The sequence below is a fragment of the Gossypium arboreum genome, chromosome 13, assembly GCF_025698485.1.
Source record: "Gossypium arboreum isolate Shixiya-1 chromosome 13, ASM2569848v2, whole genome shotgun sequence".
NCBI classification, from domain to species: domain Eukaryota; kingdom Viridiplantae; phylum Streptophyta; class Magnoliopsida; order Malvales; family Malvaceae; genus Gossypium; species Gossypium arboreum.
Window position 1 is genome coordinate 23,507,538 of NC_069082.1, and position 60,948 is coordinate 23,568,485.

The 60,948-nt window shown below is 37.9% G+C and overlaps 1 non-coding gene across 1 annotated transcript; it reads right to left on the bottom strand.

Moving 5' to 3' along the window:
- Window positions 1-38,750: 38,750 nt before the first annotated feature.
- LOC128287117 (small nucleolar RNA R71) lies at window positions 38,751-38,857 on the bottom strand. The gene has a single exon (XR_008277814.1). It is a non-coding gene; the product is annotated as a small nucleolar RNA R71 (small nucleolar RNA).
- Between the last annotated feature and the right edge of the window lie 22,091 nt (window positions 38,858-60,948).

Here is a 60,948-nt window from a genome sequence, read left to right on the forward strand (position 1 = left end):
CAAAGTAACTTCGAGGATATGAAATTTGTGGCTTCGATCCGCTTCACCGCCACTTCGGAAGATAAGATCTACAACTTCAATCTGCTCTTCTATTGCTTCATGAAATAAGGTTTGGGTCTTCTTCTTGAGGAGGCCAAATCGTGTCTTCCATCGCTCTAATCTTTATTCTTTATTCAACATGTGATCTTGAGCTCAACTCATTTCTCACAATAGGAATTGACTCTTTAAAAGCAAACATTAAAAATGAAATTGAAAATAACTCGAACGTGAGCCAAAGCTCAACTCATCTCTCACAACATGAGCTAGTCTTTTGAAACTTAATTTGAAAAAGAGATTTTGAAAATACCTCGACATATGACCTAAGGCTCAACTCATTTCTCGCAATATGAGTTGATTTTTGAAAACAAAAGGTACAACTCACCTCTCGCAATATGAGTTGCTTTTGAAAGACAGTAATTATGTGCTCAACTCACCTCTCGCAATGTGAGTTGATTTTTGAAAAACAGAATTGGAAAGTAGAGACCTGAAAATACCTCAACGTGCTCGAGGCTCAACTCACCTATGAGTTGATTTTTGAAACATAAATTGAAATTACCTCAACGTGTCTTGAGGCTCAACTCACCTCTCGCCATATGAGTTGATTTTGAAACATAAATTGAAAATTGAAATTACTTCAACGTGTTTTGAGGCTCAACTCACCTCTCGCAATATGAGTTGATTTTGAAACATAAATTGAAATTACCTCAATGTGTCTTGAGGCTTAACTCACCTCTCAATATGAGTTGATTTTGAAACATAAATTGAAATTACCTCAACGTGTCTTGAGGCTCAACTCACCTCTCGCCATATGAGTTGATTTTGAAACATAAATTGAAAATTGAAATTACCTCAACGTGTTTTGAGGCTCAACTCACCTCTCGCAATATGAGTTGATTTTGAAACATAAATTGAAATTACCTCAACGTGTCTTGAGGCTTAACTCACCTCTCGCAATATGAGTTGATTTTGAAACATAAATTGAAATTACCTCAACGTGTCTTGAGGCTCAACTCACCTCTCGCAATATGAGTTGATTTTGAAACATAAATTGAAATTACCTCAACGTGTCTTGAGGCTCAACTCACCTCTCGCAATGTGAGTTGATTTTCGTCACTTGGTAGAACTCGTGTGTCTTTTCCTTTGATTCGGTGCAGCTATCATCACGCCCTCTTGCTTTCTTGGATTACTCAGATATGCCATGCATGATGTCATCATGATATGCACATGTTTTTCTTAAATGCCTTTATGCCTACGTGATTATGCAAAGGCTCCTTAAGCATATCCGTCGTATGTCCTTTTCGCCTCGATTGTTGAGGATCTGCGTTCATTGCTTTGATTCTCGACTTCCTCTTTCAGCCTCGTGCCGTCTTTGAGTGATCGACGTTTCTCAGATATCACTCTTCTACCCCCGATTGAACTTTGTTCTTACTTTGAGACTCTTGCGCTTATTAACTTTTCATCCAGGTAATGCTTAACATTTCTTTTGTTTAGAGCATGTCATTTCACCATTTATCATGTAAATAAACACATAATAAAAATAGTCAGGTAGGGACAAAAAGGATATCTCGTATTCCTTTATTTCAAATGTGGCAAACAAAGAAAGTTAACTGATGATAGTACAAAAAATGTCAAAAAAAAAGAAAGGGTCGTATTCAACGGATACAAATGCTCTAGATATTCAACACATGAACTCTTCCACGTTCCTCAATCAATAATCTTTTCGAGCATGGCTTCTTGCGTAGAAGATTTCAAGCTTTCAAAGATGCTTCAAAATCGTAGTCTCACCGTTTGTCGTCAGTTTAAAACGCCTTGCCTTGTGTGTCGAATATTTGCTTCATTAGAACGCCTCTTGGGTTTTCATCCTAATCTTTTATGTTTAACCAAAGCGCCTTTCGGGTTTTTGCTCGATCCTTTTTTTTTTAGATGCCCTTTTCGGTTTTCATCCTAAGCATAATATTTCTTCATTGCATCCGAGTTCACCGGATTCGACAACTCTTTCCCATCCATCTCGGTAAGGATCAAAGCTCACCGAGAATGCCTTTTTACAACGTATGGTCCTTCCCAATTTGGTGCCTATTTTCCTCGCAGTCTTTTTGTATTGGGAGAATCTTTCTCAAGACGAAGTTCTCCTTCATGGAATTCTCTTGGCCGTACCTTCTTATCATGAGTCGCGATCATTCTCTTCCGTACATCCGCCCGTGACAAATTGCCCTTAGACGTTTTTCTTCGATGAGGTTCACTGATCATATCGAGCTCGAACCCATTCTCGCTTCTTCTAACTTTGATTCCATTAAGACTCTCGTGAGGGATTTCAACCTCAATAGGTAGCATGACTTCCATTCCATAGACCGTAGAGAAAGGAGTTGCTCGTAGATGTTCGTGACAAATTGTACGATATGCATACAAAGCAAACAGTAGCTTCTCGTGCCAATCTTTATATGTCTCACCATTTTCCCAATGATCCTCTTGATATTTTTGTTGGTCGCTTCAATGACCCGCTCATCTTTGGGCGATAGGGCGAGGAGTTATGATGCTTTATCCGAATCGCCGCATACTTCTTTCATCATCTTATTGTTCGATTCGTGGCGTTATCGAAATGATTCTTTCAGCAAACCATATCGGCAAATGATTTCCTTTTTCAAAACTTGCAAACTGCAGTCCTCGTCACATTGGCAAACAAGCGGCTTCTATCCATTTTGTAAAGTAGTCGATAACCACAAAATGAATCGATGTCCATTTGATGCTTTTGGAGAAATTGGCCCTATAACATCCATGCCCCACATAGAAAAAGGCCACGGAGAAGTCATGACATGAAGGGGTGAAGGGCTACATGAATTTTATCGCCAGAGATTTGACATTTGTGGCATTTTCCGCAAAATTGATGCGATCACTTTCCATTGTCACCAATAATAACCGAAGTCTCATGATCTTTTCGCCATATCGAAACCATTGGCATGCGCTCCGTAAATTCCTCATGGACCTCTTCAAGTATTTTTTTGGCTTCAACATCATCCACACATCTCAAAAGCGTCTGATCCTTTGCTCTTTTATACAGGATATCCCCATCAAGAACAAATCCCGCCATTCTTCTAATTGTTCTTTTATCGTTCTCATTTGCTTGTTCGGATACCTTTGATTCTTGATATATTCTAAGATATCATGGAACCAAGGCCGTCATCTACTTCTTTCTCAATGTTACAACAAGGTGCGGGGACCTCGATATGCTCATTTTGAGGGCATTATTTCGCTTTCTACTTGCTTTGAACATTGAAGCCAAAGTGACTGTGGCATCGCCAGTTGGTTCTCTTCTCGTGGGAAGTAATGAAAAGTTATTTCTTTGAATTCCTTGATCAATCCAGCCACTAAATCATCAGACTTAATCAATTTTGAGTCCTCACTTCCCACTCTCCACGGATTTGGTAAATCACTAGGGTTGAGTCCCGTACACCTCCAAGATCTCGATGTTTCGCTCGATAGTCGCACGAAGCCCCATGATACAGGCCTCATATTCTGCGATATTATTAGTACAGAAGAAGTTTAGTCTTGCAGTGAACGGATAATGATTCCCGTCTGGTGTTACCAGAATTGCTCCAATTCCATGCCCTAAAGCATTTGACGCACCATCAAAGCACATCTTCCATGACTTCTCTTCTGATGATTCGGACTCTATTTCTGTAATGCACATTAAGTCTTCGTCTGGGAAATCGAATCTTAAAGGCTCATATTCCTTTGTCGTTCGAGTTGCTAAGAAGTCAGCTATTGCGCTCCCTTTTATCGACTTCTGACTTACATAGGCAATGTCATATTCCGAAAGGAGGATCTGCCATCGTGCCATTCTTCCTGATAGTGCCAGCGATTCCATCATGTATTTTATCGGGTCCAGCTTTGAAATCAGCCATATCGTATGGTACAACATGTATTGTCTAAGTCTCCGAGCTACCCGAACCGAGCACAACAATATTTCTCAATGGACTAATATTTTGCCTCATATTCAAGTGAACTTTTGTCGAGGTAGTAGATCGCTTTTTCTTTCTTTCCGACTCGTCGTGTTGCCCAAAGATGCAACCCATTGAACTTTCGAACACGTCAAATACAATATCAATGGTCTTCCAGAGTTGGCGGTACTAGTATTGGAGGACTAGACAAATATTGTTTTATCTTATCAAAGGCCACCGGCATTCCTCATTCCATTCTCCGGTTATGTTTTCAAGAAGCCGAAAGATTGGGTCACATTGGTTGGTAAGTTGAGCGATAAATCGGGCGATGTAGTTTAATCTCCTAAAATCCTCTAACTTCCTTTTGCGTAAAGCGGAGGTGGTAATTCTTGGATGGCTTTTATTTTATCTCGGATCGACTTTGATACCTCTTTCATCGACAATGAAGCCTAGCGACTTTCCGAGGTAGCCCGAATGTACATTTGGTTGGATTAAGCTTTAGCTGAAACTTTCTCACCTCTCGAACAACTTCTTGAGGTTCACTACATGCTCTTCTTCCCCTGGATTTAGCAATCATGTCGCCGACGAGACCTCTATTTCTTTGTGCATCATGTCATGGAATAATGTTACCATAGCCCTCCGATATGTTGCCCCAAAGATTCTTTAACCCGAATGGCATCACCTTGTAGTAGAATGTTCCCCACATTGTTGTGAAGGTAGTTTTTCCATATCCTCAGGGGCCATCTTGATCTGATTATACCCCGAGAATCCGTCCATGAAAGAAAACAATGAATGTTTTGTTGTGTTGTCCACCAACGTGTCAATATGTGGCAAGGAAAATTATCTTTTGGGCTTGCTCGATTCAGTCATGTAATCCACGCACATTCGTACTTTTCCATCTTTCTTTGGTACCGGACTATGTTAGCCACCCATTCGGATATTTGAGGCTTGTAGGAAGCCGCCACAACCGCTTCTTGACTTCCTCTTTATTTTCAACAAGATTTCGGGTCTCATTCGTCTTAATTTTTGCTGGATGGGCTTGCATTCTGGCTTTAATGGGAGCTTATGGACCACTAAATCTTCATCTAGCCCTGGCATGTCCTGGTATGACCATGCGAAAACATCTTTGTATTCATGAGTAAAGTGATCAAACTACGCTGGTACTCTCTCAAATAGAAGTCCCAATCTTCACTTCTTGTTTCCTCTCTTGATTGCCCAAATTTATTGTTTCCATGATTCTTCATGAGGCGAATCTGCTTATCCTCTTGTTCCACCATCTTTAACAATTCAGAGACGAGACATAATCTTCAAAGATTTTCTTGACTTCAAATTCTCCTAAGCAAATAGCCTTCTCAAAATCAATTTCAAGATTCAGAATGGGCTTATTCATGTCGTCAATATCTCGAGCACCGAAAGTTGAATGGAAAAGGAAGCTATAGGGGACATCCAAGTATTGGAAACAACAAACAAAATGTTATGTCATGGCAATGAGGCAAATGTAAGGATAGGCTATGAAATGAGAAAATGATTATGAAATTAGTGATAACGCGAAAAATCGTGACAACATGCATCTTCAATGATATTCATTTAAATGATAAAGAGCGAATGCAAGCTCTTACAAAAGAATTCTATTATATCTAAGGACACAATAGAAGGTTAATGTTTAGCATTACTCTGAAGACTTATGAACTACAAGAAGCTCCTCAAATTCAATTGTTCAATATAAAACCGGAGGGCAAAGACGTATCCTCGAGACATCTTTACTTGCACCAACTTCTTTGTCAATGACACTTATCTCGACATTCGAAAATCCCTTTCAATTAACCCCAGCATGTTTCGTGGATCATCTTGTCCAGGGTACAACATTCTCGCAGATGTAAATGTTTTTGACAAATGAGGGTACTCTATCGGTCCCCATTCTGGTTCTCGGCCTAAAGTTCTTGCAATTCTTCTCTCTTGTTCCTTCTTCCATTGTCTTCTTCTTTGACGCATGTCAGGCTGGAACCCCAAACCGTATCAGGCCTTGTGGTGCACTGGCTTTAAAGCCCTAACTATTCCTTGTAGATGTCTCCCTAGACCTCTTCTCGCACGAGCTCCCCTTCCTACGGTCAACTTGACACCCATTCTGGTATTTCTCGATAGTTTTGGCATCGGAATTCTGTTTCCTTCAGCGATGAAAGTGGCATTGACGAATTCAAGGGATCGAAAGGAACATTCCACTGCGTTCTTGCTTACTTCCAGGTATGGCGCATCAGCAGAAATAGATGCGACAATGTCTTCTTCGCCCTCGACTGTGACCAAACAGCCATCCATGATAAATTTCATCTTTTGATGGAGGGATGATGGGACTGCTCCAGCAGAATGGATCCAAGGTCTTCCCAAAAGGCAGTTATAAGAGGGTGTAATGTCCATGACTTGGAACTCGACCTCATAGATGTAAGGGCCCACTTCCAAAGGGATTTCGATCTTTCCCATGACTTCGCGCCTCGTCCCGTCGAATGCCCTTACCATGGAATGACAGGGCCTTAAGTAGGACAAATCCATCAGTATTCTGGAAAGCGTGGCCAATGGCATAACATTTAATGCTAACCCATTATCGATGAGTACGTTCGGTATTATGTAGCCCTTGCAGCGAGTCGTGATATGCAAGACTTTCACCGAGCCTCTACCATTTGGCAAGATCTCATCATCACTAAAAAGATGAAATTGTCCGATTCGATTGTTTACCCATCTATCAAGCTTTTCGACAGATATGTTGTTGGCCACATAAGCTTGATTTAACACCTTCAATAAAGCATTCCGATGTGGTTCAATTTAACAAGAGAGATAGAATTGAGATTCGTCTTTGTCGCTTGCTCAATTGTTCCACCACACTATACTCATTGTGCTTAATAAATTTCAAGAATTCTTGAGCTTCTTCCTCATTCACGTGCTTTTTAGTTTCTTGCGGTGGAATTTCTTGCTCGACCTCGACTTCGTGCATCACTGCTTTCCCTTTTTGTTTTGAGTCGCTACTTTTCTTTACCGGCTCAACTTCTTTAGAATAGCATCGTCCACTTCGAGTAAAATGACCTACCTCCCCAACATCTTCAATTATGGCTTTGGACTTTTCAACTTCCGGTGTAACGATATTAACATCATATCTCCATGGTACTGCTTTGTTGTCCTTATACGGGAAAGGAGACGGTACTTCAATTACCATCTGTGGTTTCAACGGCTCTCTCATCGCGTCGTAATAAATTATCAACGGTCGATCAGCACTATAAGGAGGCCCTGATGATTGGCTATCAGAGACGCATACTTCTCTTTCATTGGCATCTTCCCTCTTATTAAGGACCTTGATCTCCTTATTATCCATCCGGTCTTGAAGTAACCTTTTAAAGTCCTCACATGACTGAATGTCATGTCCAACAATCCCATGAAAATTGCAAAAACTTTGACCTTCTTCTCCAAAAATTCTATCGAGTGATGAGCAATCCTTTCTTAACCAATACCTCCAGATTTTTCGTAGAGGCGTCCTTATTTCAAACACATCTCCTGTCCTTCCATTCATCCTCTTTCCCCACTGTGTTCACATTCCTTCAGTATGGTTAGGAAACGGGTTCCCGTGGTATTCATGGCACTATCGAATCATAGGATACCCGCGTCAATGAGTCCTTGAACTCTTCTTTTGAAAGCAAGAGCTTCTCGAGAGAGTGCCCTGGTTTCTGCGTGATATGCACAACTAGCGTTTGGATCGTACCATTTGGGTATGGAGGTTTAAGGGTGCCATGTAATGGGGTGATATTAATTGCTTCTCCAAAGTTTTGGGTACAATTCCCCATATGATGGTGAATAGGGTGAATTGTCGTCTCTGGATTGGGCCTTGTTGGTCTTGGTTCATTTCGGGTTGGCTTTGAGTGGGTAGAGTGTTTTGTGGGAATATGGTGACGGGTCTTTGGTTGTTGGTGGCGATCTGGGTAGGACGGATGTGGTGCTTGGTAGTAAGGGGTTTGAGGGGATAATAGAAATTTGGGGTGGATAATTTCGAGGTCGGGCTGGTTAGGATACTAATTGGGAATGTAACGACTCTCGGTTCCCACCATGTGGGCTTCGTTCTTTCTTCCTTACGGTTGTCGCTTTCTTTGAGCCTTCGATCCTTCTATTCTACCACTTTTGACGGCATTCTCTATGAGTTCACGGATATTACGATATCCGAAAAATCCTTCGTAGCACTTCCCACCAGACTTGTCATAGAATGGTGCTTTCAGAGTATTGATGAAAAGGATTGTTATCTCGGTCTTAGCGATGGAGGCTCCACTTGGGCCGAGATATCTCTCCATCTTTGCGCGCATCGTCTAAAGGATTCTCTGGTTTCTTCTCCATCATCGCAAGGTCATACGGTCCGCACCATATCCGATACATGCTTGTCTTCGCAGTAAAATGTCGACGCCAAGTCCTTCCAAGATCGAATCTTTTCTCTACTAAGTTGATTGTACCACCGAAGAGTTGACCCTGTTAGACTATCTTGAAAGCAATGTATGAGTAGTTTATCCTCATTCACATAACCAGTCATTTTTCGGCAAAACATGACCAGATGCGCCTTTGGACATCTTGTCCCATCATACTTTTCAAAATCAGCCACTTTGAACTTCGGGGGCAAAATCAGATCAGGTACCAAACTGAGTTCTTTGGCACCTAGTGCGGAGAAGACTTCAGTGCCTTCTATCGCTTTGAGTCTTTCCTCTAGACCCCTATATTTTGCGTCATGGTTATTCGATTTCAACTTGGCTACCTCTCATTGGGTCATCCAGATCGGGACTAGTGGATTAGCGGGACTAGCCCCCGGTTTGACGCGAATATTCCTTGCCCCAAATTAGTGGGTGGAGCGGTGGCATAGGTCGATGTTCCAATCGGTGGGTTCCCTTGAGTATACCCTCTCGTGTTGTATATGCGAGCGGTGGAGTGAATCACGGGGATAGAGTGGATCCCGATCGTGGTGAATTCTTGATCGAGACTCCTCGATGTCGTGGTCTCGCATGGGTCCTTTTCCTTTAACTAGAGTGACATCATCTCCATCATCTTGGCCATTTGATCTCTTTGCTCGAGTGATTCCTCTCGAGATCTCACCATTAGGTCTCTCGTCTCTTGTTGCGATTTGGCCAGTTGCTCTTGCAATTCTCTTTGAGCCTTTTCCATCCTTTCAATTCTCTCATTGAATTCAGCTTCCATCACTCTAGCTTGTCGGCGCGTTTTATACGATGACGTGGTTCCAATCTTGTGGTATTACAACTGCTAATTATATATTTTGTCTTCAATGACCGAGTATGGGATATGCAATGTATGGATGAATGCATGAATGAATGCACGAATGTCAAAATGTTAATATGTTAATTATGCAAGGAATGCAAAAATTGGTGTTAATTTCAAGGTAGCCCCATATTTAGGCATTTCATTTATCAACATAGTCTATTACACAAAGTTTCCATTTTTCCAACGGTTACACAAATTTCCTAGCCACATTGCCTTGTTTCTTCACTTGCTCTAAAACTCTAATATGCTCGATCTTGACTCGGAGGAATTGGCAACCGAGAGCTTGGCTTCATCGATAATTGAACAACTTGTATAGCCGCTTATGTAATTTCATTGATCAAGAAGTCGAGTTGCATTTCTTTTCTTTGAGAGTTCCTTCATACGCGTGAATGTCCCTATCGCATCGCTTCACTCTTTTCTTCTAGAGTCTTCGGAGGTTATCTAATTGTTGTTGACGAGATTGCAGTATATTTTCTAGATCTCGTGTTTTCCTTTTTAATTCTTGATGCTCGGACTGACTATTCGCCAATTCTGCAATCACTATTTCATACTCGGCATTTTTCCTTCTTAACTCTATCACAGCGCGCGCAGTGTTTTCTTCCTCTTTCTTTGCTTTTCCCTTTCAAAACTCCATTCCTTCTTTGATATTGCTAATTTCTTCCTTCCATTCTACTGTCGACTTGCCCAACCCGCTATTCTTTATAGTGCTTCTTAATTTCTTGTTTTCCAAATGAAGGTCCCTTAAGTCGTTTCTCACAATCTCGGCTTCTCTTTGTACTTTTTCAGTTCTGGACCTTTCAACCTGAACTTCAATCTTCAGTTGATAGTTTTCTTCTTGAAGGGCACTAAGGTCCCGAGACATCTTGGCCTTTTCTCGTTCGAATTCTTATCTTGCCACTTGTAGCTCAGACGGCGTTTCCTTCCAGAAAGGATTCTGGATGGGGTGGTTTGTTGACGAGATTTGCTGACAATTTACCCGTTGCTTCCTCCATACGCCGTAATCTTGGGTAAGGGTATCAGCATACAAAGCTAATTCCATGAAATGAATTTCCTTCCAAGACTTTGCAATGTCTCGGACTCTCTTCATATATCCTTCACCCGAAAAGCTTAACTCGAATCGTGCTAGTCCTCCAGTTATGGGAGGAATTGTCGTGAAGAAAATTGCCTTTGGACCAATAGCGGAGCATATCCAACTCCTCCCCATAACCCAAGTAAAGGTACCCAATCTTGGCTTCCACATTTGTATAGCGTAATCGAAGGACGAATCCGTGGTGTTCTCCATGTTATATCCTCGGCCAAGATTCGAAAGATCGATACCCAATGTTGCTCGGTGACTTCCTTCGGCCATTCTTTCTTGAGGAAAGCTTCTAGCGGGGAGAATGTTTTAGAAAACATATGGAATGGAGTGCGCTTTACCTTCCAGAAGTGACTCAAAATCCAAACATTGAGCAATCTACAGATCCGATAAATCGTCCCTCCCTTTTCTTCGACAACTACTCGGGGACCGAAGGTTTCGCTAGGATGGTTGGGACAGGGTTGACTCCTTGTTTTAACCTTTCGAAGAAATCAACTACTGCCACTTCGAGATGTCCGAGAACCTTTGGGAAAATAACCAAACCATAAATGGCCAAAGCGAATAGATTTACCCTTTTCAGCATGTCAGGATGGTTCAGAGTCAAATCTCGTAGGGAGGACCATGGAATGCAAATGGTTTCGTTCTTCTTCTTTATCATCTTTCAGCCCATGCATCGGTCATGTCTGTCGGCCTCACTAACTTTTTCTTGAAGGTCATCGGCTTAAGCTCCTTCACATATATTTTGCCGAATTGTACATTGTCGATGCGGAGTAAAGCAAAGATACTCTTCTATAGTTGAGTCATGTCTTCTTGATTGAAGGTGAAACAACGATAAGTCGGGTCCCGTAATCAACCATGGCTTGAATCAACTGTTCATCTACACGGATGGTGATCAGTTGAGCTATATCTCCATACCTCTCAGTGAAAATGTCTCTAATGTCTGAATCCCACTGATTCCAAATTTGAACCAAATCTTCGAGGTTATTTTGGCGAACATTCACAGTTATTTGTTTGGGCAAATTGGCAGCACACCTTTCCACAAGACTATCCCCCTTGTCCCTCTGAGTTTTTAGAGACCAGTCCCGAACCACGGCATTCTTCTCGATCATTTGTGTAATTGACTCCTCCATCAAAAACCCGTTTTTTTGGCAACCAACCTTTAATCAACACCTTCCTAATATGATGCCTACGATGCATGATGAAAATAAAAAATAAAAACAAACAAACTCGGTTAGTAAACACAACAATTATAATTTGAAAAACAAATTAAACTACCCAATCCAATTCTCTTGAAAGGTAAAAGGCATTTTCCCCGTGTACTTATTTTGGTGACTATAAGCGGACAGAGGTTCGTCATGGCTCTAATTGGATAGCTCGTATGGTTCATTATATGCGTCTCGGTTCTAGAAGTACTCGAATTGCTCGTACTATCATCTACTAAGATTAGCACGAAGCCTCGGTCATAACCCATCACAGCTCACGAGTTCAATTCGAGGATTACATTTACTTATGCTTATGCGGAGGGACAAGTTAACTCACGAAAGCATAAGTCATATGTAACCCAAAGTATTCACTAGCTGCATGCGGAGGGACGAGTTAACTCACGAAGGCATAGCGTTTACTTTCACTTAAACAGACAGAGCCGGGTAGAGAGCTTTATGTTATGCAAAATGCAAGTGCACGGTGTGTGGGAGAAAACTCATAAACCTTTGTGTTTTACTTAAAGGAACTAAACCAAAACCATAAAAGTTGAAAACTAAAAACAAACAAATAAGCAAGTTAGAAGAGATACAAATGCAGAATTTTGAAAACGAGATTTTTGGATCACGACCAAATATTTACTTTGAACAATGAAATTTGAAAATTTTAACAACACATGCTTAACTCGACTCGACTCTCAAAAACGCGTCCCCAGTGGAGTCGCCAGTTGTTGCGACGAAAAAAAATTTTACGCTTTGTCGCTAATTATGGTGATTTATTAAACATTTGAAAACCAACTTCCGATTTTATTAACAAAGGAGTCGCTAACGATCCTTTTTATAGGTGTGATCGGACACCTAATAAAATTATTTTAAAATAAAAAGAAGGCGAATTTAGGTCTCACGTGAAAGTTCGAGAGAAAAATTGGGGTTCGGAGTCGATTCGCTGAGGAAGATATTAGCACCCTCACGACGCCCAAAATTGGTATCTCATAAACATGTATTGACTTGATTTTCAAAAATACGAGTTCAATATAATATTTAATCGTGATCCGATTGAAAAATAGGAATTTTAGTTTTCGATTTTTTTTAGAAAGGGTGTCCTGTTTCACAAGCGTATTTAATTTCACCCAACATAGCGATGAAATCGATAGCTTAATATTAAATCAAGACATTGCCTTATTTTTGAAATTAATTAAAACATGAGAAAAATATTCCTAAAGTGAGAAATTAAAATAGATAAAGAACATAAAAAAAATGATATCATTAATGAAAAATATTAACATGGAATACTAGAATATTAAAATAACAATAATAATGATATTTACAAAATAGAAACAAGTCATGTACTAATAATAAAATAGGAAAAATGATATATTTGGTAATAATAATATAAAATAATAATATGTACATAAAACACATATATATGTATATATATATAATAAAAGTATGTAATAATAATAATAATAATATCTACAATAAAAGAAAATATTGGGAAACGTACATAAAAAATATATACATAAAAAATTTACAACAATAATATAAAATAATGATATGTACAAAATATATATATATATATATATACATATATATAAAATATACACTAATATAATAATAGTTATAATAATACTAGCAATAGTAATAATTTGTAATAATAATATATACACAATATGGAATTTAAAATATACATATATATATATATATATATGTATATAATAGTATTTAAGAATATATACATAAGAAATATATAACTAATGGCATATATACATAATATATATATAATACACATAATATATATATATATATATATACATATTAGAAATGATAAAAAATATTAACACACTACATAAGTGAATAAAATATAATAATAATACTAAAATAATTGATTTAAATAGTAAAATAACTAAAAAGGATTAAGTTGAGCTAAAAACAAAATATTTGGGGCAAAATTGAAATAAAAATAAAAGGAAAGGACTATATTAAACACACGCGGAAACATCAGGGGACCAAAACAGCAAATATTCCTTCCCATAAAATGCAGCACATCATTGTGGACTAAATTGAAAATCGCGACAAATTCCGGGGCCAAATTAAAAAAATAAAAAATGACTTAATTGTAAAGTAATAAAAAGCGGAAGGGCTAAAAGCGCAATTTGCCCTTTCTTTAAAAAAACACGCGGATCCTAGGCGGGTAGGGTCAAGTCGAACAGGTCCAAGTCAAAACGACGTCGTTTTGGGGTTAAATGACAACCCCAAAACGACGCGTTTGGAGGGCTATATAAGGCCAAAATAACCCAAAAAATCATTTGGAGGAGGGAAAGAAAAAAGGAAGAGAGAGGGAAGAGAGAAGGGAGAGAAGGGAGGGAAGGAAATCCGGTCGGGCGACCGGTCATCGGAGACTTCGCCCGGGCTTGGCCTTGGCGCCGCCACTGCACACCTGCTGTGGGAAAGGTAAAAAAAAATCTTCTTTTTTTGTTTTTTATTTTATTTTATTTATATTTTATGTTTTAATATATATAGGTTAAAAACTTAAAATCGGATTAAAATAAAATATAAAAAATCACCTTAGATTTTTTTGTTTCTTCAATCTCTAATTTGAATTTGTTTTGGGTCGTTCTATTGTTTTTTTTTGGTTTTTTTTTTGCTGGAAATTTTTTTCTGGAAATTTTTTTGGTGCTGGAATTTTTTGCTGGATTTTTTTTTTGCTTCCCTCTTTATCTCTCCTCCTTTCTTGATTAAGGTTTCAACACCCATCATCACCGGCGATTCACCGTGCTTAACGGAAAGGGAGCGCCACGGGTAGATCCGTAATACCCTTTTCTTCCTTGATTCTTTTTCGTTTTAAAGTAAGTTAAAGAAAAAAATAAAACAAAGCAAAGATAAGCAGAAAGATTGAGATAATGAGAGAAAAATTGAAGTTCACCTTCCGAGCTTTCCTTTTTTGTGTTCTTGATACAAACTTTTTATCCCTTTCCCTTTTTTTGTTGTTTGGGTGGCTTTATATAGCCTAATTTTTACATACTTTATTATTATTCTCTATTCTTGCTTCGTTTTGCTTGTTTGCGGGGCATTGGCATGGACAATGGGGTGTGTGATGGTGTTTGGCAGACAAAGATGGGAGAGTGGGAGTGGTGCTGGTGGCGATAAAGCATGGGAGTGTGGGAATGGTCTTTGGTGGCGACAAGATGGGAGAGTGGGAAGAGGCAAGTGGGAGTCTAGGGTTTTGGAATTGGGCTTGGATGTTGGGCTAGGTTAATTTTAGGTTTTGGGTTTGAGGATGGGTTAAATGGTTTAATGGGCCTGGGTATTTTGTAAACGGGCCAAAATTGGCCTACAACAACTGCAGAAATCTTTTATAGAAATTGAGTTTTTTTTTAATACATTGCTCAATGCGTAGTGGATTATTATCGTCATTGTAAAACGCAAATAGTCATTGGCTTCATTGTATCCTCGAGGTTAATTTGCTTGGAACTCATTTGCACACCGAAGATAGGTGAGGGCTAATATAACCTTAAAGATAGTGGCTTGATACACGCCTTGGAGCCCTGTCCTATTTCTTCTTTTTCTGTTCGAGTTTCGTTCGTGTGTTCGAGATTTTTCTCACCAGAGATTTGTACTAACACTTAAGAAAAAGAGACCGGAACCATTGTGTAACACCCCGTACCCGAGTCCGTTACCGGAGTCGAACACAAGGTGCACACAAACTTAACTTAATCATTTTCACTGTCCATTTAGAAATTTCCAGACAAGCTGGTTACTGCATCACTGTTGCCTTAAAAATCATATCTTGAGTTTCAAAACTCGAAAATCAGTTTCGAAATTTTTCCCCGAAACTAGACTCATATGTCCATCTACAGATTTTTTTCTAGAATTTTTGGTCCAGCCAATTAGTACAGTTTATTAGTTAAAGTCTCCCCTATTCTAAGGTTAGACTACACTGACCTATATGCATTACGAATTGGATATCTTCCGGTACAGGTCTTTAATACTGATGCTGTTTATTTCTTTAGAAACTAGACTCAAAGAGGAATCTATACATATATTGTATGACTCCTAATCATCTCTGGTTAATTTATAATGAATTTCCAAAGTCGGAACAGGGGATCCAGAAACTGTTCTGGCCCTGTTTCACGAGAACTTTAATATCTCTTAACATATAACTCATATGACCGTTTCGTTTCTTCCATATGAAAGTAGATTCATCAAGGTTTATTTAAATAATTTATTCACTATTTAATTCCATTCCTACAAATTTTAGTGATTTTTCAAATGCTCACCACTGCTGCTGTCCGTATCTGTTTTCAAGGTAAACTTTACCTATTTCGTGGTTTCCATGGACCAACTAGAGTTTTGTCATACATAGGTCCACATATACTCATATTTAGCCATTCCAATGGCTGATCATTTGCCCAACACTTCCATTCCAGTCCATGCTCACATCATGAAACCATACATATATACATAAACACAAATAGTCTAATGCCATACCCCACTTTTACGAGCCATTTTCGCATGGTTGTACACACATACATCACAAAACGTATTTGAAAAAAACAGCAAAGGGTAGTCCTATACATGCCATTTCAAAGCTCAACCAAAATTGTACCAAAAGGGGGCTTTGATAATGTGGATGACTTCGACTTCAATGATCCCGAATCCGATAGCTAACGAGCAAAATCTATAAAACAGAGAAACAGAGAAACGGAGTAAGCAATTTATGCTTAGTAAGTTTGAGCAAGGGATTCCAGCACAACAAAAGCATAGCAATCATATAGCTAACGGATAATTTCGTATGCACAAATTCTCAATGTCATACTTATTTCACATTCCAACCCCTATATTCATACATAAGGGATCATCTTAGCCAAATACCGGAAGCTCATTACTCGACTGAGCGAATATCATTCAAGGAATCAACTAATTTCAAGCACATACGAACATACCTCATTGCTGGAATTTTTCAAGCGTATTAACTGAAATTTTACAGCAAGAACGCTCGTTCTCGAATCACGTACCTTCGAATTTAACCGGATGTAACGACTCGCTCAAATGCCTTGGGACAAACCCGGTTATAGTAACTTCGCACGAATGCCTTGGGACTTAACCGGGTTTAGTAACTCGCACAAATGCCTTGGGCTTAACCGGATTTATTAACTCGCACGAACGCCTTCGGATCTTAGTCCGGATATGGTCACTTAACACAAAGCCTTCGGGACTTAGCCGGACATCATTCAAATAGCCAAGCACAATTATCAATAAATCATGACACATTCAGTATTTCATTCTCATTAGCAAAATTCAAACACAAGCCACTTATCACATTTGCAATTTCGGCTCAATAGCCACACACAAAGAGCATGATCTAATCAAATCATAATCTAAGTTCCATTACTCGAGAACTTACCTCGGACGTGGTCGAACGATTTCAACGGCTATTCGACGACTTTTTCCTTCCCTTATCGGATTTAGCTCCCTTTGCTCTTGAGCTTAATTTAACAAATAAATTGGTTTTATCATTTGAGCATCGAAGAGGAATTCAAGGTACTTAGCCCACATATTTTCATTAGACATTAAAGTCACATATGTACGAAATCATGAATCACCTCAACACATTAGTTAGTACTCTCCTTAGCGGATTTTCTAAGCCAAGAATAGGCATCAATATGCTTGCCTCTAACCGAATGCATGCACACCATTTCCCTCATGTGGCCGAATATGCATGTCCATGTTGAGGCCAATTATACACTTAAAACCACACAAAAAAACAGCATACATTTTACTAACTAACGATTCCATATTGTAACTCAATACACATCTATCATTTCATTCATAACCGAAACATCATCACGACAAATATACACCTTGAAATAGTATATATGTCATACTAATACATCATGTGCAAACATATATTCATGTAGGTGCAAGGGCCGAATCTCAAGTTGCTTATATCCAAATATAAACACATATCCAAAGCTCAAATCTTACTTACCATGCAACATGCATGAATCATACTTATGGATATACCATGGCCGAATACACCACAACACCATACCGTTTCAATTTGGTCATGGTTAAACAAAGAACTTAGTATCTCATTCAAAAATACTAAAAGAAAATCTAAGAGTCCTCAATCCCCCATCACATGTATCATTATCAAGCTTGATATTTAGCATGCAATGGCATTAACACCACATCCACTTTGGCGAATATCATTCCATGACATAGCAAAGATTTGAACCATGGGCTAATAAAACATCAAGCTAGCAACTAAAACATGCATGAATCCCATGGCACAACCTCAAACATACCTTAATCTTGATGCAAGTATAGCCAAATCTCTTCCTAATCCCCTTCCAAACCAAACATGAAGCAAAAATTCCTTCCTTCCTCTTTAGTATTTTCGGTCAAGAGAGAATGAAATGGATGAGCAAATTTTTTCTTTTCTTTTCTTCAATACACGGCAATGGGGGAGAAGCCTTCACACACATTTTTTTTTTCATTTTTTTATTACCCATACCCCTTAGTTTAATGTTTCTCCCTAATGCACCAACAAAACATGTTTCATGACATGTTTTGCCCATACTCCCTTGTCATGGCCGGCCACCTCCTATAAAAAGAGGGATATTTGACATGCAAGGCCATTGTTTTGCATGCATGCTTTAATTAGTCATCACACATTTCCCCATCATACTTTCAAAGTTTTCTACTAGGTCCTTTCTAGTGAAATTCACATTTATAACTCTAAATTAAAACATCAAAAATGTCACACATGAGTTAACACATATTATAGGCAATAAAATAAATATTAAATTATTTTTATGCCTCAGTTTTGTGGTCCCGAAACCACATTCTGACTAGGGTCGTTTTAAGGCTGTCACACATTGAATATCTGGGAACCTATGAAAAATGAGTATCAATAAGAACAAAACCAAATAATGCAATAGGAAACCAAATATGATGTTTAAAATTATGCATGAAAATGCATGGAAGATACGGTTTCACAAACAACATTGAATTATATGGATGATGAAGTTTACATGGTATTGGGAAAGCTTTTCTTAGACATGAAATAAGCCTCCAACAACATTTGCTACTGCTGACCAGTGTCCACTATCTCCCAGAGTTCCCCCAAACACTTCAATAAGATCAAATTTCCTAAATTTAGGGAATTTTAATTTTATGCCTGAAACCTCGTTTCCTTAAAGATTTAAGCAAGCTTCCATGAATTTTATGTATAGAACTTACTAAGTTAACTTCTTTTAAACTTATAAGATTACTGTTTTGGTGCAGGGTAGATAAGGACTTCAAATCATGAGGCATGTACTAAAAGAAGTCTTGAAAAGGCATGTATTAAAATAAAAAAATTTTGTGTAAAGTAGTAAATCCACTCCTCTTACTTGTAGGTTCTAACTCTTAGTAGATTTATAATTTAGTCAAATTATATTGACCTATTTCTATTCCATACTTTACACCACCATTGTCTACTTATAAATACGATTATGAGAATTGGAATTGTAAACTTCAATAAGAAAACCTGATTGTCGGTTCTTCGTATAAAAATTTCTTTCTTCTTAACTTTCTAATGGCTTCAACTCCAAACGAGTATGTTATCTTTTACCACTGTACTTTTCAAAATAAGATCATCCCACAAACTCCTGGTATTGCTCCCCATTTTATGAATTTTCACTTAAGCATTGACTTCGTTTTGGTATCAGTCCATCATGATTGCCTAGCAAACATCTACACCACCACCGACGACCTTTTTTCCTTACGACAAACCTTCCGTTTCAAGCTCAACATTGTTGAAAACGAGTACCAGCTTCACCAAATTTTGTTTCCCACGTTTACAAGACTCTGAATCAATACAGCCTCTGTTGGTTATCACAGCTTCATTCATGAAATTCTCTAACGTGGATGAAGAATGTCATATTGGGTGCTTAGCAGAGGAATTAATCGTAAAGCATTGCCTTTAGATTAGTGATACAGGCATCCATTGTGGATCATTACAATAATGGGATTTTGATGGTAAGAGCTATGGCTGAATCAGAATTGGAGTTTGAAAATGTTTAAAGACGGTTTTCATGCAGATTGTTAAAAAGGTGGCAACAAACAGCAGCATGCAAGTAATCCAGATGAAATGCAGCAGCATGCAAATGTCTATGATGTAATCCGAATGAAGTACTTTTTTGTAACATATGACCTGTATTTGATTTGACAGCAACTTTTTGATTGGCTAAGGTTAGCCAAGTACTTAGCAGTTTTTAGATAGGTTCTAGGTTATCATTAAGCTGATTTTACAGCTTGTTCACTTGCACAAGCAAAGTTTATTTTCTTCCAATGTAATAGAACCATATATGTACAAGTTATTTTTGCTGGAAAAAGTATGTGAGAAAGGTCAATTTATTCTCTCCTTCAACATCTGATTTTTGCTTCTATTTTTCATCTTTCAACATAATTTTTATTTGTTTCTTTATCTTCGTTTTTACTTAAAAACTCAAAAAATGGTATTAGAGCCTGTATCTTTGAGGGCCTTTGCTGTGTGTTGATTTGTGTTGATTCTTTGAGTGAATCATGCTTGAAAGAAAAAAAACAGAAGTTATCTTTGTTGGCTTGTTCAATTGCTACAAAAGGATAAGTTTTTCACCACTACCTATCTTTGCTGGTGAAAACTACAACATTTGGGCTATGAAAATGAAGACATATCTGCAAACTCATGATCTGTGGAATGTTGTTCTTACTGACACACAGTCACCACCTTCGAGAGCTAATATGACCATAGCTCAAATCAGGCAGCATAATGAGGACACTGTCAAAAAGTATAATGATATATCATGCCTTCAAAATAGAGTTTCAGATGTTATTTTCACAAGAATAATGGCTTATGACTCTCCAAAGCAGGCCTAGGATAGACTCAAGGAAGAGTTTCAAGGGTCAAACAAGACCAAGCAGCAGCAGTTGATAAATTTGAGAAGGGACTTCGAGAATCTGAGAATAAAGGAGTCTAAAACCATCAAGCAGTATGCTGACAAGATTATGGCTACTGTCAACAACATAAGACTACTTGGAGATGAGTTTAGTGATAAGAGGATAGTTGAAAAATTCATTACTACTATACCAGAGAAGTATGAATCAAAAATTTCTTCTTTGGAAGACTCGAGAGACCTATCAACTATACCCTTGATAGAGTTGATAAATGCTCTCTATGCATAGGAGCAGAGAAGAACAAACAGAATGGAGGAGCATTCTGAGGGAGCTTTTCAGGTCGGGAGCAGAGAGAGCTCAAGCTCAAGCTCAAACTACAAGGGCAAGAAGCCTTGGCTAAAAAAGAAAGAGAAAGGGAAGAAGAATATTGCCAAAAACATATTTCCACCATGCACTCATTGTAAGAAGTCCACTCAGTTGGAAAAATATTACTGGTACAAGCCTGACATTCAATGTAGAAGCTGCAAGCAACTTGGCCACATTGAAAAAGTTTGCAAGAACAAAGCAAGAACACAACCACAACAGCAGAATCAAGCTCAGGCTGCTGAGGATGTCCAAGTTCAAGAGGTACAAGTCTTTACTGCCTCCTACTTTGCAAGCTCAAGCAAAGTTAGGAAAAATTGCCTGATTGACAGTGACTGCACTCATCACATGGCTTCAAAAAAAAGCATGTTTAGGGAGCTACATACCAGTTTTGTGTCCAAAGTCAGAATCAGCAATAGTGAGCTCATAGAGGCCAAAAGCAAGGGCAAGGAAATGATTTGCACTAAGTCAGGTAACAAAACTATCTCAAAAGTTCTCTTTGTACCTGATATTGACTAGAACCTACTTAGTCTTGGTCAGTTGCTAGAGAAGGGTTACTCCCTTATTTTTGAAAGTAAGACTTGTGTGATCAAGGATGTTTTTGATCAAGTGCTAGTGACAATAGCTATGCATGATAGATCTTTCATTTTGGATGTGAATCAGTTAAAAACAAAGACACATATAGCTCTAGCTAATGAATCATGTTTGTGGCACAAAAGGCTGGGGCATGTGAACCATAAGCCACTTGGTTTGCTCCACAAGATGAATTTGGTTGAAGACATGTCCAAGATCGAACCCAAGAATGATGTGTATAAGGTTTTTCAGCTTAGCAAGCAGACCAGGTTGCCTTTTCCTGTCAACAAAGCTTGGAGAGCTCAAGAGAGGCTCCAACTGGTCCATTCCTGTCAACAAAGCTTGGAAAGCTCAAAAGAGGCTCCAACTGGTCTATACAGACATTAGTGGACCTATGAAGACATCTTCTTTGAATGGCAGTAAGTACTTTGCACTGCTCATTGCTGATTGCACCAGATTCTATTGGGTGAGCTTTCTGAAGCAAAAGTCAGATGTGGCTGTGTAACACCCCTAACCCGTATCCATCACCGGACTAGGGTTAAGCGGCATTACCAAACATATCAAAACACTTCGCATTCATTTCACAACCATCATAGCATCATAGTCAAACATCAACATAAGTCTTTTTCTTAGGTCAATGAGACCTTAAACATGCATTAGGAAGAGGTCGGGACTAAACCGAACATGTTCACAACTTTCAACACTTACGAAATTTTTCTATTCTGTTAAGGTCACACGCCCGTGTGACCAGGCTATGTACCTTACACGGGTATCAAACATATCCATGTGAACCAGCCGTGCCAAAACAGGGTGACCATACTGACTTTCACCTACGGCCAATAGACACGCCCATGTGCAATGGCCGTGTGATACTTAGCTAGCTACTGACTTATGCCCACAGCCATATGACATGCCCGTGTGTCAAAGCTATGTGATTTTTAAGAGGTTACTACCAAACAAACACGGCCACAAAGTATGCCCATGGCATTTGACCGTGTGGCATAATGCAGGCTTGGTTTAAGCCAACTTTCCACCCCATTATGGGTCACCCTACAAACAAGGAATCAAGCATATATGTACAACCCAATCAACCATTCTTTAAGCTAAAACATACATCATTCATGCCATAATATTATCAATCATTTACATACTTATAAACCTTACCTTTTTATACTAAAACATAATGTAAGATTATATCAAAAAAACACATCATCCATTCTCATACAATGAACTTCCCAAACTTCTCCTTTATCTAATTGAGACATGCCATAATTGCAAATTAAATCACATATCAAAAGCCATTATCAAATATGAGTTCAAACACAAATTAGCCAAATCTCATGGCTAACTATACATCACAAAACATACTTCACAACTACTAGCCTATACATGCCATACTTCAAATATTTACATTTTTAAAAGTACCAAAATGAGATCGATAGAGTGGTGACGATCCTCGACTATCCCCGAGCCTTTAATAGCTACGATAACTGTAAAACAGACAGTAATCGCACAGAGTAAGCTTTCAAAAGCTTAGTAAGCTCGTACTCAAAACATTCATAGTATATGAACATAAAATGATAACCTATAAGTATTTGCACAATTTCAATCCATATAACTATATCAACTCAATAAGATTCATATACATAACATCACCTACCACTTAGGCATTATACATACCTGAAACTTCCCGTACTTATTCACTTTTGTACTTACCTCATGTTAATGTTATAAGACTTTCCATAAGTTATTCGAATTTTACACATCAGTACACTTAGTGCTATAAGGTTAGCCGAAGCTAAATATTTTTGCACACTTAGTGCCATCTCAAATAACCGAGACTAAGTCAGTATCGCATACTTAGTGCCTTGTAACACCCCTCGCCCTTATCCCTCACCGGAACAGGGTTCGAGGTGTTACCCGACTTAAACTCAGTCAATCACACAAAAACCATGCTAAAAAATTTCAATCAATTTAAAACTTTTCTTTTCACATGCAATCTATCCCATATATGAGCTTACGAGGTCCAAAACATTAAAGCCCTATACATGCCATAGACTTGAAATACTAGGATTTACTTACACTGATAACGTGAGCTCGACAGTGTGATAATATCTCCGGCAAACTCCAATCCGAGTAGGTTACTGAAGTCAACAATCTATAAAACAGAGAAATGTAACAACGGAGTAAGCTTTCATAAGCTTAGTAAGTCTTAAGCAATGCAAACAAATAAACGCAATTATACTTCGATTATTTAATTTCTTAAGAGGCCAAATATTGCCATCTGGCCGAATATACACAAGTACATAATGCATGTTCAGCATTCTTATCACACTTAATCTGAATTCATATCACATATTTAAATCAAATACCCTCACATACTTTCACACCCTGACCAGGTGTATCATGATCATAAGTATAGTTTTAACAATTATTCACGTACGTATCACATTACTCACTTATGATTCACTTCAAATCAAACTCACATCTCAGTACATACTGCATACCTGGCCCACTTTACGTATTAAATGTATTCATTTGACAATCTAGCACGAGGTACCTTAGTCATAGGCTTTCTCAAATCACCGGCATTTCGCCTACTAGGCTCGAGGCCCGATATCATTTCACCGGCTTTATAGCTTGCTAGACTCGAAAGCTCGAATAGTATCTTACCGACAATATAGTCTGCTAAGCTCAAAGGCCCGAATAATCAAATCAACAAGTTCTATATAACATATTCATATCAATTGAGTACTAACATTATTTAAACGTATATAATTATACATCTCAAACACTTTTCTTTCATCTCATTTTCACACTTAACATTTGATAGCTTATGCATAACATTTCACTCACATTCATTTCAAACTTATCATTCGATTATAAAAGCACATTGCATATTTACCAACATGTTATACTTGCTATTAGGCCATATAAGCATGATACAATACACTATCATTTCATCTTTAACATTCGGCTAAACCCTTATCTTACAAGGAACACCGAATTCACATAACATATCATTTCACCGGCATTACACTTGCTAGGCACGTAGGCCCGAATACACATCACCGGCACGAAGCCTGCTAGGCACGAAGGCCCGAATACACATCACCGGCACGAAGCCTACTAGGCACGAAGGCCCGAATACACATCACCGGCACGAAGCCTGCTAGGCACGAAGGCCCGAATATACATCACCGGCACGAAACCTGCTAGGCACGAAGGCCCGAATATAATACCAGCACTAGGCCTGCGGGATTTATCCCTGATATAATACCAGCACGAAGCCTGCGGGATTTAACCCGGATATTTTACCAGCACGAAGCCTGCGGGTCTTTAAGCCCGGATACACATCAAATATCATGCATATTTAATCATATATTAACACATCTCATTCAACATATCACATTTCCATTTCACCATTCAAATTTAACCTATAGTGACCATTCGACTATAAGTCATATGCATAAATTTTTTATCGCGCAACTTAGTTCAAGTAGAACCAAAAGGTCACGATTCATCTAATATATACATATTGCTCACTGATTCGCATACAACCTTTCAAATTAACAATTATAAGATGGTTCCGCACATAGCCCATCCTTATCGATAATTTACGATGGTTTTACCCTTACTCACATATATGTCATAGGCATTTTTACCTATGCTTCTCAATTCACATTCATGATTCAATTCCAATCGATTTAACATGCCTAAGTACATATCGCATACCTGAATAATTTACTTTACGGAACGAATCCACATATCGTATTAGCCCATATTCTTATAGCACCACACTTTTAATGGTTTACCTCATCGAAGTTCACATTTAATCACTTTAGTGCCAAGCCATATTCGGCTACCACAAAAGACTAATAATAATAATTTTATACACATCATGGTTTCCTTTAAGTATTTAATAATCACAAACCGTGATATCTCCACCAGCACATATACGGCAGTTTATTCATTGTAACACTCATTTAGTGCATCAAATTTCCAAATCCAGTTCAACTTAAGCATAATAGCCATAATCGGCTTATAGCCTTAAATCATTACATATTCGGCACATTAACTAAATAAAATTTACATTCCCTTTACCATATTAATTTAACTCTTGGGCATATAAAAAGGAATCAAGCTTAAACACTTAAGAACTTACCTCGAATGTTGCCGAACGATTACAACGGCTATTCGATTACTTTCTCTTTTCTCTTATCCGAATTTGCCCCTCTATGCTCTTGAGCTTAAAATTTAAAGATTTTAAACTAGTCATTATTCGACTATTCAAGCATCACTTTCAAAATATATATATATATATATATATATATATATATATATATATTCAACTTTCACACCTACTGATCATAGTAAGCTTATAAAAAATCAATAAGCAACTCATTAACTAATTTTTGCAATGTTTACCACATAATCATAATTTCACTGCAAGCTGTCTTCCTGAGCAATAGTCACTAAATCATTTATAACTGGAGCTATGAAACTCCAAATCAAGTGCCGTTAATTTTCTCTGAAAATAGACCCATATATATTTTAGCCATAAAATTTTCAGGATTTTTGGTTTGGCCAATCAATACCATATTTTTCTTAAAGTTTCCCTTATTTCACTGCTTGACTAATCTGACCACTCTTCACTACGAATCAAATTTCTCATTGTACAGAATTCAAAATATGTTCTCGTTTATTTCAATTGAAGCTAGACTCATTAAGGAGTCTAAGAATATAAACTTTATTTTATAACCATTTTTTTACCATTTATAATAATTTTATAAAAACAGAACAGAGGATCTAAAAGTCATTCTGACCCTGTCCTACATCACTTCAAATATCTCATCATCGGCAATTCTTTTTCTTACACGGTTTATTTTATAAGAAACTAGACTCATTAAGTTTAATTTAATTATTTATTCAGCTTCTAAATCATCTCCCACAATTTATGGTGATTTTCCAAAATCACGTTACTGCTGCTGTCCCAAGCAGATTTATTACCAATTCACTCTTTCACACATACCTTGCATGCATGTTATTTAAAAATGCATATCACAAATCAATCATCACATACCTATAACTTCACTTAAGCATAATCTTCCTTTCATCATTTTAAAGCACAACATTACTCAATATTATCCAAGTTCACATTCGGCCATAATGCACACAACATGTTAGCCGATTTTCCCCCCTTAGCATCTAAGGCACATGCATGCTCATTTGCTTGGCTCAACTTCATCTATTCTCCATTTTTTATCAAAAGAACATGAAAAAACAACCATTTCTCTCATTTCCATTCATGACCGGATGCTCACAACACAACCAAAAATCAAAAATATGCTTCATGGGTTAAGGTAGAAACAAGAAAAACCCATGAACATCAAAATAGAAGCAAAGCACCATGAACTCACCTTGGATTTTCTTCCCCAAGTGACTGAACATTCAAGAGCCCTTTTCCTCTCCTTTCTCTTCTATTTTCGGCTACCATGAACAAGGATGGACAAACTTTTCCCTTCCATCATTTTGTTATTTTTAGTCTTTATTTTATGACATAAAATGACACATATCAATTAGTACCATAACTTCATGTCTTAAATTATTATTATCTAATGCACATGTTGCTTCCCACCATCATGGCCGGCCACTACACATAAAATGGGGAGTTTAACATGCAAAGCCTCCCATTTTACACTACAAATTATTTGCCCACTACAATTTGGCCTATAGCATTTTCAGAAATTTTCACATAGGTCCTATTTCATAATTTTACTCTCAAATGACAAAATCAAAGCATGAAATTTTCACACATGCACTTCCACATATAATAAACACAGAGTATAACATTTAATTATTTCTGTGACTCGGTTTTGTGATCCCGAAACCACTTTCCGACTAGGGCCAAATTAGGGTTGTCACATGCCTCAAGTAACCGAAGCTAGTTAAATCTCACACTTAGGTCCAAAGCTTCCGATTCATCACCATATTATCCAATTCAATTATATAAAACCCATGTAGAATAAAGGCATCAAAACTTACTTAACATCACATTTTAAGTACGAATGTACCTCGTACTCGGAATTTGTCAACTCAGACTATCTACTTGATAACCTTCAACTTTCCTCGATCTAAGTCCGAATTCCTCCTTTCTTGATCTAAATGTATTCAAAATTAACCCTTTTATTCACCAAATAATTCAATTCAATCCATAAACACATATTTATGGCATTTTACAAACTAGCCCTCACATTTTCACATTTTGACACTTTAGTCCCTATTTCACAAAATCACAAAATACACATAATTTGCCTATACACAAACTTAGCCAAATTCTCCTTGTACTCATACTAATTCACACATTTCATTTATTTCATATTTTAGTCCCTCAAAATAACATTTTTACAATTTAGCCCAAATTGCTCAATTTCATCAAAAATCCAAAGACAAAACATGTAAACCCAACATCAAGCTTTCATATTTCACCATTTAACAACACAAAACTCATGTACTCATCCATGGAATATTTCAAAATCACCATAAAAACCAAAAATTGAGGGATGGGCTTGATAGTATTGTAACACCCCTTACCTATATCCAACGTCAGAATAGGGTTTGAGACATTACCGGACTTACATCAAAACATTCATACAAAACTAGGCCATAAAATTCCATCCAAATTAAAACTTTTCATACACATGCATAAGATCCCTTGTACCGGCCTACGAGGCCCAAAACATACATCGGGGGTGGCTCGGGACTAAACTGAGAACTTTGGAAACTTTTGGAAAACTTAGAAAATTTCATCATGAAACAGGGTCATACGCCCGTGTGGCTCGGGACACGCCCTTGTCCTCAGCCCATGTAACTCTCTGTTTATGACGTCATCAAAAAAATAAGGGCACACGGCCAAGGCACACGTCTGTGCCTTTAGGCCATGTCCCTCACACAGCTGAGACACATGGCTGTGTCACAGCCCGTGTGGCCAATTCGAAACTAAAGTACATGATGCAAGGGACACACGGCCCGTGTGGACAATTTTTAGGCTATTTTCCAAGCCAATTGCCACCCTCAATAACAAACTCACATGCTTACTTTTATTGACCATTAACATGGCACATTTGAACATTCAATCATCCACAAACAATACAAGATAATGTAACCTCATATCATATTTTACATACTTAAAACATCATGCTTAGTCAAGCTCAAATCTACTAATTGTCATGCATCGAAGTTTATAACATTACTCCCATATCACACATTTAAGCCTTAGTTATCAACACATCATCTCATCTCAATTAAACCATCAAGCATTCACCACCAACAATATAACTTATTACATACACAGAATCACAAGCCTCATCTCCATGATATAGGCACATGCATAATCATATAATCAACATAAGCCACCGTTCATGGCTATACACAAATAGAACTATAACCATTATAGGCCAACACATTTGGCCACATTAGTAATGACATAATTACAAAAGATAAAGCTCCTATACATGCCATAGACTTAAGTATTTGAATACTTATACCCAAAATGGTAGCTTGATAGTATGATTGAATCTCCAGCGATCTCTAACCCGAGCTAGCTAAATAAACCTATAAAAGATGAAAAGGAAGGGAAGCAAGCTATAAGGCTTAGTAAGTTCATATGAAAATAATAAGCAATTTATTAACTTGCTTCTCAAGGTGATACAACCATATTTTCATTTTTACTTATGTTCAGGTCAAGCTATTTTCTCACGTCACAGTCACTAATTTATTTATATCTGGAGCTACAGAACTCCAAATTAAGTTCTGATAATTTTCCTTGAAACTAGACTCACATATATTCTTACCATAAAATTTTCATAATTTTTGGTTTATCCAATGAGTACAGTTTATTCTTTAAAATCGCCATTATTTCGCTGTCTGACAGCTTCGACCTTTCTTCACTAAAAATTAATTATCTCATAGGACGGGACTCAGATGATGTTCCAGTATATTTTATTGAAAAAATACTCATTAAGAATTATAGGCATATAAATTATAACCCATAAATATTTTTGTACAATTTTTAATGACTTTCTCAAATCAAAGAAGGGGATTTCGAAATCATTTTGACTCTGTCTCACACAACTTCAAATATCTCATAATATGAAATTCTTTTTCTTACACCATTTCTTTTATAAGAAACTAAACTAAATAAGATTTAATTCCATATTTTATTCAATCTCTAAATCACTTTATACTATTTTTGGTGTATTTTCAAAGTCGGACTACTGCTGCTGTCTAAAACTATTTTAGTAAGAAAATGATAATAACTAAATTTACCACACGTTCCTTTCTTTCAATTAGAAATCCATACATTTATAAACATATATCATTATTCACTAAATTAACACAACATTATTTCACAATGCTCATGGACTTACCATTCATGGTTTTCATATTAAGTTGAGTTTCTGTACATACATGTGTCGATCCTTACCATTTCATACATATACATAATGCCATTGCATCTTCGATGTCTTGCACACTATGTACCATACTCGATACCTCACACGCTAAGTGCTATTTTGGATGTTTCATACACTAAGTGTCATCTTCGATACTTTGCAGACTAAGTGCCATTTATATATATATAGCCAAAGCTATCTCAAATTGCACACCAAGTGTCACTTTTAGCCGAAGTTATTTCGAACCGCACACTAAGTATCATTTTAGTCGATAAGTCGTTAATCATAACAATAATCATGTATAGACAATTTATACAATATCAAGTATTAAAAGCGTAAATTTAACAATGCTTAATACATACGAACTTACCTCAATCGTCAAAACATTGAAATGGATCGACTAATCCGAAACTCTGTTTTTCCCTCGATATAGACTCGTACGAGGCTTAACTTGATCTAATCAATCAAATTCAGCTATTTCAATTCATATTCTATTCATTTTAACTCAATTTCATATTTTGGTAAAATTACTATTTTACCCCTACACTTTTGACCTTTTTACAAACTAGTCCCTAAGCTCGTAAAATGCAAATTTAGTCAATTTCATCATAGACCAAGCTATCCAAATTTCATACATGCTCATATCAGCCCATATTTTTCATTTATTCACACTTTTACCACATAATTTATTATATTTCACAATTTAGTCCAAAATTGATATTTTTGCTAAAATTCACTTAACAAAACTCAATAATCTTCCATCAAAGATTTATTTTCTATCATTAAACATCAAGCTACTCAAATATTCAACAATGGCATCATCCAAATACTTTAACAATTTTGAAATCGGAGGTACGGGCTAGCTAGAACACAAAGCAACGATCTCAAAAACGTAAAAATTATTAAAAATAGAGACGAAATGGACTTACATGCATGAACAACCATGGCCGAACCTTCAAAGCTTTGAGAACATTATTTTCTTTCTCAAATTCGGCTATTGATGAAGATGATAGCATGTAATTTGGCTTTTTTTATTTTATTTTATTATAATTACCAAATACCATATTTAACCTTAATATACATTAATAATTTCCATTATACCAAGCCATGGAATTCCACTATCAACAATTATGGAATAATTACCACTTAATTAACTATCAAAATGATAAAATTTTTCAACGAAACTTTAATACCATCTTATTGCCACTCCGTAAATATTTATAAAAATATTTACGACTTGGTTTATAGAAATGAGGTCTCGATACCTCATTTTCTAAACCCACTTGACCTTAGGGTCATACCACTTAAACTCAATAAATCGCTTATAAAACAAAAATCACAATATCAAAAACCTTTTTTAAACTCACAATTAACTCGTAAATATTAAATATAATAATTAAAAACCTACTCGTCAGATTTGGTGGCCCCGAGACCAATATTTTGATTAACCCTAAAAATGGGTTGTTACAAGTATACGAAGCAACGATTACAAAAACGTAAAAATCATCAAAAATCGATCAAAACACATACCTTAATCAAGGATTTCCTTAGCCGAACCCTAGCTATTCTTTTTCTTTTTCTTTCCTTGAATTTTCAGTCAAATATGAGCATGAAATGGTTTATTTCATGCCTTTAATTTAATTATAATTCATTTATAATTAGTTTACCATTTTGCCCTTAGTATAAAACATTAACAAACAAAGGTCATTGGTGTCCATTAACCTTTTAGATGGCATAATAACCACATAAGGACCTCTCACAAACAAACCCAAGTCAAATAGGCATTTTTAACATCTAGCACCAAGCTTTTACATTTTACGCGATTTGGTCCTTTTTGCAAATTAAGCACACAAACAGTTAAATTTCCACACGAGACTTTCACACATGTCAAATCACTTACCATATACATGGAAATTAATATTAAAATATTTTTCTAACTCGGATTTGTGGTCCCAAAACCACTACTCTGACTAGGGTCAAAATCGAGCTATTACAGGCTGACTTCTTTTGCAAGTTCAAGGCATTAGTTGAGAATGAAGCCAGCTGCAAGCTGAAGATGTTAAGGTCTGACAATGGGACTGGGTATGTCTCTCAAAAGTTTCAGAAGATTTCTAATGAAGCTGGAATTCTGCATCAATTAACCATCATCTACACACCACAAAAAATTAGTGCTTGTGAGAGGAAGAATAGGATTGTTCTTGACATGGTCAGGTGTCTATTGTTTGAAGACAAGATGCCTAACAACTTTTGAGCTGAGGTAGTAAATACCTTTGTGTATTTGCTAAATAGGCTGCCAACTAATGCAGTTAAAGGTAAAACACCTTTTGAAGCCTGGTTTGGTCAACAACCAAATGTTTCACACTTAAAAGTATTTGGTTGTTTATGTTATACATTGGTGCTAGCTGAAAAGATGACCAAGCTAGAAAAAAGGTCCATGCCTAGAGTCTTTGTTGGCTAAAGTAATGAAAAAAAGGGGTATAGGGTCTTCAATCCATCTACCAAGAAGATTGTTTTGAGCAGGGATGTGAAGTTCAATGAAGGGAGTTATTGGAAATGGGATGGAACAGATGCAAGCTTGTCTGAGCAAGATCAGCATGATCCTGATCTGTAGTAGGTTAAAATTAAAGCTGAAGCTGAAGATGATTTTGATGATACACCTGTCAGAGGCACTAGAACCTTAATGGACATCTATGAGAGGTGTGATATGACCATTTTTGAGCCTTCCTGATTTGATGACGCTATAAGGGAGGGTTGTTGGAAAGAAGCAATGGAGACTAAATTGAGGATGATCCACAAGAATGACACATGGGAGCTGGTTGATTGACCAGCGAACAGAAAGATCATTAGTGTAAAATGGGTGTTCAGGACCAAACATAATAGTGATGGCTCATTGAACAAACACAAGGTTAGGCTAGTTGTAAAGAGCTACAATCAGCAACATGGTATCGATTTCTTTGAAACCTTTGCACCAATTGCAAGGTTGGACACCAAAAGGCTCTTGTTTGCCTTAGCTGCTTAGAAGCAATGGAAATTCCATCAACTGCATGTTAAATCAGCCTTTCTAAATGGATTTCTTAAGAAAGAAATCTTTGTTGAACAGCTTGATGGATTCAAGATCCCTGGTGAAGAACACAAACTCTACAAGCTTAAGAAATCTTTATGTGGCCTAAAACAGGCTCCAAGGCCTGGTATGACAGGATTGATGCATACTTGTCAAGGTTGGGGTTTGAGAAGAGTATTAGTGAACCTACACTCTATATGAAGAAGGTAGAGAATGAAAATTTGTTGATTTGTTCACTTTATATGGATGACTTATTAGTTACTGGTTGTATAAGTGAATTAATTAAAGAGTTTAAGAAGCAGATGCAAGAGTCCTTCGAGATGACTGATTTAGGCTTAATGACCTACTTCCTTGGTATGGAAGTGAATCAGAATGAGTATGGTATTTTCATAAGCCAGGGAGCTTTTGCATTAAAGGTTCTAAGCAAATTTTGCATGGCAAATTGTAAATCTTCTAGAACTCCTGTAGCTCTAGGAGAAAAACTCTCAAGCAATAGTGATCATGATCGAGTGGATGAGAAAAGCTATAGAAGCCTAGTTGGTTGCCTACTCTACTTGACAGCAACAAAGGCAAACATCATGTATGCAGTCAATCTTCTATCAAGGTTCATGTATTTCTATAATGTAGCTTATTTTAAGGCTGCTAAAAGAGTCTTAAGGTACGTTAAAGGGACCTTAGGCTATGGTGTGAAATTTGAGAGAGCTGAAGAACTGATGCTGGTTGGCTATTCAGACAGTGATTGGGCTGGTTCAGTTGATGATATGAAGAGTACATCAGGCTACTTCTTCACTCGAGGTTTAAGGGTTTTTAGTTGGAGTTCTAAGAAGCAACAGATAGTAGCTCAATCCACTACAGAGGCAGAGTATATTGCAGCTGCTACTGCTGTTAATCAAGCCATTTGGCTTAGGAAACTTTTAAGTGATTTGAATGCTGAGCAAGTGGAAGCAACAGAGATCAAAGTTGACAATCAGTTAGCTGTTGCAATTGCCAAAAATCTTGTGTTTCATGGCAAGACTAAGCATTTCAAGATCAAGTATCATTTTGTGAGGGAGGCAGAGTTATCAAAGGAAATCAACTTGGTCCATTGCTACTCGGAGGTTCAGCTCGCAGATATTTTAACCAAGCCATTGGCAACCACAAGTTTCGAGTATTTAAAGAAGGAAATTGGAGTCTGCTGCTTTGTAGCCAATGAGGAGTGTTAAAAAGGTGGCCACAAACAACAGCATGCAAGTAATCCTGATAAAATATAGCAGCATGCAAAGGTCTATGATGTAATCCAGATAAAGTATTTTTTTGTAACATGTGACCTGAATTTGATTTGACAGCAACTTTTTGATTGGATAAGGTTAGCCAAGTACTTAGCAGTTTTTAGATAGGTTCTAGGTTATCATTAAGTTGATTTTACAGCTTGTTCACTTGCACAAGCAAAGTTGATTTTCTTCCAATGTAATAGAACCATATATGTACAAGTTATTTTTGCTGGAAAAGTATGTGAGAAAAGACAATTTCTTCTCTCCTTCAACATCTGATTCTTTACTTATGTTTTTCATCTTCCAACACAATTTTTATTTGTTTTTTGATATTTGTTTTTGACGTAAAAACTCAACACGGACCCTAGCAATTCGAGCCATGCAAGTTGCAGCTGAAGCATATGATGTTGTTTTGTTACTTTTAGTTGATTTTTGTTACTTAGTTACACTAGAACTAAGATAGTAATGTATTTGATGTACTTAGTTACACTAGAACTAAGTCAGTAATGTATTTGATGTAATTTGGTGCTAATAGATTTGATAAATCAGGTTAACCAAGTGTGCAAGCAAAGTTTTATAAGTTTCAAGACTTTGTTAGTGGAGTTAGGTATGTTTAGGTAATATTTTCATCTTTTGAAAAGTTGATTGCTTGTTATATGTAATGCTTTTGTTTTCTGAAATTGATGATGAATCATTCAACAAAAAATTCTCTTCTTATTTTTGTTTTTATTCAAGCTTTCTATTCTTAGTTGCTTGAGCTCGTTTCCTTTGTTTGTTCAGTAAGATATTGTGGCTTAAAGCACAAGAATACACAAAAACCTCTTATTCTGTTTTCTAAGTTCCTACAGAAAACATTAACTACGACATGGTTCTTGCTAAAGAGTCATTGGTTAAGGAGATGCTAAAGATGGTAAGAATAGAAGCTGGAGATGAAGAAGATTGCATGATTTGTTTGGATGAGCTCGAGGTTGGGTTTGATGCTTTTCAGATGCCTTGTTCTCATACTTTTCATTGTGATTGCATCAAGAAGTGGTTGAGGCACGGCCATTGTTGCTCTATTCGCCAGTTTAAAATACCAACCAATTAGGCTTAGATATGAAATTTGTGTATTTCAAGTTCTTTCATTTGTTTCATATTAAAGCTATTTTAATTATTTGATAACTTTTGTAAATGGATTTAAAAGAGTAGTTATTTTACCAAGAGAAACTAATAATAAATTTCATTATGAATGTTGTCACTGTTGGAGCTGTAGATGATAGCTATGCAAATAGGAAAAATGAGTTATGAGGAAAACATAAGAATAAGAACAAAACCAAATGATCCAAAAGGAAACCAGATATGATGTCTACAATGATGCATGATACAAAAGGAAACCAGATATGATGTCTACAGTGATGCAATATAAAACCAAATATGATGTTTAAAATGATGCATGACATGAATGAAAGACACGGTTTCATCAAACAGCATTGAACTACATAGGTAAGGAAGTTTACATGGTATTGGGAAAGCTTTGCCTTGAAAAGAAATAGCTTTACTATATAGAACCATGAATAGCTTCTTTATTAAAAGAAAGAAACCAAAAGCATATCCCAAGAGTCTAAACTTAGCGTATTTATACAGACTTTGTTGACTGCGTAATAAGTAACACCTAACCATTTCTTAACAAACTAACTACTAACTCTTCAACTGTTACAACAGGTTGACTTATTCTTTAATATGCCTAGACATGAAATAAGCCTCCAACAACATTTGCTGCTACTGCTGCCGCTGACAAGTGTCCAGTATCTACCAAAGTTCCCCCAAACACTTTAGTAGGACCAAATTCCCTGTGTCAAGTGTCGTAAAATAGCCCCAATAAAGTGACAAGAGGAACTTCAGGGAACAGCTGACTTTCCCCTTCTCACGCTATGCAACACTTTCGAGGTATATTTATGCTCTGAGAGTTCGGTGTATAAATAGGCAAAGGTGCACAGTTTGAAATGGTGATCCACAGGTGGGGTTGGAAACATGAAAATTTGCGCATTTTTACATACCCTGTTTAGTTTAAAATCATACCATTTCGATTAAATTCTTGTCGAAAAATAATTAATTTTCATAAAATAATTAAATTATACTTAAAATATGAACATGATAAATTTTAGTTAATTTTATAATTAATTTTGAGTAATTTTGGTTATTTTAAATGAAATTATATAAAGGGCGAAAAATGGCTCGGCAGACACTCCTTGAAGCACAAAACCAAGAAACAATTTGAAGTATCAAGGTGAATTAATTTCCAGCCTAAGACGGTCCAATTATGTGTATTAATTCATAACATAATTAATTTTAATTTAGACCCAATTTAATTTGGGCTAAATAAATTAATATTAATTAATTATGGAAAAAGTGGTCCAGTTGAACCGAACCGATTGAAGTGAACCGGCCAAAGATTGAGCAGCCCAAAACTGGCCATATGCTGACCCAAATCAGATTATTAGCTGATTAATTAAGCTTGCAAAGAATCCCTTGAAGTCTTGTCAAAGTTGCATTCAAACCCATCCATAATTAGTGGATTTTTGGATTTACCCCAAGCCTTTTTTAGCAAAGTTGAAAGCATCAAACTTGCCACATAGGTGGCAGGCCAAGGGGTGGCTCTTTGGCTACTATTTTTAGCAAATTTAAGCTGACACACTCAGCTATAAAAGCCCCCCTTGGCTGATCATTCAAAGCATATCATTCATTCCTATTCATTTCACAACACTTCTCTCCTCTCTCATTCTTTTTCTCTCATTTTTCCATTTCAATTCCCTTGCTCTTGTGCTGATTTCTTCCCTTGGAAAAAGGGTTTTCTTCAACCATTTTGGAGCAGCAATTGAGTGTTCATCGAAGCCTTGATCGGCAAGGACAACAAGAAGGAAGAACGGAGCAACCAAGCCAAGCCTCGAAAAACCACCGAATTTGATTCTTGTTCCCTATCTATTTAATTTTTGTTGTTGTTATAATGAACCATATCTATGAGTATTCATGTTCTTGGAATGGTTAATTTAATCAGCTTATCTTGAATTTAATTCATGTTGGGTTGATTGCATTTCGTCTTCTTAAATTGCTAAAATTGTGTTTATGTTGTTATAGGCCTCAGTAAAATGCTTGATTAAGTAAAATCATGCCTAAGTTATTCTTGCGTTACAACTGCGAGGTAACTAATGAATAAATTATTTAAATGGATTGAAATTGTAATTAATTGAAACAATACTTGATCAGCGCATGTTTATTTCTTCTAAGGTAGTTGAAGGTTAAATTAGCAATGTATCTGGCGATATTATTGCCTTGCATAACTTGCAAGATTATTGTGATTAAACTGTCTCAAGGTAGGGATACCTTGTTACCTCACATAGTCTTTTATATGCTTGTTAGATTTAATTAATCGTTTGAATTGACATAGGGATATGCAAGAGATTAGTTCAGTTTAATGAGTATGTACGTGCAATAACATGTTTGCTTATTAGAATCTGTTTAGTCGGTTGAATTGACATAGGGATATGTCAAGAGATGAATGGATTTTGGTATGTAAGTATGTTCATAATTTAGCAAATTACTGGGTTGCCTTGATTTTATTCGTAACAATATAAACATAAGTTTAATATTTCTAAGATGAGAAGTGTAATTAATCCAACACAATTATATCATCTTGATTAAATCTTATTTTGAAATCGTGTATTAGAACTTTCTTTTACTTCATTTTTTTTATTTTAATTTTTTTAAGTTTTTAATCACCCTCTTTAAACAAAATATTTTTCTTCACCAAAGTGTTTTAAATTGCATTCATAAATAATCCTTTTCACAGTCCTTGTGGGTACGATAACTCGACATTTACTTGTCACTTTATTACTTGTTGTGATTGTGTACACTTGCACATTTCCATCATTCCAAGTTTTTGGCGCTGTTTCTAGGGACTGTTTCAAAAGTTATTATTTGTAAATTTTTTAGTTTTACATTTTGGTTTATTTTTCCTGTTTAATTTTTAATTTAATTAATTTTTTTGTGATTATTTCAGGTGTTTATGAGTATTGACTGAATTATTGACCTACTCCTTGTAGACTCTGAGATAGAAAGAACTTTTCGACTGCGAAGAAGACAAGCAAATCAGAGGAGGACCGAAGAGATGAACTTCGAAAATCCAATCCAAGGAAACGGAGCAAACACTGCTCAAAATCCTTTCCTTATTGCTTATGATAGGGATAGAGCTTTACTACAGTATGCCATGCCAGTATTTAATAATCTTAATCTGGGTATTAGGAGACCCGAAATTGAGGCACAATAGTTCGAGCTGAAGCCAGTCATGTTCCAGATGCTTCAGATAGTGGGCCAATTCAGTGGAATGCCTACCGAAGATCCTCACCTACACTTAAGACTATTTATGGAGGTGAGTGATTCTTTCAAGTTAGCCGGAGTACCTGAAGATGCATTACGATTGAAGTTGTTCCCATATTCGCTGAGGGATAAAGCTCAAGCCTAGTTGAACTCATTGTCACTGAACTTAATTTCCACATGGCAAGAGTTAGCAGAAAGATTCCTTATGAAGTATTTCCCGCCTAGCAAGAATGCTAAGTTGAGGAACGAGATCACTGCCTTCAAACAAATGGATGATGAGTCCTTGTATGAGGCATGGGAAAGGTACAAAGAGTTATTACGAAAGTGCCCTCATCATGGAATCCCACATTGCATCTAACTTGAGACATTTTATAATGGTCTCAATGCTCACACGAGGATGGCAGTGGACACTTCTGCTAATGGTGCTCTCCTTTCTAAGTCTTATAATGAGGCTTATGAAATTATATGAAGTAGCCAACAACAATTACCAATGGCCAACCAACCGAGCAGCATCAAGAAGATGAGTTGCTGGAACATATGAAGTAGACGCTCTTACTTCACTCATATCTCAGCTATCATCAAAATCCTCAATGCTTAAAAATCTTACTACTAATGGATCTAACAATTTTGCAGCACAGCCACCAAATCAATTTGAAAATATAGCCTGTGTTTATTGTGGGGAAGGACATTTGTTCGTAGAATGTCCATCAAACCTAGAATCCATGTACTACATAGGTAACCAGAACCAAAACCGAGGAAAGCAAGGACTGCAATCCAATTTTTATAACCCATCGTGGCAAAATCACCCGAATTTTTCCTGGAGTAACCAAGGAGCTGGAACCAGTAATACTTACGCCCAACCTAGATCGACCAGCCACAAAGTTTCCCCAACAAGTTCAGAAACCAACCCAAGCTAAACCATCCAATAGCTTAGAAAATCTATTGAAGGCATACATGGCCAAGAATGACGCCTTATGTAACACCCCTCACTCGTACCCGACGCTGGGATAGGGTTCGAGGCACTACCAGGACTTTACATTTTGAAACGTACCAAATTGGGTCACCAAGTTTTACTCAAATTTTAAGCTTTTCATCCATGAACAAATCTTCCCTTATATAGGCCTTCGAGGCCTATAACATACCTAGAGGCAGTGCCGGACAATTTTGGGTACGTTCGATAAACCTTGGGCTCCTTAGGAAATTTTTCCTTATCATAAAATGTCACACACTCGTGTAGGTGGGCCGTGTGGGCTCACACGCCCGTGTGACTTGGGGCACGCCCATGCCCTTCAGCCGTGGGCAACACTGACTTATCAACATGGCCATGGCACACACCGTCTTTGCCTGCCCGTGGATCTACATCTTTTTAACATGGCCGGTGCACGCTGGTGTGGCATACCCGTGTACAACTTTGAGCTAAAATTTTAAGTGGGGACACACGGCCATAGCACATGCCCATGGGAGGAACAGTGTGTCACACAGTCTAGAAAACGCTGTGTGTCTAACCATGTGGACTCTAATAGGCTATTTTCCAAGCCTTTAGTCAACCCTTTCTACTACTTGTGCTTAGTGGTTACCAAATTCAAAGTAAAACACAATTATACACTTGTAAATAATCTTGATTAAACTAGATGTATGGAAACCTCATATCATTGGTTTCATACATGATAGGTTATTTCCCATTTAGTGTTTATGGGTTCCTATGTGACTTTAATTCATCTGAATTTGGCTCGTTCATGTGACTCATTGCAAATTGGTAACGACCCATCACTTGTAAATAAAACAATGCATAAATTCGTAAGTCATAGCCTACTTCAATTAAGCCAATTTTCGTGGCCATATACAAAGAGATAAACATATTCTTACATGCCTTCATTTGGCAAATCAAATGACACATATAACAAAATACTCAAAAATACTATACATGCCATCGAACAAAACAAACAAAGTCTTTATACCAAAGCTTGTCTAGTTGATAGTGTGTTGACTCTCCAATCGTCTTCCAATCCTTTCGAGTCCTCGAGCTCTTTGAAATAGGGAAAAAGAGAGGGGTAAGCATTTACATGCTTAGTAAACTTGAATAACCGAAAAGTAAACTTACCGAGTAATTAGCATACATCCATATTTAAATCATGAAATCATCAATTATGAAACGATTCCCTTTCACATGCACTCAATCAATGGGTTAGTTACGTAACAAAGCATCATGTAATTTATGTAGATGAGCTCATCATTCATCATCTTATTGACATACATCATATTAATCCCGTTGAGTTTCTAGAAATCTCGATGGAATTCCCATTATCCGCCAATTTTTATGAATGATCATTTCACAGATATGCACTCCCGCGAACCTCATATCTCATGGCAGGATTACTAGTCCAGGCTAAATCCCCCATATCATGAACTCATCAGGTGATGTCTGGATTACCAGTCCAAGCTAAATACCTTATAACAACAAACACCCTTAATGAGCTCGGATCTGAATTCCCAATCCAGGCTAAATTCAGACCCTAATCGGATTACTCGTCCGGGCTAAATCCATAATGCACACATATCCTTCGGGAGGCTTGATCAGTCAAGGAACACCCACTGGGTTAAATCCTTTTCATACTTGAGATCACAGATTACCCGTCCGGGCTAAATCCTTACTGCAACACATGCAGGATCTCTTTACACATATCAATGAGGGTTTATCCATCAAATTCCCTTTGTCAACCTCATTCGAGACATTTTTCACCCGTTACCATCAAATATGCATTTCTATGATATTTCATGTTAATAATAAATGCAATCATCATGCATTCATAAATCATTCAATTATGCATATTAGGGGTTTACTTTAAGTTATCCGAACTTACCTAGTATTCTTTTCGGAGTTGTGTTTCGGTTATTTCTAAACTTTGCGTTTACCTCGATCGACCTTCGGAATTTGTTCCTCAGGGTCTCTAACAAAAAAATTTAACTCATTAATACACTACATTATACATTTCAATTTTAATATTTACCCTTGATCCAAATGATCATTTTGCCCCTAACCTTTCATATTTTTACGATTTAGTCCCTAGGCTCATATAATGAAACACATGCACTTTCTATCTTACCCAAGCCTAACCGAACACTTTTCCTTCTTATGGTAGCCCACATTTTCCATTATTTTCTCATTTCTACCACACATTTACATCTTTCGGAAAATAGTCCCTATAAGGGTTTTTCATTAAAATCAACTAGGAAAATATGTTTAATACAATTCATCTTTCATATTCCTCCATAATCCATCAAAATACATGCAACTCATGCATGGGTAAATTTTTAAACATGAACCCTAGCATGAAATATGGGAAGTAATGGAGAGAGCAAGCTACCGGGATTTCAAAAATACAAAGAGCATGAAAAACGGGGCTTAGGAGCACTTACTATTGAGCTTGGAAAGCTTGAAAACCCTAGCTATGGAAACCCCTGAAGTTTCGGCTGGACAAGGAAGAGAATGGGCTGATTTTGGTTCATTTTTCCCATTTTATTTCATTAAAATACCAAATGACCAAAATGCGCTTCAGCCCTTTCCTTAAAATTCCATCCATGCAAGCCCATTTTTGACCAAAAACTTAGAATTTGGGCAAATTGCTCTCCAAGACCTTCTAATTCATAACTCAAAGCAATTTCATACAAATTGCTTCTAGAATTCAAGTTTTTCAATTTATTCAATTTAGTCCCTAATTTCAAATTGAACACCTTACTCAAAGAATTTCTTCATGAAACTTTAACACATGCATATACTCATATTCTAGGCCTCATAATAATCATAAAGTAAATATTTTGATGTCGGATTTGTGGTCCCGAAACCACCATTCCAACTAGGCCCTATTTCAAGATGTTAGATTTCTCCCCCCTTAGGGACTTTCATCCTCGAAAGTCTTACCAGAAAACAGATTCGAATATTGACCTCTCATGGTTTCTTCCGACTCCCATGTAGCCTCTTCTACACCATGTCGATGCCATAAAACTTTTACTAGAGCCACATCTTTATTTCTAAATTGTTTAACTTCACGAGCCAATATCTTAACTGGTTCCTCTCTATAAGTCATGTTCGGTCGAATTTCAATCTCAGTCGGTGAAATTACATGAGAGGGGTCTAATTGATATCTCTTTAACATGGATTCGGGTGGCAACGCCAAACGATAGGCTAATGGTCTAACTCTTTTGGTGATCTCGTACGGTTCAATAAATCGTGGACTCAGTTTACCTTTCCGACCAAATCTCAATACCTTTTTCCATGGAGATACCTTCAAGAATACTCTATCTCCAACTTGAAACTCAATTTCCTTCCTTTTTAGATCAGCATAATACTTTTTCCTATCTGATGCCGCTTTTAAACAATCCCGTATCACTTTAACTTTTTCTTCAGTTTCTTTAATCGGATCAACTCCATGAATCCGATTTTCCTTAAGTTTTGTCCAGTACAATGGAGTTCAGCACTTCCTGCCATACAAGGCCTCATAAGGCGCCATCTTCAAACTTGTTAGGAAACTATTGTTGTAGGCAAATTCTACCAATGGCAGGTATTTTTCCCAGCTACCCTAAAATTCGAGGATGCAACAACACAACATGTCCTCGAGAATCTGAATCATCCGCTCAGACTGGCCATCGGTCTAAGGGTGCAAAGTTGTGCTAAAGTTCAACTTTGTACCCAAGGGTTCTTGTAACTTCTTCCAGAATCTCGAAGTGAACCTCGGGTCTCTATCTGAAATAATCGATAGTGGTACTCAGTGCAATCTTACTATCTCAGAAATGTACAAATCGACCAATCTATCAAGAGAATAATCCGTACTTACCGGGATGAAATGAGCCAACTTTGTAATTTGTCCACTATAACCCATATGACATCTTTATTTTTCGGATATAAAGGTAATCCCATCACGAAATCCATTGTAACTTTGTCCCACTTCTGTTCGGGGACCATTACAGGCTGTAACAAACCTGAAGGCACTTGATGTTCAGCTTTAACTTGTTGACATACCAAGCATTTTGATACAAATTCAGAAACATCTCTTTTCATGTCGTTCCACAAGTACATATTCTTTAAATTATTGTACATCTTGGTACTTCCTGGGTGAACATACAGACGACTGTTATGTGCTTCTTGCAAAATCTTCCGAATAAGTTCATTGTCTTTGGGTACACAAACCCTATCTCTAAACATTAAACATCCATCAGGACTAATTCAGAAATCTGACTCAACACCAGACTCACATTGAGCTCTTTTTGCTTGCAAGTCATTATCGTTAAGCTGAGCATCATGAATTTCTTGCAGAAATGTTGGCCTAACCTCTAGCTCGGCCAGAACTAAATCATCATTAAGCAATGTCAAACGAGTATCCATGGCTCTCAAAGCATACAAGGATTTTCTACTCAATGCATTGACGACCACATTCGCCTTTCCCGGGTGATAGTCGATAATCAGATCATAATCCTTAATTAATTCTAACCATCTCTGCTGTCTCAAATTTAGTTCTTTCTGAGTCATCAAGTATTTCAAACTCTTGTGGTCCGTAAATATACGGCAAGTCTCGGCATACAAATAATGCCTTCAAATTTTCAAGGCAAAAATAATAGCTGTAAGCTCTAGGTCGTGGGTTGGATAATTCTTCTCGTGAGGCTTCAATTGCCATGAAGCATAGGCTATGACCTTGCCATCTTGCATAAGTACACAACCCAATCCATTTAAGGATGCATCACTGTAGACCACAAGCTCTTTTCCCGGTTCAGGTAGCACTAAAATAGGAGCTTCGGTCAGTAATGACTTTAACTTCTCAAAACTTTGCTGACACTTCTCTGTCCATTCAAACTCAACGTCATTCTGTAGCAGCTTCATCATCAGAGTCGCTATCATGGAAAATCCTTTTACAAACCTTTGATAATAACCGGCTAAGCCCAAAAAGCTTCTAACCTCGGTTACATTCTTAGGCGATTTTCATTCAACAATTGCAGAAATCTTACTTGGATCAACTTGGATGCCTTCACCCGAAACTATATGACCCAAAAATCCAACTTCCTAGAGCCAAAACTCACTCTTGCTAAACTTAGCATACAGTTGTTTTTCCCGTAAAGTCTGCAACACAATTCTCAGGTGCTTCGCATGCTCTGTTTCATCTTTAGAGTAGATCAAAATGTCGCCAATAAAACAACAACAAACTTATCCAAATATGGCCGGAAGATCCTATTCATTAGATCCATAAACACAGCCGGTGTATTCATCAGCCCAAACGGCATGACAAGAAATTCATAATGGTCATACCTCGTTCTAAAAGCTGTCTTGGGTACATCCGAGTCTTTAACTCACAGCTGATAATAGCCAGACCTCAAGTCTATCTTGGAGAATATGGTATCTCCTCTCAACTGGTCAAACAAATCATCGATCCTTGGCAAAGGATACTTATTCTTGATAGTCACCTTGTTCAGTTGGCAACAATCGATACATAACCTCATCGAACCATCTTTCTTCTTTACGAACAACACGGGGGCACCCCAAGGTGAAAAACTTGGCCTAACGAATCCTTTATCCGTCAGCTCTTGCAACTGTGCTTTTAACTCCTTTAGCTCGGTAGGTGCCATTCTGTACGGTACAATAAAAATGAGAGTCATCCCTGACACCAATTCAATACCAAACTCTACCTCCCTTTCAGGAGGTAATCCGGGTAATTCCTCTGGAAACACATCTGGGTACTCACATACTATCGGCACGGACTCGATTTTTAGCTCTGTTTCCTTAGTGTTCAGTACAAATGCAAGGTAGGCTTCATATCCTTTCCTCATATATCTCTGGGCAACCATTTCTGAGATTACAACCAGTGACGAACCTAATTCTCTTGATTTGACCCGTAGAATCTTATCATCCGGCCATTTTAACTTACTGTACTTACTACCACAATTCACTGTTACATCATGAAGGGCTAACCAATCCATACCAAGTATTACATCAAATTCATCAAATGGTAACAACATAAGGTTAGCCGGGAAACAACAACCTTGAATCATCAAAGGACAATTCTTATGGACTTTATCAACTAGAACTGATCTGCCTAGTGGGTTCGACACTCTAATAATATCTTCCGTATGCTCAACAGGTATGTTCATACTAGACGCCAATCTCATGCAGATATATGAATGTGTCGACCCCGGGTCAATTAAAGCAACAACACTTATATTAAAAAGAGAGAAAGTACCCGTAATAACATCAGGAGCAGCGGCTTTCTCTCAAGCACGTATCGCATACGTTCTTGCCGGGGCTCAAATCTCTGATTTTGCAGCGTCTTTAGTCACGACTCGACTACCACTAGCGCTCTCAGGGTATCTCGAAGGTCTACCTAGTACAATGGGAGCACTCAACTTCGGAGCTATTTCCACTTCTTTTTCAGCTCGTTCCGGGCAGTCTCTGAGACAGTGATCAAGAGAACCACATCTGAAACACGCGCCGCTCTTCATTCGGCACTCTCTGAAGTGAAATTTGTTACAGCACTTACAATTTGATTTTTTATCATCTACACTCCCTACACTAGTCACCATCGGGGAAGAAGACTTTTGACCTCGTCGTTTAGAGCTTCTCGATCTACCCGAATATCCCACTGACGGAGTGGAGCGTTCATGTAGGCTCCTGGCTTTCTACGTGGAGAACGAGAGTGTTTTACCGCTAGACCTCTTGCTCACAACTCGAGCCTCTCTCTTAGCTTTTTTTCTTTCATTATTAAGTTCCTAGACCTTCTTGGCTTGATCGGCCAATGCGACAAACTCCCATATTTCCAAGATCCCAATCAACAACTTGATATCCTCATCCAGACCTTCCTTGAAGCGTTTACACATTTCCGATTCAGTTTGAACCCATTTAGTTGCGTACTGACTTAGTCATACGAACTCTCTCTCGTATTCTACTACAGTCTTGTTCCCTTGTTTGAGTTCCAGGAACTCCTTTCGCTTCGAGTCCAAAAATCATTGGCTAATATATTTCTTCCTAAACTCTACTTGGAAGAAATCCCAAGTAATATTATCTTTCGACAGTACCGAGGATACGGCCTTCCACCAATTGTATGCAGTGTCCTTCAAAAGGGACACAGCACACTTCAAACATTCCTCGAGTGTGCATGACAAATCATCTAGCACCCGTGTAGTATTTTCGAGCCAGAACTCGGCTCTTTTAACGTTATCATCAACTTTAGCTCTGAATTCCTCAGCCCCATACTTTCTAAGCTTATCTACAGGGGCTTTACCGATTCTCACCGGTGCCATACCTTGTGGCACATCCTCATCAGGTTAGTTAGGGGGCAGGGAGGTATTGGTATATTGGGGTGATTTCTTAGATAATCTCCAAACCATTCATCCATCATATCAAAGAAGGCAGCTTAGGCCTCTTCTCGGCCTTCTGACATCAGCCTTCTCCTACTACTAGATACAGCTCGCTGTACGGAAGCTGGAGCATGGCTCTTGGCTCCCTCGGAAACATCTTGTGCTTGATTGGAAGATATTCACTATATTCAAAATAGTTTAAACAATTAGAAGACGTCACACTATCAACATTCAAATAATGGCATGTATAGCAAACTTTAACATCCTCTATGATAGTCCTAGAACCGACTAAATCGTAGCTCTGATACCAATAAATGTAACACCCCGCACCCGTACCAGACACTGGGATAAGGTTCAAGGCATTACCATGACTTTATATTTTGAAACATTCCAAATTGGGTCACCAAGTTTTACTCAAATTTTAAGCTTTTCATCCATGAACAACTCGTCTCTTATATAGGCCTTTGAGGCCTATAACATACCTAGAGGCAGTGCCAGACAATTTCGGGTACGTTCGATAAACCTTGGGCTCCTTAGGAAATTTTTCCTTACCATAAAATGTCACACGCCCGTGTAGGTGGCCCGTGTAGACTCACACGCCCATGTGAATTGGGGCACACCCATGCCCTTTAGCCATGGGCAACACTGACTTATCAACACAGCCATGGCACACACCCGTGCTGCCTGTCCGTACACGACACTGTCTTTTTAACATGGCCATGGTGCACGCCCGTGTGGCATACCCGTGTACAACTTTGAGCTAAAATTTTAAGTGTAGGGGACACACGGCCATAGCACATGCCCATGGGAGGGAACCGTGTGTCACACACAGTCTAGACAAACGCCTGTGTGTCTAACCATGTGGACTCTAATAGGCTATTTTCCAAGCCTTTAGTCAACCCTTTCTACTACTTGTGCTTAGTGGTTACCAAATTCAAAGTAAAACACAATTATACACTTGTAAATAATCTTGATTAAACTAGATGTATGGAAACCTCATATCATTGGTTTCATACATGATAGGTTATTTCCAATTTAGTGTTTATGGGTTCCCATGTGACTTTAATTCATCTGAATTTGGCTCGTTCATGTGACTCATTGCAAATTGGTAACGACCCATCACTTGTAAATAAAACCATGCATAAATTCGTAGGTCATAGCCTACCTCAATTAAGCCAATTTTCGTGGCCAGATACAAAAAGATAAACATATTCTTACATGCCTTCATTTGGCAAATCAAATGACACATATAACAAAATACTCAAACATATTCTTCATACCAAAGCTTGTCTAATTGATAGTGTGTTGACTCTCCAATTGTCTTCCAATCCTTTCGAGTCCTCGAGCTCTGTGAAACAGGGAAAAAGAGAGAGGTAAGCATTTATATACTCAGTAAGCTAGAATAACCGGAAAGTAAACTTACCGAGTAATTAGCATACATCTATATTTAAATCATTAAATCATCAATTATGAAATGATTCCCTATCACATGCACTTAATCAATGAGTTAGTTATGTAACAAAGCATCATGTAATTTATGTAGATGAGCTCATCATTCATCATCATATTGACATACATCATATTAATCCCGTTGAGTTTCTAGGAAATCTCAATGGAATACCCATTATCCGTCAATTCTTACGAATGATCATTTCACATATATGTACTCCTGCAAACCTCACATCTCATGGCAGGATTACCAGTCCAAGTTAAATCCCCCATATCATGAACTCATAAGGTGATGCCAGGATTACCAGTCCAGGCTAAATCCCTTATAACAACAAACACCCTTAATGAGCTCAGATTTGAATTACCAATCCAGGCTAAATTCAGACCCTAATCGGATTACTCGTCCGGGCTAAATCCATAATGCACACATATCTTTCGCGAGGCTTGATCATTCAAGGAACACCCGTCCTAGTTAGATCATTTTCATACTTGAGATCACGGATTACTCTTCCGGGCTAAATCCTTACTACAACATATGCAGGATCTCTTTACACATATCAATGAGGGTTTATCCATCGAATTCCCTTTATCAACCTCATCCGAGTCATTTTTCACATGTTACCATCAAATATGCATTTCTATGATATTTCATGCTAATAATAAATGCAATCATCATGCATTCATAAATCATTCAATTATGCATATTAGGGGTTTACTTTAAGTTATCCGAACTTACCTGGTATTCTTTTCGGAGTTGTATTTCAGTTATTTCGAAACCTTACGTTTACCTCAATCCACCTCCGGAATTTGTTCCTCGGGATCTATAAAAATAAATTTTAACTCATTAATACACTACATTATACATTTTTATGATTTAGTCCCTAGGCTCGTATAATGAAACACATGCACTTTCTATCTTACCAAAGCCTAGCCGAACACTTTTCCTTCTTATGGTAGCCCACATTTTCCATTATTTTCTCATTTCTACCACACATTTACATCTTTTGCAAAATAGTCCCTATAAGGGTTTTTCATGAAAATCAACTAGGAAAATATGTTTAATACAAATTCATCTTTCATATTCCTCTATAATCCATCAAAATACAAGCAAATCATGCATGGGTAAATTTTTAAACATGAACCCTAGCATGAAATATGGGTAGAAATGGAGAGAGCAAGCTACCGAGATTTCAAAAATACAAATAGCATGAAAAACGGGGCTTATGAGCACTTACTATTGAGCTTGAAAAGCTTGAAAACCCTAGATATAGAAACCCTTGAAGTTTCAACTGGACAAGGAAGAGAATGGGCTGATTTTGGTTCATTTTTCCCATTTTATTTCATTAAAATACCAAATGACCAAAATGTGCTTAAGCCCTTTCCTTAAAATTCTATCCATGCAAGCCCATTTTTGTTCAAAAACTTACAATTTGGGAAAATTTCTCTCCAAGACCTTCTAATTCATAAGCCAAAGCAATTTCATACAAATTGCTTCTAGAATTCAAGTTTTGCAATTTATTCAATTTAGTCTCTAATTTCCGAATAAACACCTTACTCAAAGAATTTCTTCATGAAACTTTAACACATGTATATACTCATATTCTAGGCCTCATAATAATCATAAAGTAAATATTTTGATGTCGGATTTGTGGTCCCGAAACCACCATTCTGACTAGGCCCTATTTTAAGATGTTACACCTTATTCCAAAGCCAAGCAGTTACATTGAAAAACCTCGAAAACCAAATAGGCTAGCTTGCAACTGAACTCAAGAACCGACCATAAGGTGCTTTACCTAGTGATATGGAAAATTCGAGGAATCCGAGGAAGGAGCACTGCAAAGAGTCGACAATGAGGAGTGGAAAGACAATAGAGCCCAACACCATTGAAGCTAAAAAGGAGCAAGCTGATGCTCAAGAATCAGAGAAAGTTCAACCGAGCATTGAAATTCCAGTTTCACAAGAACTAGAATCTACAAAACCTGACAAGGAAATTTCAGAACCAGCTAATTCTGATCAATTAACAACCCCGTCAAATACAGAATTACCACAAAAGATGAATCAACCAGTTCCAGTAAAAAAACCACCACCACCTACCCTCAAAGACTTCAAAAGAAGAAGTAGAAGATTCAGTTCAAGAAGTTCCTAGACATACTCAAGCAACTTCATATCAACATCTCATTGGTTAAAGCACTTGAGAAAATGCTGAACTACGTCAAATTCATGAAGGATATCCTGTCCAAAAAATGAAGACTCGAAGAATTTGAGAAGGTAGCTCTGATGTGACATCCCAAAATTGACCCTAGTCGGGATGTGGTTTCGGGACCACAAAACTGAGGCATAAAAATAATTTATAATTTATTTTGATGCCTATAATATGTGTTAATTCATGTGTGACATTTTTGATGTTTCGATTTAGAGTTATAAATGTGAATTTCACTAGAAAGGGCCTAGTAGTAAACATTGAAAGTATGATGGGGAAATGTGGGATGACTAGTTGATAATGCATGCAAAAATAAGGGATTTGCATGTCAAATTTCCCCCCCTTAACATGAAGTGGCCGGCCATGACAAGGAATCATGGGCTAAACATGTCATGAAACATGTTTTGTTGGTGCACTAGGGAGAAACAATAAACAAATGAGTATGGGTAATAAAGAAAGAAAAAAAAAAAAATGTGTGTGTGTGAGTGAAACCCCCCCCCCTTGCCGTGCATTGTGGAAGAGAAAAGAAAAATTTTGTTCATCCATTTTTCTCTTCTTTGGCCGAAAATACTAAGGAAAAAGGGAGGATTTTTGCTTCATGCTTGGTTTAGAAGAGAACTAGAAGGAGATTTGGCTATACTTGCATCAAGATTAAGGTATGTTTGAGGTTGTGTCATGAGATTCATGCTTGTTTTGGTTGCTAACTTGATGTGCATGTTAGCCATGGTTCAAATCCTTGTTATGCCATGGAAATGGTATTTGGCCAAGGTGGATTTTGTGTTAATGCCATTGCATGTTAAATATGAAGCTTGTTAATGGTGTATGTGATGGGGGATTGATGGCTCTTGGACTTTCTTTTTAGTATTTTGAGTGAGACATTAAGTTCTTTGCTTAATCATGACCAAAATGATGGTGTTGTGATGTATTCGGTCATGGTATATCCACAAGTATGATTCATGCATGTTGCATGGTAGGTAAGATTTGAGCTTTGAATATGTGTTTGCACATGATGAATTGGTATGACATATATACTATTTCAAGGTATATATTTGCTTGGGATGATGTTTTCGGTTATGTAGTACATGAGAGATGTGTATTGAGCTACAATATGTAATCGTTAGTTAGTAAAATGCATGCTGTTTTGTGTGGTATTAAGTGCATAATCGGCCTCAACATGGGCATGCATATTCGCCATATGAGGGGAAATTGGTGTGCATGCATTCGGTTAGAGGCAAGCATATTGATGCCTATTCTTGGCTTAGAAAATTCGCTAAGAGGAATACTAACTAAGGTGTTGAGTTCGATTCATGATTTTGTACATATGCGACTTTGATGCCTAATGAGTAGATATTTATATATTGGCTAGGCATCTTGAATTCCTCTTCCGATGCTCAAATGATAAAACCAATTTATTTGTTAAATTTAGCTCAAGAAGCTAGAGGTGGAGAATCAAGCAAAGGCAAAGGAAAGATAATCGAGTAGTCGATTGGAAATCGTTTCATCCAATATAAGGTAAGTCATAAAGCATATATTTGGCATTGATTTAAATGATCATAATATATATATGCAATTGTGTTTAATGAATTGATGTGTAAGTGGAAATGTGTGTGTATGGAATGATGCCATTGTTGAATGTATAAAGGTAGTAAAATGCATAACGTATTGGTCTTGGCACTAAGTGTGCGGGTATAAATGGACACGGTGACAAGATTGGCACTAAGTGTGCGGATTTAAAATTTGTACAGCACTAAGTGTGCGAATTTGATTATATAGCACTATGTGTGCGAGCTGATTATATAGCACTAAGTGTGCGGACTTATTATATGCTTTTGCATCACTATTGGCACTGAGTGTGCGATATTATCGAGTTGATCACGGACAGCGGATCGGGTAAGTACCTCGAGCTCATGATGAATAGAAAATACGTCCATGCTTGGGGTTGAATTGGTAAGCCTTAAATCTATGTGATGATTGAAATTGTATGGTTGTGCTGGAAAATGAGTTAATGTGTAAAAATGCTTGATTATCTTGTTGTGTAGAATATGAAATGTGGATGTATGAATTGGTACGAGATTGGACCGAAAGGTTCGAGGTATTATGGTATGGATTCGATATGGACGAGTACCTAGTTTCATTTGTTGTACATGTAGTAGTAATTTTATCGATGGATTGACGAATGCTTATGACTTACTGAGTTGTAAACTCACTCGGTGTTTTCTTGTCACCCATTTTAGGTCTTTGGGACTCGTCTTTGTTGTGTGCTCGGAACCGTCGTTGAAGTCATCACACCGGCTGAAATCTTGTGGTATTACTTTTTTTGTTGTTGAAGAACATTTGGCATGTATAGGCTATTATATTTTGTCGATTTGTGGGATTGTAAACTTTAAGCCATGTGAAAATGGCCTATGTGGTCGTCGAGTGGGATGCTAGAACCTATAGCCACGAGTCTTAGAAACTCAAATTTTGTTAAGGTGGCCATAATTTGTGTCATGTATGATGGATGATTAAGGCCAAGGAAAAATTCATGAAATTGGCATAGTCTACTGCAGTAACTGTTGCGGACAGCAGCAGTGAGATGAGATTGAAAAATCACTAAAAATAGTATAAGTAGAATTAAATAGTGAGTAAATTATGGAACTGATCCTTGATGAATCTATTTTATATGGACGAAACGAAACGACCATATGAGCAGTATACTGGGAGATATTAAAGTTCTCGTGAGACAGGGCCAGAACGATTTCTGGGTCCCCTGTCGTGACTTTGAAAATTTACCATAAATTATCCAGAAAGAATTAGGAGTCATGCCTTATATGTACAGATTCCATTTTGAGTCTAGTTTCATTAGAAACAAACGGCACCAGTATTAAAGCCCTGTACAGAAAGATATTCAAGTTGTAACGCGCGGAGGTCAGAGCAGTTGATCCCTGTAACATGGGTGACTTTAACTAATAAACTGTACCAATTGGCCCAACCAAAATTCTAAAAATAAATCCATGGATGGATATATGAGTCTAAATTCAGGGAAAATTTACGAAACCAGTTTCCGAGTTTTGGAACTCGAGATATGATTTTTAAGGCGACGGTGACGCAGTTTTCCAGCCTGTCCAGAAATGCCAAATTGGTCGGTACTTTAAGAGGATTTGTCTCGTTAACCCCTCGTGTCCGACACGGCGTCGGTCACGAGTTAGGGTGTTACAATTTTATTGGTATCAGAGCTATGGTTTAGTCGGTTCTAGGACTACCATAGCGCGTGTGAGTCTAGCTATACATGCCAAATTGATAGTGCTTAATAATGTGATGACTTGACGGTTGAAATTTTTGTTTTAATTAGCGATGGAACCCGGGTAGAGAGACCCTTGGCGGATGACGTTGAAAGTGTAGCGGCTGCTCTGCGCAAGGGACACCGCTGTTGAGCCTCGGTCATCCGCGAATAATCAAAATGAAGGCGAAACAAGCCTTCTTCACTATGATGAATGAGTGGGTCGCGCAATATGCCCGAACCAACCCGGCTGTCCAACCATTCCCGAATTTAAACACTCCACCCCAAGAGCCCATAATGCCTCCGATTCATGATCCCGTGAGGCTGAGTAAACCACCGTGGACTTGATTAGGAAGCGTGGGGAGGAGTTCAAGGCCATAGTTCTTGATGATGCCGAAAAGGCCGAGTTACGCTCGATAACACCATTAGAGTGTTAGATGAACTGTCATGCACCCCGACGAATGTCTTAAGTGTGCTATATCCTTGTTGCGAGACTCGACTTACTATTGGTGGAGGACTTTAATTTCCATAGTCCCAAATGAGCGAGTTACTTGGGATTTCTTCCAATCCAATTTCAAAGAAATACATTAGTCAACAGTTCATCGATCGAAGCGTAAGGAATTCTTGGAACTCAAGCAAGGCCGGATGATCAGTATCGAATCTGAACATGAGTTCGTAAGACTTAGTCGGTATGCTCGGGAGTGTGTGGCTGATGAGGTTGCGATGTGCAAAAGATTTGAAGAAGGATTGAATGAAGAGTTAAAGTTACTAGTGGGAATTTTGGAGATAAAGGAGTTCGTGACACTAGTCGAACGAGCACGCAAGGCGGAAGAACTTGGGAAGGAGAAGAAGAAGGCTGAATTTGAAGCAAGAGATTACCGTAAAAGATCGACGAGTAAAGCTCCGTTCTCGGCTACAAAGAGGTTCGTGGAGGACACCGATGAAGTCGAGAACGATTGCGGAATTTCCATTAGAACCCGACCAGCGACGGACTCGAGCTACTTGATAGCTAGTGTGGGCAATAATCGTCAAGAGAGACCTGAATGCCCCCAATGTGGAAGACGACACCTAGGTGAATGTTGGGGTAAGTCATTAATAGGGCTGTTATGGATGCGGTTCAAGGACCACTTCATTAGGGATTGCACGGAGCTAGATGAGAAGAATAAGATGCAAGGTGCGAGATCTAGTGGGGCGACGACTAGAGGTAGACCCCAGGGTTTCGGGAGGTAGGGCGGTAATCGAGGGGAGCCACCGACACGGCTGTTCGATCCGAGACCCGAGCTCCTGCTAGAGCATATGCCATCCGCGCACGAGGAGGCATCCTCCTGACGTTATCATTGGTACTTTTACTCTCTTTGATACTAGTGTGATTGCATTGATTGACCCGGCTCTACTCATTCATATGTATGTGAAACTTTAGCATCCAAGAAGACTCTACTGTTGAGTCTCTTGAGTTCGTAATTCGAGTGTCAAACCCTTTGGGTCAATACGTACTCGTTGATAAAGTGTGCAAGAGATGCCCCTAATAATTCGAGAATCTCTTTTCCGGCCGATCGATGCTTTTACCATTTAATGAATTCGATGTTATTCTTGGTATGGATTGGTGACCGTACATGATGCGATGGTGGATCGCAAAGGAAAACCATTGATTTGAGGAGTACAAATAATGAGGTAGTCCGAGTCGAGTCTCTTGATTTAAAAGGAGCGCCAATGATGATATCTTCTATGACCGCTCGAGGTGCGTGTGAAAAGGGTGTGAAACATACCTTGCGTATGTGTTTGGAAGTAAAGAGCGGAAAGGAAACTCGAATCGGTACCGGTGGTTTGTGAGTATTCGGATGTTTTTCCGAGGAGTTACTGGGATTGCCACCGGTTCGAGAAGTGGAATTCGCATCGGTTGTACCGGGTACTACGCCGATTTCAATAGCCCCGTATCGTATGGCATTAACGGAATTAAAGGAATTGAAGGTTCAATTGCAAGAAGCGGCGGATAGAGGTTTCGCTCGATCGAGTTTTTCTCCATGGGGCGCTTTGTATTGTTTGTGAAGAAGAAGGACGGAACCATGAGGTTGTGCATCGACTATCGTCAACTCAATAAAGTGACGATAAAGAATAAATATCCATTGCCACGAATTGACGATTTGTTTGATCAATTAAAGGGAGCCTCGGTGTTTTCAAAGATAGATTTGAGGTCGGGTACTATCGGTTGAGGTCCGAGAATCGGACATACCCAAAACCGCTTTTAGAGCGAGGTATGGTCACTACGAATTCTTGGTGATGCCGTTTGGGCTCACCAATGCCCTCGGTGTTTATGGATTTAATGAATAGAATTTTCAGGCCATACTTGGATCGGTTCGTAGTTGTATTTATCGATGACATTCGGTCTATTCGAGAGATGGCCGAGCATCTTGAACACCGAGGCTAGTGTTGCAAATCTTACGAGATAAGCGATTATCGCAAAGTTGATAAATGTGAATTTTGGTTGAAAGAGGTTAGCTTTTTGGGGCACGTGGTGTCCGTGATCGGTGTCGGTGGACCCGAACAAAATTTCGCCATAGTCGATTGGAAACCACCAAGGAATGTTACCGAAGTTAGGAGCTTTTGGGGCTTGCGGTTATTACCGACGATTTGTAAAGGTTTCTCGACAATAGCCACGCCAATGACAAAGCTACTCCAAAAGGATGTTAAGTTTGAATGGACGGAGAAATGTCGAAAAGTTTCGATCAACTGAAAGCTTATTTGATGAAGCCCCAATTCTAGTGCAACCCGAATCGGGCAAAGAGTTTGTCATTTATAGTGACGCATCCCTACTTGGGTTGGGTTGCGTATTGATGCAAGAAAGGCGAGTTGTGGCCTATCGTCGAGGCAACTAAAGCCACATGAGAAAAATTATCCGACCCATGATCTCGAATTGGTCGCCATCGTATTCGCTTTAAAGATATGGCGACATTACTTATTTGGTGAGAAGTGCCATGTGTATTCGGATCACAAAAGTCTCAAATATTTGATGACCCAAAGAGACTTGAACTGCGACAAAGGCGATGGCTCGAGTTGTTAAAGGATTATGAGCTCGTCATTGATTATCACGGGAAGGGCTAATGTGGTTGCGGATGCCTTAAGCGGAAATCACTATTTGCTTTATGACGATGAATGTACACTTGTCTATTCTACCCGACAATGTGTTAGTAGCGAATTGAAGGCCAAACCATTGTTGGCTCATCAAATTCGGGAAGCTCGAAAGTTGATGAGGAGTTGCTTGCAAAAGCGGGTGAGTGTGTTTCGAACAAGGAATCGAGTTTCAAATTGATGATGACGATTGTTTGAGGTTCGAAGTCGTCTGTGTGTTCCAAAGAATTGAACTTATTTCGATAATTCTAAATGAAGCCCATTGTAGTCGAATGTCAATCCACGGGTAGTACTAAAATGTACAATGACCAAACGCCAATTTTGGTGGCCGGTATGAAACGAGACATTTCGAATTTGTTTCAAGGTGTCGATATGTCAACAAGTGAAAGCGGAACATCAAGTGCCATCGGGATTACTTGACCGATCATGATACCCGAATGGAAATGGGATCGAGTCACAATGGACTTTGTATCCGGACCGCCATTGTCGATGAGTAAGAAGGATGCGATTTGGGTCGTTGTCGATAGACTAACTAAGTCGGCTCACTTTATCCCGCACGCACGGATTTTTCAATGGACAAATTAGCGGAATTGTACGTTTCTCGATTGTGAGATTACACGGGTGCCTATTTCTATCGTGTCGGATAGAGACCCAAGATTTACGTCGCGATTTTGGAAGAAATTGCAAGATGCTTTGGGTACCAAGCTGCATTTTAGCACCGCTTTTCATCCCCAAACCGATGGTCAATCCGAGCGGATAATTCAAATACTCGAGGATATGTTGAGATGTTGCATCCTTGAGTTTAGTGGTTCATGGGAGCGGTATTTACCTTTGATTGAATTCGCCTACAACAATAGCTTTCAATCAAGCATTAAGATGGCGCCTTCGACGAGGCTTTATACGATCGTAAATGCCGTACCCCATTATTCTGGTGAACTTAGTGAAGGTAAATTCTTGAGGTTGATTTGGTTAAGGATGCCGAGCAAAAGTTCGAGTAATTCGTGAAAGTTTGAAAGTCGCCGGATCGCCAAAAGTCGTATGCGGATTTGAAAAGAAAAGATATTGAATATCGGGTTGGAGACAAGGTCTTTCTCAAAGTTTCACCTTGGAAGAAGGTGCTTAGATTTGGTCGTAAGGGCAAATTGAGTCCGAGGTTTATCGGGCCATATGAAGTATCCGAACGAGTTGGGCGATCGCATATCGATTAATTTTGCCCCGAGCTCGAAAGGATTCTAGCGTTTTCATGTCTCGATGCTTGACGATCTGGTCGATCCATCACACGTAATTGCTCCATCCGAGATTGAGATTCACCTAATTTGAGCTATGAAGAGGAACGGTTCGCATTATGATGCGTGAAGTAAAGGAGTTACGCAATAAGAAAATCCCGTTAGTGAAGGTGTTATGGCATAAACACGAATTGAAGAAGCCACTTGGGAACTTGAGGACTCTATGAAAGAGCGATACCGAGCCTATTTACTGGGTAAGATTTTCGGGACGAAAATTTCTTAAGTGGGGAGAGTTGTGACATCCCAAAATTGACCCTAGTCGGGATGTGGTTTGGGACCACAAAACCGAGGCATAAAAATAATTTATAATTTATTTTGATGCCTATAATATGTGTTAATTCATGTGTGACATTTTGATGTTTCGATTTAGAGTTATAAATGTGAATTTCACTAGAAAGGGCCTAGTAGTAAACATTGAAAGTATGATGGGGAAATGTGGGATGACTAGTTGATAATGCATGCAAAAATAAGGATTTGCATGTCAAATTTCCCCTTAACATGAAGTGGCCGGCCATGACAAGGAATCATGGGCTAAACATGTCATGAAACATGTTTTGTTGGTGCACTAGGAGAAACAATAAACAAATGAGTATGGGTAATAAAGAAAAAAAAAAAAAAAATGTGTGTGTGTGAGTGAAACCCCCCTTGCCGTGCATTGTGGAAGAGAAAAGAAAATTTTGTTCATCCATTTTCTCTTCTTTGGCCGAAAATACTAAGGAAAAAGGGAGGATTTTTGCTTCATGCTTGGTTTAGAAGAGAACTAGAAGGAGATTTGGCTATACTTGCATCAAGATTAAGGTATGTTTGAGGTTGTGTCATGAGATTCATGCTTGTTTTGGTTGCTAACTTGATGTGCATGTTAGCCATGGTTCAAATCCTTGTTATGCCATGGAAATGGTATTTGGCCAAGGTGGATTTTGTGTTAATGCCATTGCATGTTAAATATGAAGCTTGTTAATGGTGTATGTGATGGGGATTGATGGCTCTTGGACTTTCTTTTTAGTATTTTTGAGTGAGACATTAAGTTCTTTGCTTAATCATGACCAAAATGATGGTGTTGTGATGTATTCGGTCATGGTATATCCACAAGTATGATTCATGCATGTTGCATGGTAGGTAAGATTTGAGCTTTGAATATGTGTTTGCACATGATGAATTGGTATGACATATATACTATTTCAAGGTATATATTTGCTTGGGATGATGTTTTCGGTTATGTAGTACATGAGAGATGTGTATTGAGCTACAATATGTAATCGTTAGTTAGTAAAATGCATGCTGTTTTTGTGTGGTATTAAGTGCATAATCGGCCTCAACATGGGCATGCATATTCGGCCATATGAGGGAAATTGGTGTGCATGCATTCGGTTAGAGGCAAGCATATTGATGCCTATTCTTGGCTTAGAAAATTCGCTAAGAGGAATACTAACTAAGGTGTTGAGTTCGATTCATGATTTTGTACATATGCGACTTTGATGCCTAATGAGTAGATATTTATATATTGGCTAGGCATCTTGAATTCCTCTTCCGATGCTCAAATGATAAAACCAATTTATTTGTTAAATTTAGCTCAAGAAGCTAGAGGTGGAGAATCAAGCAAAGGCAAAGGAAAGATAATCGAGTAGTCGATTGGAAATCGTTTCATCAATATAAGGTAAGTCATAAAGCATATATTTGGCATTGATTTAAATGATCATAATATATATATGCAATTGTGTTTAATGAATTGATGTGTAAGTGGAAATGTGTGTGTATGGAATGATGCCATTGTTGAATGTATAAAGGTAGTAAAATGCATAACGTATTGGTCTTGGCACTAAGTGTGCGGGTATAAATGGACACGGTGACAAGATTGGCACTAAGTGTCTTGGATTTAAAATTTGTACAGCACTAAGTGTGCGAATTTGATTATATAGCACTATGTGTGCGAGCTGATTATATAGCACTAAGTGTGCGGACTTATTATATGCTTTTGCATCACTATTGGCACTGAGTGTGCGATATTATCGAGTTGATCACGGACAGCGGATCGGGTAAGTACCTCGAGCTCATGATGAATAGAAAATACGTCCATGCTTGGGGTTGAATTGGTAAGCCTTAAATCTATGTGATGATTGAAATTGTATGGTTGTGCTGGAAAATGAGTTAATGTGTAAAAATGCTTGATTATCTTGTTGTGTAGAATATGAAATGTGGATGTATGAATTGGTGCGAGATTGGACCGAAAGGTTCGAGGTATTATGGTATGGATTCGATATGGACGAGTACCTAGTTTCATTTGTTGTACATGTAGTAGTAATTTTATCGATGGATTGACGAATGCTTATGACTTACTGAGTTGTAAACTCACTCGGTGTTTTCTTGTCACCCATTTTAGGTCACTGGGACTCGTCTTGTTGTGTGCTCGAACCGTCGTTGAAGTCATCACACCGGCTGAAATCTTGTGGTATTACTTTTTTTTGTTGTTGAAGAACATTTGGCATGTATAGGCTATTATATTTTGTCGATTTGTGGGATTGTAAACTTTAAGCCATGTGAAAATGGCCTATGTGGTCGTCGAGTGGGATGCTAGAACCTATAGCCACGAGTCTTAGAAACTCAAATTTTGTTAAGGTGGCCATAATTTGTGTCATGTATGATGGATGATTAAGGCCAAGGAAAAATTCATGAAATTGGCATAGTCTACTGCAGTAACTGTTGCGGACAGCAGCAGTGAGATGAGATTGAAAAATCACTAAAAATAGTATAAGTAGAATTAAATAGTGAGTAAATTATG